The sequence below is a fragment of the Argopecten irradians genome, chromosome 1 (genome assembly GCF_041381155.1).
Source record: "Argopecten irradians isolate NY chromosome 1, Ai_NY, whole genome shotgun sequence".
NCBI classification, from domain to species: domain Eukaryota; kingdom Metazoa; phylum Mollusca; class Bivalvia; order Pectinida; family Pectinidae; genus Argopecten; species Argopecten irradians.
Genome location: NC_091134.1, coordinates 38,788,433 through 38,846,057, shown reverse-complemented (window position 1 = coordinate 38,846,057; position 57,625 = coordinate 38,788,433). Strand labels below are relative to the sequence as shown.

The window sequence follows — 57,625 nt, the reverse complement described above, 5'->3', positions numbered from 1 at the left end:
TGTCAGATTACTACTGTAGCATATACATGTACTATATAGAGGTCAACAATTTAAAGTAGTGAATGTACTAAAGGATACAGCAACGAGACCCTTAAGCACTCATATAGTACAATTTGAGGCTTGACTACGCGTTACATTCTAGAAAATAATTCGAAGTTTTATTGTGCTTTTTTGTTTTAAATTTTAAATACAGTATACAAATATACGTTAATTCGTCTTCATTAGTGAGTTTGGTTACAGTAAAACGTTTTACTATATATAAATCATGACTTTTTGCATCGACAATTTATGAGTTCATAATGCTTTTGTAATAAGGGCGCAGCCCTTCGTGTCCGAAGCTTCTAAGGTAACAGATACACGAAAATATAAGAAAAAACACAATCTTCAAAATTCAATCCTACACACTGACAGCTTCAGTTTGCGGCCGTCATTTTTTCATACATATGGGGAGGTTGTGCGTTGCTTCGGCACTGCTCTCCCCAGTAAATATATATTTAACTAATGCAAATGCATAACAGGAGTAAATAAACATTTTTTATTACTTTTTAAATAATAATAACAAAGTTTTGAAAAGTAAAAGCTATGGAATGCAGTCAAAATATCCACCAAGGCGACGATGAGCACACGGAATCATGACGTCACATACATGTAACGTCAACAAATGGCGCGAAATCATAGGATTCGCATACGCGCCATTCTAGGCCTTGAATTGACACATAGAATTCCGAATCTTTGAGTTCATTTATTTGAGTTTATGCCAGACAATTATTACATCATATACTTCTATGGTTTAAAGTGCGTCCTTTTATTTCTAAATTATGTCTTCTACATGAAATAGAAAATAAAATAAACAAGTAGAGCTTCGCTCTTCCCATGCCGTTCATGATTCATATTAAAACATCTGGCTGCGCCTTTTAAGGCCTTGCCTTCAGTCATATTACGACTGTAACCTTACATTGAATTCAAACAGCCAAACCAGTCACAATGTCCAAGATGTAGAAGTATTTGATTTCTCTAAACGCCAATTGCCACTTTTTCATATGTAACATGAACAATACAATAATACTCATTATTGCTGGTACCAAATGATAATCATTAGTGTACCTTATTCAATCATGAACAATACAAGTGCACTGGGGATTTATTCAAGATCTAACATATGTTTTAATCTGCTACCATCATTGAAGTTGTCGAAATATACCTCTACCGCATATATATTTTGCTATGTTTTCGGCATTAACGTGCCACTCTTACCTCCCCTTAATCCTCGCTAAAATACAGCATATATTTTAGGACATAATGTATTCCCTCTCTTTTTTGACTAGGCATATATCATATGGTAGGTCTATATAAAGTATATAGAGGACGGGTTCCTCTTTCAGAGACACTTAATATACTTTCCATTATGTTCCTAGTTGCTGTAGTTGATTTGATGAAGTGCATTTTTCTAACAAAAGAAGAAAGCAAAAACACAAACCATAGTTATATCTGGATATTATTCATTTATTTGATATATTTATTTATTTGTGAGCATAATTATGACGTCATGAAAACGATGCAGTAATAAGTAGTAGGATTTTGTAACGAAAGCTAATCGTAATGTCATCAGTCATAAGCTCTCATCTATCTGTTTCTTCTAGCTCCCCAGTCTGCAAAACATAAACAAAAGAATTGAAAAAATAAGTTAAGATATAATTACAGAAGGCAGTTGCATTTCCGTCCGGTTTCCCAAATCAAGTACTCTCCTTATAAAAACTTACTTTGTGGTTTGGAATCCTGTTGTTTTTATGATACGTGTACACAACGATTTGCGCCTTTAACAAGCATATGTATACAAGTCCTTGGTTGAATTACGTATTGTTAAAGTTATATGTGCCGTAACTGGACAAAAAATCTGACATGTGATTTTTTCTTCATTAATCTACTGAAAACCACAAGGTTTGATGAATTAAGCTGTGAAAGTCATTCAAATGACTTCAGATGCCTTATAAATAATAGCTACAACACATACATTATATACTGTAAAGTTGTTGTATTTTATGCGTTATGTATGTTTAGATGGAAACATACCTGCAGATATCACTTTACAATTACTAATAACACTGTAAAAATTTGAAATGAAATTGTAGACCACAATTTGGCTTCATGATCTGACTGTATGTACTCATTTCAATTCACTATAGGTGTAAATATCATGATTCTTGGCAGTATTGCCAAAAATCATTTTCAGCTCTTATATGTGCTGGTAAAATCAAAACCTATGGATTGAAAGTAGTGTAATTCTCAAAATGATGGTTACTTTTGGTAATGAATAACATATTAAAAGCTCATCTTGATTCGCGAGTATGAAAAATACGGCACATATAACTTGAACACTTTTGATATATATGTCCCTTCACTAATATTTCAGTTTGAAGAAAGCATACCATTCGGTTTATTCTCAGAGCAGCAATGAAATGATTCAGAAGTAAAGACGTTTATGGTGCCAATGCCTCGATTTGGAACTGAAATTAAACATATATTAGTCTTGTTAACCATCTTCTCTTGTGTAGATTTTTTGTTATTGAGTTATTGAAATGATATTTTTTTGATTGTATAATAATAAATGGGCGCCAAATTAAATAGACCTGTGTAGAATTTCTATGTCGTAGCTATAGGTTTAGATGTCCCCCCAGCAGATATTAGCCTCTTCATGCTATTTTGAACTACACACGTGTACATTTATAGGTATTACATTATGAGACGTTGTTATATGCTGCCCAATCTGGATTTCCTACCAAAATCTATCAATATTAAAGATGATTATAAAGCGATCTGCTAAAAAGGTGCGATAATTTTATGAAGTTTATTTAATTTACATCAATTGCTAAACAATACATATATAACTTAAAGAAATCACCTTCGATGGCCAGGATGTAATCACGCGATGGATCTTAGAGTGGGAGGAAACGACAGTGCCCGAAGAAACCCCAAGTGATCGGACAGGTAACCTCTCACCCGTTCACGTCCATGTCAGGATCGAGCCCCCGCCGGTTAGGTTAGGTGAAGGGCGAATAGCTATAAGTATAGAGCTGGTATTATAAATAAACAAAACTCAGCCAGATATTGTGCTCGTATCTCCCACTGATATCTTAATTAAAAACAAAATAACTACACATACATGTATTACTTGGAAACGGAAAGAAGAATGGTAGCTTGAGCCAAAAACCAGATGCCTTTCCCTGAACGCAGGTGTACCCTCCAGCATCTTCAGTACCTCCACTGAAAGGCTAGGGAAAAAGTCACAAGATAGTAAGATATATGGAAATATCGTTTGACCCTGAATGTATCAAACGTTATGGGGTTAAATCAATTGGATATTTTAGACAGACTTTTCGATACTATCCAACTTTAAGGTATAGTATATGTGTCCCTTATGGTGTTGTTATTTTTCATTGCCAAAGCTGAATTAATGCTGTCCTTCATACACTATTTATTGCCTTTTCACCTTTATTATTATTAGTTTTTATTATGGCGCTGCTATTTTTAATCTCTAATGCTAAAACTTTTGGTCATTCTGCATGCTAATTGGTCTTTCTCAGTTATTTTTCTTTCTTGATGTTGATTGATAAGTTTGGTCGTCAGCATCGAAAGTGATTATATATTACCATATACAAAGATTCAGTGTGACACTATAAACATCGTGATTTTGGTTATTTTCATTATTGTTTGTTTCATCAATGTTTAATTTATGTAACTCTTCAATTTGGAGGAATACAAAAATGAAATGAAAGGGCTTCAAGTTATGTCCTATCCTAATGTATATAAGATATTACAATGAAACATGTTAAAACAAAACGTACAATTTCATAGAAATCTGGTGTACACTATATTAAATCTTACCTTGATTTGAAAGGCATCCATACCGAGTTCCATTGGGTATCCTCCGTCATGCTTGGTGGATATGGTAGATGTTTTGTTGGTGCTGTCAGCTGGAAGTAATCACTATTTCGCCGACGACTTAGAAGGCATTGTTGTAATAAATGAACAGTACTGATCAAAATGCTGAGATGTCTACTTATTTTTAAAATGTACTTATTTCAGAACTGTTATATTATCCAGATGACCTTAATCATGATTATGTTGTAACAAAATAATCACAACAGGTAGGAATAACATAATTATTGTTTTTAAAATCACATTAATAAGTTATGAGAAAAAATGCAATAGAAACATTAATTTATGGTTTTATCGAGAGTATGCAACACATTAGATAATTCGTTATTTGAGTATTAAAATCATAGCAACATGTGATATATACTGACATGTGTGAACAAAAGATAAAATAAGAAAGTGATAAAATATACCAATGCAAGCATGTTGTTAAATGTTATACATATATTTGAATAAATCACTGAAATTGTTGTCTTTTGTGGGACATCGTATAGCGACAATTATGACAAAAATCTTAAATATAAATCTGCACATCTCAAAAACATGCATTTATCTCAAGTTATCATAGCCCAAATGACAAGAAATAAATGAATATTTATAACAAAGTAAATTAACTAGCCATACAATTAATACATGGTTCATGTACGGTTTCAAATGATCAAGTCTATATAATAGATTCCAATTAATGATGAAAAACATACAATCACAAAGGACAAAAACAAAAGACAATAAAAAATCATAAAATGAGTCATAAAACCAATACAACTAAATGTATCAACTATGAAAACATGATATATCAGTGTTAGGCGTCTTGTTATTGCTATATAGGTAAAGCAAAGGCAATACAGGTGTGGCAAAGATTAAATAATTATAAAATGTTTTGTACGATATGGAAAGAGCAACAACCACAAACTTATGGCACAATACATTGAAAAAACTAAAATAATAGACAAAATAATCACAAATACTATTTATTACATTTGATTTTGAAAAAAACATGGTAAATTATTTAGTTCATCAAGAAAAAATATGGAAAATCGATGTATATAGTAAATATATATTTAAGTAATGAACATTTATAATTTTATATTCGCCAATAAAAAATTGTAAGTTATCACTGATAAAAACACACATTGTAATATCAAAATAAAAATATGTCGCAAAATTAATCTACCATTGAATTATTTCAAGCCATTAAAATGCGAAATTAAGTCACCGCGAACATATTTTGGCATGCAGTAACAGGTCTACATCGAATTAATAAGAATAAGGATATCAACATCTTTGTGATTAATATTTACATAATATCAAACAAACAAATAAGAACTAATTTAATAAATAGATTTACCTCAAATAATGGAAAAAAATGACAGTTATTAATTCTCTAATTCATTTCATTTAAACTAAAAAAAATAATATAACATAGTGATCAGTATATAAAGGTCTTACTATGAATGTTAATATCTGACTTACTTGGAGTACATATCCCGTTATTGGCCGACGGACCATCGCTGTCATAGTAACCATTGTTACAGGTACACACACCACCAGTACACACAGAGTTGTCCTTACATGCGTTTGTTGGTGATACTGGACATGATACTCCTGGATTTAGTCCTGATTTGAGAGAATTTTGATTTAATATAGATGCAATTTTAGCTTATTTTTCATATCATGTACATAGGACAAGGAGACTTCTCCAAGGCAGCGAATTTTATTTACTCTTTGTGATCTAACTGTTCGTTAGTCAGCCTGACTTACTTTCCGTACACATCCCACTAATAGCTGACGAGTCATAGTAACCGTTGTTACAGGTACACACACCTCTAAAAACACAGAGTCGTCCTTACATGCATTTGTTGGTGTTGAAGGACATGCCTTTCCTATGTCAATTTTTGATTAAAAATAATTACATTTTGCACAGATTTTAGTTTTAGGGAAAGTATGGTTGAACAATTTCAGTGCTAGATCGACAAAGGCCTTCTTATGAATCAATCCAAGTTAGAATGTATTCCTATATATATATATACCAATATGACTAGTATATTAAGGTTGTATTCGGCTTTGGTTGGATCGCAAAACATCTAGAACAGAAACTTCAACATACATGCAGTATCTGTCATTTTTTTTCATTTCTAAATCATGATTGCATGCACCTTTACTGATTGATCAAAGACAATAAACAATTGTCACTTTGTTCCCGGAGAAGAAACAAACATGTAGAAGTTTTTCGCACGGACGAAAATTATCCGTAATGATGCATTCATGGTAATTTTTCGACCGTGTTAAACCGGCGTCGCATCCGTAAGAATGTGAAAGAGGTTTTGCTTCAGAGTCAACATATGCAATTTTATGTTTAAAGTTATATATTTACTTTCATTACTTACTTGATTCACATGTATCACCACTGTCATAGTAACCTGTGTTACAGGTACATATACCCCCACTACAGGTAGACAAGGCTGTACATTCATTGGCGATGTTGTTACAGGACTCCCCGGGAAGGATCTCTGGGGAACAAGTTACACTGAGTTAAACAGCAGTTAGTTTACTAGACGAAAATATCTTGCAAAACTGTTCTAGGATTTCTTTGTCTATGAGCATATAAATCCAAAGATATAAATTCCATACATAGATCTTTTCTGTTCGTAATTGTCAGTTGCTATTGAAAAATTGTTTCCCTGAATGACATTCATTATTTGATGCAAAGCTTTTACATATATCTGACTTACTTAGAGTACATATCCCGTTATTGGCTGATGGACCATCACTGTCATAGTAACCATTGTTACAGGTACACACACCACCAATACATATAGAGCTGTCCTTACAGGCGTTTGTTGGTGATACTGGACATGATACTCCTGGATTTAGTCCTGATTTGAAAGAATTTTGATTTAATATAGATGCAATTTTAGCTTATTTTTCATATCATGTACATAGGACAAGGAGACTTCTCCGAGGCAGCGAATTTTATTTACTCTTTGTGATCTAACTGTTCGTTAGTCAGCCTGACTTACTTTCCGTACACATCCCACTATTAGCTGACGAGTCATAGCTGTCATAGTAACCGTTGTTACAGGTACACACACCTCTAAAAACACAGAGTCGTCCTTACATGCATTTGTTGGTGTTGAAGGACATGCCTTTCCTATGTCAATTTTTGATTAAAAATAATTACATTTTGCACAGATTTTAGTTTTAGGGAAAGTATGGTTGAACAATTTCAGTGCTAGATCGACAAAGGCCTTCTTATGAATCAATCCAAGTTAGAATGTTGTCGCAGATATTTCACTAACATTGTGTATGCCTTTGCGCGCCATAATGCATTGTAACGTCATAGCTTTGTGACGTCACGTTTGTAACGTTATTACTTGTAGAACGAATAAACCATGAACTAACACGGCTTTTTCAAGTCTCTCATTACGCACAACATTTTGGTGCCGTGATCATCGGGTCAACGAAATGGAACTCGGAAAGTTAAAATCGATTCGTACGGGACATCGGGGTGCTGCAACTGAAATATTGAGGAAGATTTCGGAAGGTTGCAATTTTGATGAAGCTACGCTGGAAGAATACGTGAGGACTCTAACGGAAAAGAGAAATCTACTTAAGAAACTAGATGATCAGATACTGAATGCGATGACAGAGGATGAAGACATCGGAACAGAGATAGAGGATTCAGATGAGTATATGATTAACTTAAATCTTAAGATTAAAGAACATTCTAATGCTTTTGACAAATACAATGGGAAGAGAACGTCCAACGTTTACACGGGTTTTGAATCAGAGTCTCAATGCTAACGCCCCGGATTACATTCCATTATCAAACAACAGCCATAAATTACCAAAGCTAGACCTACCCACATTTTCGGGAAATCTTCTTGATTGGCAAACTTTCTGGGTACTGTTTCGAAAGCAGTATTCACAACAAAGTGTGTTTATCAAATGTTGACAAGTTTAGTTATCTTCGCTCACTTTTGCGTGGGGAGGCACTTCAGGCAGTGTCCGGTTTTACACTGACGAACACTAATTACGGACAGGCAATCGATGTTTTAGTTGAGAGGTATGGACAGAATCACAAAATCGTGAACGCATACATGCAAAACTTAGTAGAATTACCGGCTCCACGAGACATTGTAGATTTACGTAGTTATTTAGACAAGACGGAAACCTATATTCGAAGTCTCGAATCTCTTGGTACCCACGCGGAATCTTATTCGGCCCTACTAGTACCCATCATTCTTAGGAAACTACCTCGTGATTTTCTCATGGATATTACGCGTCAGAACGGAAATGACCACTGGAATTTACATTCATTACTAGAGAGTATCAAACAAGAAATATGCATTCGTGATTCAACAAATTTCGGAATAGAACGTGAACCCGACACAACAACTAGGCCTACTGCTACGTTTCTCACCAACGGCAACGGTAACAACGGTAATCGTACCTCGCGGAAGTCAACCAATAGTTCAGTATCAGCAAAGCAATTAAAGTTCGATATCAATTCAAGACCGTGTGCGTATTGCAAAGGAATACATGCCCCTGTAAACTGTGATTTAAATCGTGAGGAAAAGATGAAAATTTTGAAAGAACACAAACTGTGTTACAACTGCCTGGGATCACACAAAGTGGCCGATTGTAATTCGAAAAAGTCATGCAAAAATTGCCAGCGTCGACACCACACTAGTGTATGTCCAAAGGACAACATTAATCATACAACGCGGACATCAGAACCAATTAAATCAGAGGTAATCACTATGCATTCAGCGACACCTACAGCGTCTCACATTTTATTGAAAACGGCAGTAGCTGAAGTACAATCCACGAACGGAACAGGATGTGACGCGAACATAATGTTTGATGAAGGATCACAACGGTCATTTGTTACTAGACAAATGGCAGACCGGCTTGCCGTGAAAACGATAGGTACAGAAGTTCTCAACTTATCTGGATTTGGTTCGACAAACGGCGAAATTCGCAACCTGGATAAAGTTCGTCTGTTCGTCATCGGCGTAAACAACCAACGTATCCCCATAGAGGCTTTAGTCGTCCCTAACATCGGCGTACCGTTACAGACGCATTCTTCGGAGGTAAAGGAATTAAAATATCTTCGCAATTTACAACTCGCTCACAAAGGCCCAGGAAATACCTCTTTTGAAATACAAATTCTGACAGGAGCGGATTATTACTGGAATTTCATCATGGACCATGTAGTTCGCGGTAACGGACCTACAGCTGTACAATCTAAGCTTGGCTATCTATTGTCGGGTCCTAGTAACGGAAACTCCAAGTCAACAAACATAGGGGTATACAAGGTCCTGACTGAGCATAAAGACGAAGAAGTCAACCTGACGAAATTCTGGGAAATTGAAGACATTCCGGATACGAAATACATCGGAGCTAACACTAAACTACAGGAATATCAGGATAACAAGATCATACACAAAGATGGCAGATTTATCGCAAGGCTACCATGGAAAGAGGATCATTTTGAGCTTCCTACAAATAGAACTATTGCTAAGCTGAGACTTAAGAGTGTTATACAACGTCTAAAAAAAAAACCAGGAATGATGCAGGTATATGACAGTATCATTAAAGATCAGAAAGAGAAAGGCTTTATAGAAGAGATCAACGATGATGATGGAAAGAACGATGTTCATTACATACCTCACCACGCAGTGAAGAAAGATTCACTCGCCACTCCTATAAGGATAGTGTTCGACTGCAGCTGCAAGGAATCCAAAGGATCACCAAGTCTGAACGATTGTCTTGAAACGAATGCTCCGCAGTTAAACAACCTTACAACTTTACTGACAAACTTCCGGATGAACAAGTATGCAGTTACAGCGGATATTGAAAATGCATTCCTACAAGTCGGGCTTGATGAGGAAGACAGGGACTACACCCGCTTTTTCTGGCTTAAGGATTACACAGATCAAAACAGTGAGATCGTTACATATCGGTTCAATGTAGTTTTGTTTGGAGCAACGTGCTCACCTTTTATTCTCAACGCAACCTTGTTGAAATTATTCCAAGGTAACGGCCATACAGCTGCACAACTACATTAAAGCAAAGCTTGTATGTAGACAACGTACTCAATAGCTTCACGGATGAGAATACTTTGCTGTCATTTTACCAAGAGTCTCGCAACTTACTACAGAAAGGCGGTTTTAATCTCCGTAGTTGGAATTCAGATAGTACTCAACTTAAGGATCAAGCTCAATCAGACAAAGTTGAGGACTCAACAAAAGATGTCAAAATCTTAGGGATGCGATGGAACGTTGACAGTAATACATTAGGATATCCATGTCTACAACTAACAACGCCTGACAAGTTGACCAAGAGAGAGATACTCAGTCAGTCGTCAAAGATTTTTGACCCCTTAGGTTTTCTGAGCCCCGTTTCCATAAGAGGAAAAATATTTATGCAGGAATTATGGAAACATAACTATACATGGGATCAGGAATTGCCTGAAAACGTGACAGAAAAATGGAAGATTGTGAGCGATGAATTAAGAATTGCTACTAGCCTGAACGTCGCGAGATATATTCCTCAACAACAGGATATTAGAGCTAGTCAGTTACACATCTTCACAGATGCTAGTCCTCATGCATACGGAGCATGCGCTTACTTGGTGAACGGCGAGAATTCAACACTTCTATTATCCAAGAACCGTGTTACACCTTTAAAAGAAACTACCCTACCAAGAATGGAACTTTTGGGAGCAGTCATTGGTGTTCAGTTGGCAGAATACTTTGAATCAGTGTTAAACACAAACTTAATAACACTTTGGTGTGACAGTCAGATAGTGCTACACTGGTTGAAATCGGATAAACCGCTGAAAAAGTTCATTTCAAACCGAGTGACACAGATAAAAGAACTGACGGGAAAACATTCATGGAGATATGTACCCACAAACAGTAATCCAGCGGATCTCCAAACAAGGGGGATATCAGCCAAAGAGTTGTTGGACAATCCACTATGGATTCATGGACCTAAGTGGATAATTAATCAACCCGAATGGCCTATATGGGACCCAAATAGCACGACAAAATTGATGATCTCGCAGGTCAAAGAGCACGGGGTAGAGGAGGAAATTCAACAAGAGGAATGTGAACAAGCAGTACCTCATATCCTTACCCTATCGAACTACAGTTCTTACCAGAAACTGCTACGGATCACTGCTTTCATACTTCGGTTCGCAAACAACTGTAGACAGAGCAAAAATGATCGGATCTGTGGCGACATCATTTCGCAGGAACTAAACCAGGCGTCAAAATACTGGATCAAAGTTGTCCAACAAGAAAGCTATGGAGATGTAAAGGAAAGTTTGAACAACACTAAACGGAACCACTTAATCAGACAGTTAAAGTTGTTCATGGATTCCAATGGATTGATCAGATATCAAGGTAGGATACATAACGCACCATTACCGGACGACACAAAGTTTCCTCTCCTCTTACCCAAGTCACATGCGTTTACTAAACTCATTATAGAAGATACACATCGACGGAATCTGCATTGTGGACCAGAGGCAACGATCGTGACATTGAGGGAGAAGTTTTGGATACCAAGCATTCGACAAGAAGTACGAAATTGTCTACGCAAATGTGTTCCGTGTAGGAAAGTGACAGGGAAAAGTTTTCTTGCACCAGACCCGCCACCACTACCTAAAGACAGATTGAAAGACACCATTTACAGTTACAGGAGTAGATTTTACCGGAGCTATACATGTGAAAATGAAGAATTCGAGGGACAAAAAGGTGTACATTTGCCTATTTACTTGTGCTAGTACACGTGCCATACATCTTGAAATTGTGTCAGATTTGACCGAGGATTCATTCATTATGGCTTTTCGTCGTTTTGTCAGCAAGAAGTCTACCCCACAAACAATGATTTCCGATAATGGAACGACTTTTTTGGCTGCGGCGGAGACAGTTAAATCCATTACAAATTCACGGGTTGTTAAGGAAAAACTACAAGAGCATGGAACAGAGTGGAAATTCATCCCAAAGAGAGCCCCTTGGTTTGGCGGGTTCTGGGAACGTTTAATAGGAATAGTCAAAACAACTATATTCAAAGTACTTGGATCAGCCTACATTACTGTGGAGGAGTTATCCACACTCATCTCAGAAGTCGAGATGATCATCAATGACCGTCCTATAACACACGTGTCCGTGGACAACAGAGATCCAGAACCACTCACTCCGTCACACTTACTTTACGGACGCAGAATATCATCACCCGTGTATCCCGATAAAAGACAGACTCCTCATGGGCCAGTTTCACATGTAACTTTAAACAACCAGTATTCTCGTAAAACGGAAATACTGCAACATATCTGGACACGGTGGAAGAAGGAATATCTCACATCTCTACGAGAATTCCAACGCGCATCTGGTACCGTCAAAGAAACGATTAAGATTGGTGATGTGGTACAAATTCACGACGATACAAAACGGATCTATTGGAAATTGGGAGTAGTGGAGGACCTTATCATTGGAGGCGACGGACACGCGAGAGCTGCTATAGTGAAAACACGTAGCGGGAGAACTAACAGACCAATCACAAAACTGTTTCCTTTAGAAATAAATGTAAAGGAACCAAGAAGAAGTGAGAGACTGACCAAATCATAAAAAATTACACAACGCGAACAATAACTTTAGTTTCGTAACCTTATTAAATCAATGCACTTTTGCCGGCCCCAGTATGTCGCAGATATTTCACTAACATTGTGTATGCCTTTGCGCGCCATAATGCATTGTAACGTCATAGTTTTGTGACGTCACGTTTGTAACGTTATTACTTGTAGAACGAATAAACCATGAACTAACACGGCTTTTTCAAGTCTCTCATTACGCACAACAAATGTATTCCTATATATATATATATATCAATATGACTAGTATATTAAGGTTGTATTCGGCTTTGGTTGGATCGCAAAACATCTAGAACAGAAACTTCAACATACATGCAGTATCTGTCATTTTTTTTCATTTCTAAATCATGATTGCATGCACCTTTACTGATTGATCAAAGACAATAAACAATTGTCACTTTGTTTCCGGAGAAGAAACAAACATGTAGAAGTTTTTCGCACAGACGAAAATTATCCGTAATGATGCATTCATGGTAATTTTTCGACCGTGTTAAACCGGCGTCGCATCCGTAAGAATGTGAACGAGGTTTTGCTTCAGAGTCAACATATGCAATTTTATGTTTAAAGTTATATATTTACTTTCATTACTTACTTGATTCACATGTATCACCACTGTCATAGTAACCTGTGTTACAGATACATGTACCCCCACTACAGGTAGACAAGGCTGTACATTCATTGGCGATGTTGTTACAGGACTCCCCGGGAAGGATCTCTGGGGAACAAGTTACACTGAGTTAAACAGCAGTTAGTTTACTAGACGAAAATATCTTGCAAAACATGAGTATGTTGTTCTAACAAGGATTTCTTTGTCTATGAGCATATAAATCCAATGATATAAATTCCATACATAGACCTTTTCTGTTCGTAATTGTCAGTTGCTATTGAAAAATTGTTTCCCTGAATGACATCCATTATTTGATGCAAAGCTTTTACATATATCTGACTTACTTAGAGTACATAATCCGTTATTGGCTGATAGACCATCACTGTCATAGTAACCATTGTTACAGGTACACACACCACCAATACACACAGAGTTATCCTTACAGGCGTTTGTTGGTGATACTGGGCATGATACTCCTGGATTTAGTCCTGATTTGAGAGAATTTTGATTTAATATAAATGCAATTTTAGCTTATTTTTCATATCATGTACATAGGACAAGGAGACTTCTCCGAGGCAGCGAATTTTATTTACTCTTTGTGATCTAACTGTTCGTTAGTCAGCCTGACTTACTTTCCGTACACATCCCACTATTAGCTGACGAGTCATAGCTGTCATAGTAACCATTGTTACAGGTACACACACCTCTAAAAACACAGAGTCGTCCTTACATGCATTTGTTGGTGTTGAAGGACATGCCTTTCCTATGTCAATTTTTGATTAAAAATAATTACATTTTGCACAGATTTTAGTTTTAGGGAAAGTATGGTTGAACAATTTCAGTGCTAGATCGACAAAGGCCTTCTTATGAATCAATCCAAGTTAGAATGTATTCCTATATATATATATACCCAATATGACTAGTATATTAAGGTTATATTCGGCTTTGGTTGGATCGAAACATCTAGAACAGAAACTTCAACATACATGCAGTATCTGTCTTTTTTTCATTTCTAAATCATGATTGCATGCACCTTTACTGATTGATCAAATACAATAAACAATTGTCACTTTGTTCCCGGAGAAGAAACAAACATGTAGAAGTTTTTTCGCACGGACGAAAATTATCCGTAATGATGCATTCATGGTAATTTTTCGACCGTGTTAAACCGGCGTCGCATCCGTAAGAATGTGAAAGAGGTTTTGCTTCAGAGTCAACATATGCAATTTTATGTTTAAAGTTATATATTTACTTTCATTACTTACTTGATTCACATGTATCACCACTGTCATAGTAACCTGTGTTACAGGTACATATACCCCCACTACAGGTAGACAAGGCTGTACATTCATTGGCGATGTTGTTACAGGACTCCCCGGGAAGGATCTCTGGGGAACAAGTTACACTGAGTTAAACAGCAGTTAGTTTACTAGACGAAAATATCTTGCAAAACATGAGTATGTTGTTCTAACAAGGATTTCTTTGTCTATGAGCATATAAATCCAATGATATAAATTCCATACATAGACCTTTTCTGTTCGTAATTGTCAGTTGCTATTGAAAAATTGTTTCCCTGAATGACATCCATTATTTGATGCAAAGCTTTTACATATATCTGACTTACTTAGAGTACATAATCCGTTATTGGCTGATGGACCATCACTGTCATAGTAACCATTGTTACAGGTACACACACCACCAATACATATAGAGTTGTCCTTACAGGCGTTTGTTGGTGATACTGGGCATGCTACTCCTGGGTAAAGTCCTGATTTGAGAGAATTTTGATTTAATATAGATGCAATTTTAGCTTATTTTTCATATCATGTACATAGGACAAGGAGACTTCTCCGAGGCAGCGAATTTTATTTACTCTTTGTGATCTAACTGTTCGTTAGTCAGCCTGACTTACTTTCCGTACACATCCCACTATTAGCTGACGAGTCATAGCTGTCATAGTAACCGTTGTTACAGGTACACACACCTAAAAACACAGAGTCGTCCTTACATGCATTTGTTGGTGTTGAAGGACATGCCTTTCCTATGTCAATTTTTGATTAAAAATAATTACATTTTGCACAGATTTTAAGTTTTAGGGAAAGTATGGTTGAACAATTTCAGTGCTAGATCGACAAAGGCCTTCTTATGAATCAATCCAAGTTAGAATGTATTCCTATATATATATATATACCAATATGACTAGTATATTAAGATTATATTCGGCTTTGGTTGGATCGCAAAACATCTAGAACAGAACCTTCAACATACATGCAGTATCTGTCATTTTTTTCATTTCTAAATCATGATTGCATGCACCTTTACTGATTGATCAAAGACAATAAACAATTGTCACTTTGTTCCGGGAGAAGAAACAAACATGTAGAAGTTTTTCGCACGGACGAAAATTATCCGTAATGATGCATTCATGGTAATTTTTCGACCGTGTTAAACCGGCGTCGCATCCGTAAGAATGTGAAAGAGGTTTTGCTTCAGAGTCAACATATGCAATTTTATGTTTAAAGTTATATATTTACTTTCATTACTTACTTGATTCACATGTATCACCACTGTCATAGTAACCTGTGTTACAGGTACATATACCCCCACTACAGGTAGACAAGGCTGTACATTCATTGGCGATGTTGTTACAGGACTCCCCGGGAAGGATCTCTGGGGAACAAGTTACACTGAGTTAAACAGCAGTTAGTTTACTAGACGAAAATATCTTGCAAAACATGAGTATGTTGTTCTAACAAGGATTTCTTTGTCTATGAGCATATAAATCCAATGATATAAATTCCATACATAGACCTTTTCTGTTCGTAATTGTCAGTTGCTATTGAAAAATTGTTTCCCTGAATGACATCCATTATTTGATGCAAAGCTTTTACATATATCTGACTTACTTAGAGTACATAATCCGTTATTGGCTGATGGACCATCACTGTCATAGTAACCATTGTTACAGGTACACACACCACCAATACATATAGAGTTGTCCTTACAGGCGTTTGTTGGTGATACTGGGCATGCTACTCCTGGGTTAAGTCCTGATTTGAGAGAATTTTGATTTAATATAGATGCAATTTTAGCTTATTTTTCATATCATGTACATAGGACAAGGAGACTTCTCCAAGGCAGCGAATTTTATTTACTCTTTGTGATCTAACTGTTTGTTAGTCAGCCTGACTTACTTTCCGTACACATCCCACTATTAGCTGACGAGTCATAGCTGTCATAGTAACCATTGTTACAGGTACACACACCTCTAAAAACACAGAGTCGTCCTTACATGCATTTGTTGGTGTTGAAGGACATGCCTTTCCTATGTCAATTTTTGATTAAAAATAATTACATTTTGCACAGATTTTAGTTTTAGGGAAAGTATGGTTGAACAATTTCAGTGCTAGATCGACAAAGGCCTTCTTATGAATCAATCCAAGTTAGAATGTATTCCTATATATATATATATATATACCAATATGACTAGTATATTAAGATTATATTCGGCTTTGGTTGGATCGCAAAACATCTAGAACAGAAACTTCAACATACATGCAGTATCTGTCATTTTTTTCATTTCTAAATCATGATTGCATGCACCTTTACTGATTGATCAAAGACAATAAACAATTGTCACTTTGTTCCCGGAGAAGAAACAAACATGTAGAAGTTTTTCGCACGGACGAAAATTATCCGTAATGATGCATTCATGGTAATTTTTCGACCGTGTTAAACCGGCGTCGCATCCGTAAGAATGTGAAAGAGGTTTTGCTTCAGAGTCAACATATGCAATTTTATGTTTAAAGTTATATATTTACTTTCATTACTTACTTGATTCACATGTATCACCACTGTCATAGTAACCTGTGTTACAGGTACATATACCCCCACTACAGGTAGACAAGGCTGTACATTCATTGGCGATGTTGTTACAGGACTCCCCGGGAAGGATCTCTGGGGAACAAGTTACACTGAGTTATGTAGTTATGAGTATGTTGTTCTAACGAGGATTTCTTTGTCTATGAGCATATAAATCCAAAGATATAAATTCCATACATAGATCTTTTCTGTTCGTAATTGTCAGTTGCTATTGAAAAATTGTTTCCCTGAATGACATTCATTATTTGATGCAAAGCTTTTACATATATCTGACTTACTTAGAGTACATATCCCGTTATTGGCTGATGGACCATCACTGTCATAGTAACCATTGTTACAGGTACACACACCACCAATACATATAGAGCTGTCCTTACAGGCGTTTGTTGGTGATACTGGACATGATACTCCTGGATTTAGTCCTGATTTGAAAGAATTTTGATTTAATATAGATGCAATTTTAGCTTATTTTTCATATCATGTACATAGGACAAGGAGACTTCTCCAAGGCAGCGAATTTTATTTACTCTTTGTGATCTAACTGTTCGTTAGTCAGCCTGACTTACTTTCCGTACACATCCCACTATTAGCTGACGAGTCATAGCTGTCATAGTAACCGTTGTTACAGGTACACACACCTCTAAAAACACAGAGTCGTCCTTACATGCATTTGTTGGTGTTGAAGGACATGCCTTTCCTATGTCAATTTTTGATTAAAAATAATTACATTTTGCACAGATTTTAGTTTTAGGGAAAGTATGGTTGAACAATTTCAGTGCTAGATCGACAAAGGCCTTCTTATGAATCAATCCAAGTTAGAATGTATTCCTATATATATATATATACCAATATGACTAGTATATTAAGATTATATTCGGCTTTGGTTGGATCGCAAAACATCTAGAACAGAACCTTCAACATACATGCAGTATCTGTCATTTTTTTCATTTCTAAATCATGATTGCATGCACCTTTACTGATTGATCAAAGACAATAAACAATTGTCACTTTGTTCCGGGAGAAGAAACAAACATGTAGAAGTTTTTCGCACGGACGAAAATTATCCGTAATGATGCATTCATGGTAATTTTTCGACCGTGTTAAACCGGCGTCGCATCCGTAAGAATGTGAAAGAGGTTTTGCTTCAGAGTCAACATATGCAATTTTATGTTTAAAGTTATATATTTACTTTCATTACTTACTTGATTCACATGTATCACCACTGTCATAGTAACCTGTGTTACAGGTACATATACCCCCACTACAGGTAGACAAGGCTGTACATTCATTGGCGATGTTGTTACAGGACTCCCCGGGAAGGATCTCTGGGGAACAAGTTACACTGAGTTAAACAGCAGTTAGTTTACTAGACGAAAATATCTTGCAAAACATGAGTATGTTGTTCTAACAAGGATTTCTTTGTCTATGAGCATATAAATCCAATGATATAAATTCCATACATAGACCTTTTCTGTTCGTAATTGTCAGTTGCTATTGAAAAATTGTTTCCCTGAATGACATCCATTATTTGATGCAAAGCTTTTACATATATCTGACTTACTTAGAGTACATAATCCGTTATTGGCTGATGGACCATCACTGTCATAGTAACCATTGTTACAGGTACACACACCACCAATACATATAGAGTTGTCCTTACAGGCGTTTGTTGGTGATACTGGGCATGCTACTCCTGGGTTTAGTCCTGATTTGAAGAAAAATGTTTAAAACACCTGAAAATAGAGGCTACAATTTTACTCATTGTATTATATTAGTCTTTATTATCATGAGCAGTGGGCAATTAAGTTAAATGTAATGTCGCAACTTACTTAATTCACATGTTGCACCACTGTCATAGTAACCTGAGTTACAGGTACATATACCCCCACTACAGGTAGACAAGGCTGTACATTCATTGAGGATGTTGTTACAGGGCTCTCCAGGTAGAATGTCTATGCAGAAGAAAACAAGTCACACAAGTAAATGTAAGTAATATTTGTACGTTACTGGTAATTCAAGTGTATCCAGATTGCAATTTTTCAAAAACAAAATTTGATTACCATGGTTTTTTAAAGCTCACAAAACAATAAAAAGCAGACCTGACAATTGCAAATGTTGTGTAGATTAAAAATATATATACTTTTATATAGGTGTTATTTAAGGTAAAAAAGCTGTGTACATAATTAAAGTCTGCACATTATTTTGCTGAATTTTTCAAATCTACTGTACTCTGCTACCCTTATTGGAATACCTAGGAGAGTTCCGTTACATGAACGACAAATCTTGCTAAACAGGGCTTCGCATGGGGAAAACATGATTTTCGAACATGCCGTTCAGAGTGAAACATGATGTTTTGTCGCCTTCACACGTGACGTCTTTCGACCAATTAGCGAGGGCGATTTATCGGTGGTGTACAATAATATTAATTTTAAAGTAATCATTGTTATGTATGTTTCATTGTCGGTTTAACGATACAATACTATATCCTACGCGATGTCACCAAGTCCTGTAATGTTGTTTGAGACTTCTAAATATATTCTTTATACTGTTATACTTACTAGCAGTACATGTTCCGCCGACATTTGTAGTATCTCCATCGTTGTCATAGTAACCACATTTACACACACATGTAGTACTACAGACGGCGTTGGGGTCAGCACAGGAACCACATGTATTACCAAGAAGGCTTTCTATGGAAAAAATTCAAACAAAAACCAACCAAGGTGATGTCACAATACATATCAATTAAGAAAATGACATCATGTAATCATTTATAAAATTAATCGATTTGTATGCATATGCATTTCGGAGGTCAAATGTTAAAAATACAATATCTATTAAGTCGCCGAAAACTTAATATTGGCATTCTCTTACCGAGAGCTATTGGTTGAACGTAAAAATGCACAAACTTCAATCTAGGAAACAATGTCCTAGATTATCATTTGGACTTATCCGAAGTTTCAACTAGCAATTCTCTAGTTCATTCTAAATTTTTCAAGCAGATTTTAAAGTTTTTTTGTTCTCTTAATTGTTTAATTATCTAAGGCAACGAATGTATTTTCATAATATTTTCAAAAACATACACTTACGATTTATCACACACAAGCTTTATATCTAAATTAATGAATTTAAGGATCAATATTAACATATTATCATGAAATAAATACAGTCATCCATTTTTATGTCTTACTTGTAGTAACTGTTATTGGTATTGACGTTGTTACTTCTTGATCTGCTGTCCAACTTCCAGATTCTATAGACTTTATATAGAAGTTGTACGTTGTGGCCGACTGAAGTCCTGTCACCTGTAGAGATGTAGCTGTAGTACCAGTCCCGGTACCACCACCAGTCCATACCACATCATACCTACTGACCTGACCACTGTAGGTGGCCGGAGCTGACCAGCTTATAGTCACAGATGTGGTTCCAACATTAGAGGAGCTTAAAAAGGTCACCATTAGGTTGTTCACTGGAACCGCAAGTAATTTTCAAAAGTTGTAACAGTATCATCACCAGCGTTGACTACCTCGACACATTTATCTTTGCATTTGACCAGAGTCAATACATGTATAACAGAAGTTGTTCAGAAATTATTAAGGTTATCAAAATTTGAATTGAGTTAAATCATTTCGAAAGTTGAAAAGGCACAAAAAATAGTTATAGGGGGCCTTCGTTGTTCACAGTGACTTGAAACAAAGGTTCAATCAAAGGAGGTGACACTCAGATTGTAGAAGCAAGCGAAAACATAGTAATGCGATTATACCATCATATATATCATAAACTTACTGCCCACACAGGTACCTCCAGCGTTACCAAACCCGTTACTATCAAATGTTCCTTGGTTACATCTACATTTGTTGTCAGTGGCACAAACAGCTCCATTCGTCTGACACTGGGTAACACCTAAACCACTAGAACAGGTCCCGCTTAATGCGATCACTGAAACATCAATTAAATGTTTGGTAACTTTCAGCAACAGCATTTCAATTAAGTTAGGAATATCAGATAATACTTTGCTTTAACAATTGAAAACGGCGGCCAAACGACAATACTTTCATAAAGGTAAAGATGAACGATGTTATGAGATTATGACTAAAATACTAAAATGCCGTATGAAATTTTTGTCTCGGGTGAACTTCTTAACTAAATTAAACATATTAGGACACCTGGGATCAAAACAACGTCCCAGATGCACAATCGTAAATTGGATAAATTTTACTTCATTACCCACCTGATGTCCAGTGACTTCGCTGGTGTAACTTTTTTTGCATATGGAGATTTGTTCATTGGCTGTGCAATTATGACGTTATAACAGAAACAATGAAGTGAAGTTACGAAATAATGACGTGACGTCAGAATTCGAGACAGCGGGGCGAAATGGCTGACTGCTGTATTTTGTGGTACATTTTGACGGTGAAATTCCTTATAATATAACTTAATGTAGTTATGTAATAAAGGAAAACTGGTCACATGACATTTCATGACAAAATGCGTCTTTGCCGGTAATACTATAACCCTTTCGGGGTCCTTTCATTGTAAGGTACTACATTTATTATAGTTGAGTAATGTTTATTTTATTTCTTTTAATGTTTAAAAACTATCCAATTTTTAAGTAATGATTTTCTTCATTTAATGAACCAAATGGACTTTCTAACCTGAAATGTACATTTTGTTGCATATTTTGCCCAAATACAACATCACAACAATCTACGACTCGAAGGTAATACCTAAGGTTAGGCTTGATCCATACACTTTATCAACTTAATTATGTTCAAGTACACCTAAGAAGCTCTACTAACCATAACACGTGTGTGAGCATATAGATTCCAATACATTTCAGTACCCCTTGGACTTTGAAATCGTGTCCCGAGGGAAAGGTCTCGCGCCTCCATGCAGGCAGCCATGTTTTAATTCTCGCTATCAGCACGACGAGATTTGAAATTTCTATACTAGACTAAATGTGTTATCAGTATACGTTTTAAAATTTTTTTTATACAGATAGTGCAGATATATCATGGGAATCTTAACGGGGAATGAAAAATACTACATTATAATCACGAATTCGTTGTAAGCGTGTTCGTTATTTAGGTGTTTAACTGTAGTTTAAAAGGTCTAAAACCGTATAAAATATATTTAAAAACACTATTAATGGTGATTAATTCTGTAAACATTGAAATAACCAACAAAATCAATATAGTGGTCTACCTTGTATTTTGTCATCCCTTCCTACTTTCGGTTTTTGAACGCTGTTGTATGACATCATAGGATGCAGACGATATGCGATTCGGTACTATTTATCTTAAAATAAAACCGATCCATGCTTCCCATGACTGATGTCATTCTTGTGATGTAAGATTTACTGAAACTTGCCCTTTTTAATCTAAATATCGATTTTTTCTAAAACTTGAAAATATTTATTGTTGATGATTTGTTGTTGATGATTTTGGTATGCGTCATCTTTCTATACACAAAAAGTATGAAAATCTTGTTTTGTATAATTACGCCATTTAAAATTACGATATTAGGTCCATCACGATAACGAGTTGCCAACCAGTATTGTATAGTCATGCAGCGTAACCGTAAACTTACGTGCAGTACATATCCCGTTATTAGCTGACAAACCATCATTGTCATAGTAACCGGAGTTACAGGAACATGAACCTTCACTACAAGCTGAGTTGTCCTTACATGCATTTGGTATTACTGCATTACATGTCACCCCTGGGTTTAGTCCTGATATTACAATCGTGCATTAATGTTTTATTAAGCTTCTGACAGTAACATGAAATGTTTGGTTGTAATTTCTTTCATGGGTTGGAGCTTAAGTATGTTATCAAGTTCACTTATTTTTTGGATATTCGCAGTAAATGTATGTTGATAAACAATAATATATTATAAATTGATAGGCAATTGTACTTACGGCTCCAGAAGATGTTAAGAAAATAAAGACTTTTTTATAATTAACACAAAAAGTTTTATGTTAAGTGGAACATAACTTACGTGCTGTACATGTCCCACTACTGGTTGACGGACCATCACTGTCATAGTAACCGTTGTTACAGGTACACATACCACCAGTACACACAGAGTTATTCTTACATGCATTTGATGGTGAGGTTGGGCATGATTCTCCTGGGTTTAATCCTGATTTTGAAAGATATTTTTTAAAATTCCAATACAATGTCACAGGAAGATATTAAAGGTGGGGTTGCCAAATCCGCCCACGCTCGACCCCCCCCCCCCCCAAAAAAAAAAAAAAAAAAAAAAAATATTGCAGTGTTAAAGGTCTGGGTACAAAACTATTTTATATGTGGCTGACAGGATGATCAAGGGTTTAGTCCTGATTTAGAAAGATTTCATTTAACTCCAATACAACAGCTTTTAATTTAAGATTTTAAAAACTATATGGTTATTTCTCTTTCATGTTTACTTATTTCTTTGAAACTATTATGCAACTTCATAGGATTATAATACATGTGCAAATATGAAAACTGGGAAGATTTATTGAAACTTTTATCATTTATGATTATATTGATAGTACTTACTAGCAGTACATGTTCCCCCGACATTGGTAGTATCTCCATCATTGTCATAGTAACCAGATCTACATACACATTTAGAAATGCTACAGATGGCATTGGAGTCAGTACAAACACCACATAGATCTCCAAGAAGGCTTTCTGTAACGACAAAAAGTAATTTAAAAGATCTAAATCAAAGGTAAATCAAGAACAAAATAATATCATGCATTATTATTTAGCCGGAAAGATTATCACATATCATTCGATTTACCACTGTGTGCAGCCTTCGGACCAAAGAAATGCGTTAATGTGATATAACAGTACAAAACAATAAGAAAGTAAGGATATGAATTTTGAAATAAATTTTCATTAATGATGTCGAATAAATTAATAAAAGAAACCCAAAATTTTTCATAAATTGCATGAAAAAAGCATTGAGTAAAATATGCCGAAATAGCTTCCCGCCTTTGCTCCTTCAGTGATTTATCAGTACCGTACATATCCATCCTCGATACCCCAGGGATTCCGATCACTTACGATCTCTACACCCCTGGACTATCTCATAGCAAAACTGAAGGTAGCTCAAGTGAACAAATCTGAACCAATCCCAGGCCTGCAAACATTTTCTTTGAAGATCACAGAGAGAGCGACGCCCAACTTCAAAGCCACACAGTCAACCAAAGTGTACCGTTATACGGCTCTTTTGATGTACAACAAGGGACAAAATTACCTGTTCTGTTCTGTTGCCTCCAATTTTACTTTGAGATAGTCCAGGGGTGTAGAGATCTTAAGTGATCAGAATCATTGGAGTATCGAGGATGGTACATATCGTACATTTTTCATTCCAAATATTAAATGAAGTCTTACTTGTTGTAACCGTTATTGGTGTTGTTGTTGTTACTTCTTGATCTGCTGTCCAACTTCCAGATTCTATAGACTTTATATACAAGTTGTACGTTGTGGCTGACTGTAGTCCTGTCACATGTAGAGATGAAGCTGTAGTACCAGTCCGGGTACCACCACCAGCCTCACTCCATGTCACATCATACCTTCTGACCTGACCACTGTAGGTGGCTGGAGCTGACCAGATTATAGTCACAGATGCGGTTCCAACACTTGAGTAGGCTAGAGATGTCGCCATAATGTTACTTACTGAAACAAAGTCAAAGTTTAGTAATTAAAAAATAGTTACTTGATAAAGGTAACACATCGTAGCATATTTTAATTTATTACGAAAATAATCAAGACAACACTCTGGTTTCAGATTAAAGTAACTAAGAGTACGAAAATAGAAGTTGTTGCTAAGTGCCCATCAAGCAAACATTGGTGCTCTTTTCTGTATTTCAAAAGGCAACAAAAGGTTTAGATCTAAGTCTACAATGAAACACTAAAATAATCTTGTTCAAAGACATGTATTTGAAAATTCCTCCAAGCAGTCGAGCAAAGGTTATTAGCCATAGTTTTCGGAGTAAAAGACAGTACCCTGAGACAAATCACCGACTACAAGGTGTATTTGGTGGGTGCTAATTCGCAACCAAAAGTTTATTGCTTATATATTGTATGCCCTAATCACTCTACAACTGCGATGGTATTTGCAAATTACAGAGTCACCCGCCCTAGTGGGTAGGTATCGACTGTGGCGTCGAGTGTTTGCGAGCGTAACGTCATACTTTTATGAGAAAACAAACGTGAATTGCGCTCACAAAATAAAGACGTAACAATCGATAATAGGAAAGCTAATACAGAATACGCAGTATTAGTACCGTCACTATTGGAATAAGTAAGCAAATTGTGAAATTGAAGGGAATAGAACATAGCATATATATATAAACATTTTAAATAAAGAACAATGTATTAGTAAGTATAGATCATCACAATTACTCTTGAAACGGATTAAAACTTAAATCCTGAACAAGACGTATAGTAAAACAAAACATATGAATAAGAAAAGAGCAGTTCAAATAAATCTTTGGCCATATTTCTGTTTAAACGTTTTTGAAGCCCGTTTATATTAGTCTGGTACCCTTTCTTTAATACAGGAAAGGGTACCAACTCGGAAGAAGTAGAAACACCAGTTAATCTTCTGTTCTGAATCAGGCGATGATATCATTTTAACAATCTTATAAACTTACTGCTCACACAGGTACCACCAGCTGTACCAAACCCGTTACTATCAAATGTTCCTTGGAGACATCTACATTTGTTGTCAGTGGCACAAACAGCTCCAGTCGTCTGACACTGGGTAACACCTAAACCACTAGTACAGGTCCCGCTTAACGTAATCACTGTGGAACGAAAAATAATATTAAAAGTTAATTGCGGAATGTTAATCAGATAGCCATTTTAAGGAATGATTTCACTTTTTCAATGATTTTTTTTTACTTATACTTTGGGTAAGATATTTAGGGTTACATTTATTCATGTGTAATACCGTTACATGAAAGGCAAGAAAATGTGCATGTGTGATTGATATGGTAATACATTTGACAAATATATCTCTTAATCATTTGGTTTAGCATATTAAAAGGCCATGTCTATCCTTCTTTAGTTATAACCTTGATATGAAAAAAGAAACGAATTAATGAGGCAAATTTAAACTTACTTGAACATAAATAACTTACGTTGTGAACAGCTGGTGCCGCTGTCGTAGTATCCGGAGTTACAGACGCACGTATTGCTAACACAGGTAGAACTGGAAGGGCAAGACTGTCCAAGGGAGCTGCAGCCGTTTTCTCCAGCTGATATTACAACAACTGGCAGAAAACAAAATACAAATGCCTTATGCCATAAAAGCCAAACTTATTTTCTCACATTGTATGGACAACCAGTGCTGTAGTTTGTTAAGTTTATTTTTCCGAAGATTTGTTTATCAAGACATTTTGTCCATAATGGATATTCATCATTTGGTTAGGCTCTTCCATGCCTTTCCTTCTTAATTTATAATATTGATATGGAAAATAAAGGAATCAATAAGGCGAATTTTAAAATACTTGAGCAAAAATATGAATACTTACTTCGTGAACAAGACGTGCCACTGTCGTAGTATCCGGAGTTACATACGCACGTATTGCTAACACAGGTAGAACTGGAAGGGCAAGACTGTCCAAGGGAGCTGCAGCCGCTTTCTCCAGCTGATATTACAACAACTGGCAGAAAACAAAATACAAATGTCTTATGCCATAAAAGCCAAACTTATTTTCTCACATTGTATGGACAACCAGTGCTGTAGTTTGTTAAGTTTATTTTTCCGAAGATTTGTTTATCAAGACATTTTGTCCATAATGGATATTCATCATTTGGTTAGGCTCATGCCTTTCCTTCTTAATTTATAATATTGATATGGAAAATAAAGGAATCAATAAGGCGAATTTTAAAATACTTGAGCAAAAATATGAATACTTACTGCGTGAACAAGACGTGCCACTGTCGTAGTATCCGGAGTTACATACGCACGTATTACTAATACAAGTAGAGCTGGAAGGGCACGTCCGTCCAACAATGATGCAACCACTCTCTCCAGCTGATATAGCAACAACTGGAACAAAAAATATAGAAGTATCTCACCAGCCGAAACATGTAAAGTACATTGGAAAAGACAACACACAGGATATATTTTGGAAAGAAGTTCTTTGAATCCAAGAAACTATAGCCCTTATTGTTAAAATAAGTCGAAAAGCAGGAAAAACAATGAAATAATAGACTCTTCAGCCTTGGTGGTTAGGAAAGAGAAATGTTTTCCCTACTGTCTAACCTCAAGCCCCATGCATGTCAACAGTTGATATACAGTACTGAATATCTGCAAAGGACACAGATTTCTATTCGTCCTATCTCAAGGTAGAAAATGATCCTTTTTCTAATTACATCTAACTTCTGATATACTAGAAAATATCCTTTTTTTAATAGTAAGAAATATCTGATAACTGAATCGTAAACTATTCGTATAATCTTTCGATAAGGGTTGGGGGAGGGGGGTTGGATGGGTGGGCTGAAGGTTTATTTTAAAGATACTCATGGTATCACAAGTGCAAATATAGATATTCGTATCTGTTAGCAATGGTAAAACATAATTTCCCTGCGTTTTTTTTTCTTTTTTCTTTTATTTCTTATTGTGTTTTTTAACATGGCATAATTTCTGTAAATATATGGTTTCTATAAAAAGTATACATTTTTTTTTGTCTCTTAACTAAATTAAAATTTTGTTTTCATACAAAACACAATTTGAGAATAGTCGATTTATTCTTTCATACCTGCGTGAACAAAATCCGGTAATGGCGCGTAAATAGCGACGTCACAAAAGAGACATTGGCATTTCAATTTATTTGAATTTTTTTATATCCCTTATGAAAAAAAATCCGAGAATGGCGCAAAATCCTATGTTATCGTGATGTCATCATAAAGACATTGACTTTGCTAATTGATATGGAAAAAGCATCACTTAAAACATCGTACAAGAAAAGTATGTTTGTCAGAATCCGCTAGATTCACACAGTTTGCAAACAATTGTTTTCATACCCTTGTGATATTAAAAAAAGTAGTGATATCAATACTAAAATAAAAAATGTCAAAAAAAAAAAAAAAAAAATAATAATAAATAAAAAAAAAAATATACTAGATGTAAATTTATGTGTTTGTTTTAAGCTCTTCTGATGATTTTTGTGTGTCTAGAACGAGCTCAAAGGAAGTACTCAATACAAGCCCGAACCAGACAAAAATCAGAAGCAACTAAATGCTATACTGTAGAATATTAGCCACTAGTTGAACAGACTGTTGGAATCATGTTCACCTCTAGTAAACATCAACTCGGCGTCTAAGAAGACAATGTTCCACACGTAAGATTCCAACAAAACTTCAACCAACGGCTAAGTCCACTATCAACTCACCCATCATTCTGGACAGACAGATCAAAACGGACGGAAATTGACGGGTTATTGTCAATCTAAATGGTGCACAATTACAAATGTCACAATCCTGATAATGGCGATCATATGCAAAATCACATACTGCAGCTGCCATCTCCTGTTACAATATCAGTACCATGCAGACACAAAATCGTGCAACGTCAAAGTTTATCACTTCAACTATTCTATGCGAATTCTCGCGAAAGAAGTTAAGAACGCGCGAAGTAGCCTAGAGAAATATATCGAAAACGAAAACTATAATCAAGTGAACTCCCGGTCGAATCTGGACCACTAGCTTACACGGGACAATGCTGTCAGCACGGAACTTAACTAAATTGTCTTCAGCAAAATTTGAACGAGAATTAATGATGTATCATACTAAAATCCTAGCGATTTTTAGATCCAGGAACTTCCATCCGAATTGGACGTCTAAGAGGTATCGTTCAATCTCACGTAGCACTTGAAGAACACAATCCAAGGTCAGTACGACACAAGGTACGATACGATGATTTCTACCATGGATTAAAAGCCAAAGATGCCAACACAATGCTGATATGATTGTATCATCTAGCGGTATCCTCAGCGCAAGCCATAGACCCTATATCTGTAACCGAGTTTGATTCGAGACGAAGAAATACTATATACACAACTTCGCCATGCAAGAATCCTAGTACCCAAAAGAACGCTCAAATCCTAAGTAACGTCACCTCTTGCGAGTTATGCACAAGCAACCTGACCACGTATGCGTACATTATCGCCGGAATACAGGCCTACAATAAATTTGCTTCAAAGAACGGCTCGATGCTGGTACAAAAACAGGAACAATTAGCATCATATCCGGTGCGCCTGTACATGCACGAGCATCCTAGCAGTTTGGTTGTATAATGAATTGAACTCCAGGAACCCTGCTGACAGTCTCATTATCAGCCAATGCATAATTGATACGCATCAACAATAACTTTCTATATGTAACAATAATTACATAACTCTCCACGCAACAGGCGAAGCAAATTGTCCTCCCCAGTTGTCATCTCAATACCAATTTTCGAAAGAGTACGGAGGCAAAGATGCTGGCCCGTTTTTAGGATTCGGCTAAAGCATTTGCAGATTGACACAGTTTGCCTTACTGCATGTTTCGGGGATAGTCGGTAGGACAATGACTAAACTCCAACCCCGGCTCTCTCTGCCAAGCACATTGAACTTGCAGGAAGGCTACACTGCGCACACCTAGAGAGCCACACTCGGCACGTATAACTACACTGTACACCAACGACTCCATGGAAGATTCAATTTTTCTTTCACTGGTCTAAGTCTGAATTACACTCAATACCCACCACGATGGTAATTATGGTCCACCCTGCCCTTGGAGTTCGCCGGAGGCACGGCCCCCACTTTAAACCCTCGCACGGACGATCAGAAAAAACAAAAAGCTGCGAGTAATTACTGGAACCAATCCCGCTCGTTGACACATAGTCACACCTTCCTGAGACAAAGACACCCCCTAAACTATATTATCCGGGACAGATAGGCGCAACAGAAGAAGCGGAGTGGGTTCTCTTTGACGGAATCGGCTGACAGCAGTTACTGATTGTGTTATGTGTTAATGTGTTAATGTTAACTTGTTTCTTACTATGTAAAAGTTTCACTTGGGAAAGGAATCTCGTAACCGATCTATACTTATATTTGTATCATTTGTTGTGTTATCTCTACGTTTGCTTGATAAATTTTATAATTTTCATGTTTGTGTGGGTAATGTACTTCCTAATTTACGCTCATAGTGACACTTTTTATATTTGAAAAAGAATCTGTTATGTTTTATTTCTGTCGTTGAGTCACGTGCACCACGACCGTATAATTGAATAATTGATCATACTTATTGATATAATTTTGTTGTTCTAGTCATTCATACTTTATCATACTTTTACGATTATACTACTATGGGAAAATGTCGATGGTCTAGTCAAATTATGTAGCGATATATCAGAATTTTTACCGTATAGCCTGTCTAAAAGTGATTAATGATAACTGTTACTTTTTTCGCGGATATTTTTTTTGCAATTACTCCAATGTTCCGCGAAAATTTCTACCTGTACGGTATATAATTGGTTAAATATTTCTTCCTTCCATGCTAAAGTTTGTAGACATTTTTTTAAATGACGATGGACATCAGAGTATCCGTTGAAAATATTATCGAATAACCACTCAACGTTTTATCCAAATGTGCTATAAAACCTTACACGTTCAAAGGGAGGTTACTCAATCTAAATTTTGGGAAAACGTGTGTATGCCACATTTCAGCCTTATAATACGAAATTGCCAGATCATGAATATGATTACGCTAAATGTTAAATTTGTCTGTAAAATATAAGAGAGGTGTACAGTTCAAATGTTTCCACAATGAACACACTGTATGGTTAACATATAATTTATTTTTTATGTTTTAATGAACCATTCTTTTACTTTGATGAGTAAGGAAAACATCGTTTCAAAACGTTCAGTGTTTGTTTATGATACAGACACTTACTTTTATCCGTATAGCAGCTGATTGACGCAGGTCAAAATTATCGCGATTTTAACTGAAACGAAAAAATAAATTTTAGCGGATTTAAATTTTCGTGATATGGCTTTCGGACTATATATAACTCATTTCTCAATATTTCGCTGATCAATTTTTTCGTGATCAAAGCTTTGTCCCGCGAAATCGCGAAAATATTATCCCCGCGATAATAACTGGTAATATGGTATAATAAAAAAATGTAGTTGAATGTAACGCGGCGTCTTGCACGGCGATATTCACATAAACCATCTTTAAACAGTGATAATACTGATTAGCATTGATTGGAATAATAAAACGGACCTTGATAAAATTAGCTTTCACTTTAACTTACATAAGAGTTTACTCAGTTCTTCTGTGTGTCCCATGCACTTTAAACAATGGGATGTATATGGTAATGCTAATATTTCATGACTACTAAATGGTGCTAACGTATTGGATTTTTTTTCGTTTAATTGATATTAGCTTTAGCTTTTATGGAGTTTCCATTTAAAAATAACATGACAATAACAGTATTGGTACAGGTTACATTTGTTATATAAACGTGTATTGTTTTATTTGTCGGTTTTAATAGCTCTTTAGAGCTGATGTTGTACTTTAATGATCACCGACGTTAAATAAAGTTTATTATTTAATTGGATGTTTTGATACCTTTTCACTTTTAACAAGGCATTCTAACCCGGTATCTCAACATAATATCCACTTACATGGACTGAATTGAAACGACACTTAATAGCTACTGACTTAATTAATTGACATCTAATTTATGTTTAAAAGAATTCAACATAGTTTACTTTAACACTGCTAGAAATACAAAATGGATTTTAAAACTCTTTAATATGCTATATGTGAAGTTCTAAAGATCCATCAGAGGTACACAATATTGACAAGTAAAAAGCAAAACAAACTCAAACAATATCATTGGTCCTCTCTGGAATATACGAACTCGTAAAGAATCATTTTTTTATGTCTAACTAAATACGATTTGCCGGCTGCCCGGCTGCAGCACTCTATGGTTTATTGTAAAACAAATCATTGTCATAATAATTCACGCTCAAATAACGAATCGCCAATCACTGATAATCCTGTATGAACCTTTTCACTAAAGCGTGTGGTTGATACTCTATCAGATACATATTTAGTATATTTATGTTTTCTACAATTAATTCTTATTTATTGACCTTTTTTATTCCCGCTGGAGTCGTTTATATAGAATAGAAAATGGTAATTTTTGTCTACTTAATGGAAAGTTTTTCTAGATACAACATTGCAGTTCAGCGTATAAAATTTTATTGATAATGTTTTATTATCTGAAAGAGCAAAGCGAAAAGAGGTGGAAATTTATGTTTTCCTGAATATTTCATTGTAATTTTGAAATAAGACGAATGGCATTGTAACGCCCATATAATACCCTAATATCCATTTCTTCATATTGTATGTATATTACAGAGTTATCTGCCCTTCCGCATGGTTATTATTTGTTCCGTCATTGCAAACGTATAACGTCATACCTTTCAAAGAAAAAGATTTCGCCCACAAAATAATGACATCAAAATGCGTTACCTCTCACAGAGAGATAACTGTAATATGCACAGGTGGAATAGCAGCATTATTTTCACTTCCTGGTCGATACAAAAAGTATTAAAAATGTATAAATTATTAGTACACACATTTCGTCATAAAGTGGTTCTGGATCTTGTATTACCTGTTGTGCTCCGGATACGATATGCACTCACAACTTCATTAACAATCTGCGATATCTCTTTTGATATCGTAATCTCCATAAGAGGTTAACGAAAGGATTTACCTCGTGCATTAGTCTGAATGAAGCCAATATAGAATATGCAAGATTAAGGAGATGAATTGTAACGCGTGTAAGACTATTATTAAATTTTTTGACATCATCATCTTGTTGATTGAATAAAATGAATTAAAAAGTTGGTTAATTACAACTTCTCGATACAAATGATGGAATAATATGAAATACCTGGTTAATAATACTTGTTCCAAAAATGTGATGTTGGTTTGTCTATTTTCTCACGTTTTTAAAATTAAAAAGTTGACGTAAATACACACGTTTGCCTGACATAGGTGTAATGGTACAGTGTTAAATGACACGGAAGTGAAATACCCCTGACTGCAAACATTTCGACCGTGTCCATTACAATCAATGTGATTCATTCAGGTGAAGCAGAACACATATCTGATACCAGTAGGGTAGCAGTAATCCACGCCAATATCTAAAGAGCATTTTCTTCTAACAATGTTTTAAAGATGTGTGATGAAGCTTGATCAGGAATTATAGATTGAATAACTTCCATTATCTGATAGAAGTACAGGAATTACAGAATACCTTCGTCTAAACACCAATCTTACAGACTACTGTTCTACTTGACTTCCTGGTTGGACGATCTATTGTTGTGAACACATAACTAAAACAGATAATGAGAACCACTGCCCCACTACGTGTGTGTACACACATTGTAATGGTAAGTATTACACTGGAGTTTATATCGTTTTAGTACGTGACCAGAACTATACCTTGGGGGACAAGACATATATTTAACTTCTCACACAACTAAAACAGATAATGAGAACCACTGCCCCACTACCTGTGTGTACATATACTGTAATGGTAAGTATTACACTGGAGTTTATATCGTTTTGGTACGCTAAGAGGCATGTCTTACCAAAAATAACTAATGTAATGGTGAGCTGTGTTGTACATAGGTTTAATACGCGATACACATGGAGACAAGTCAAATAGAAAAGAACAGAGATGATGAATGTTCGTGCATTTGTTAATGTTTGTTTGATTAAATTAGCGTCCTATTAATAACTAAGGTCCTGAAAGGACTGCCTCTCATGTATGCGGTGTGCAGCGTGCATGTAGTGCGCTATGCGTGTAATGGAGACTGTAGTATAATCGTGTTGTGTCTTCTTGTGAAGTGAGCTTTTGTTCTTTTTTGTCCTACACCACCGAAGCATGCCGCCGAAGACACCAAGCAACATACCCCACCCGCTTACATTATACTGAAAACGGGCGAACCAGTCGTCCTATTCCCGGTGTGCTGCGCTCTAAGCAAAAGCAGAAACTATCACTTTGGTGTGACTCGGCCAGGGGACAGAACACAGAGCAACTGAAGCTTAATCAGTTAACAGGTGTTAAATTGGCATGGGGTTTTTGGTCAAAAGACTTCGTTTCGGTTTTTTTTAAAATCACATGATTGTAAAGGTTTGTCAGCTTTATCTGGGAAACTTGAGAGTGAATTACAAGTTTACCTTAAATTGTATGTCTTACTGTATGCTGACGATACTATATTACTTGCAGACTCTGCTGAAGATTTACAAAAGCAACTTAATGTATTTTATAATTATTCCAAGCTATGGCACCTTAAAGTTAACATCGATAAGACGAAAGTTATGGTTTTTGGTAGAGGGAATCTATCTCGAGATATGAGGTTCACTTTTAATGGTAACAACGTGGAAATTGTGAAAAATTTCAAATATCTTGGTGTTTATTTCACCAAAAATGGCTTCACGCAGTTTAATGTTAAGAAATTATATGAAAAGGGTATAAAAGCGATGTATGGTGCCATTGCTAAATGTAGGAGTCATAATCTATCTATTGATTGTAATTTAGATATTTTTGATAAAGCTATAAAACCTGTTATATTATACGGTTGTGAGGTTTGGGGATTTTGTGATTATAAACTTTTAGAACGTCTCCACCTGAAATTTTGTAAACATATTCTTAAGTTGAAAACATCAACACCCAACTTCATGGTATACGGGGAACTTGGTAGATTCCCATTATCTATCAGTATTAAAGTCCGCATGATTGGCTATTGGGCAAGGATGATAGAATCATCACATATCAAGCTTAATTTTAAACTGTTCCAGATTACTAATAATTATAATACACAGTGGTTAAAATGTATTAAAAGTATTTTTGAAGAATGTAATCTTGTTAATGTTTTCGAGAGAAGGGAATTCACTAGTTCACATTGTTTGAAAAAAGTTATTTTCCATGCCCTCAAAAGTAATTTTATATATAGTTGGAAAAATGATGTTTTCAACTCTCCGAAAGGTACCAATTATAGAATTTATAAGCATGATCTGATTTTTGAAAACTACTTGATTGTTCTTCCTCCACGTCTGGCGAAGGCTTATTGTAAATTTAGAACATGTAATGTAAAACTAGCGGTTGAATGTGGCAGATGGATTAATATACCAAGACAACAACGATTGTGTAACATGTGTAACTTAAACGAAATTGGAGATGAGTTCCATTATTTATTTAACTGTACTGATGATCACTTAGTATCCAATAGAAAGAAATTTATGTCTAGATACTATTATGAAAGACCAAATACTTTTAAATTTGAAACTCTATTTAATTATGTAGTTAACATTGAACTTATTTCACTTACAAAATTTATAATTATTATACAAGACAGACTTAATTCAGTTCATTAATATAACCAGTATATTATATATGTATATTCTAGTATATGTGTAATATGTACTGCACTATTTCATTGTTAATGCTGTTTACATGTATATGTCCTGTTTATATATTCTCTACACTACTGTTTGTATGTTTACGAGAATAAAATCTTTGTCATTGTCATTGTCATTGTAATGGAGACTGTAGTATAATCGTGTTGTGTCTTCTTGTGAAGTGAGCTTTTGTTCTTTTTTGTCCTACACCACCGAAGCATGCCGCCGAAGACACCAAGCAACATACCCCACCCGCTTACATTATACTGAAAACGGGCGAACCAGTCGTCCTATTCCCGGTGTGCTGCGCTCTAAGCAAAAGCAGAAACTATCACTTTGGTGTGACTCGGCCAGGGGACAGAACACAGAGCAACTGAAGCTTAATCAGTTAACAGGTGTTAAATTGGCATGGGGTTTTTGGTCAAAAGACTTCGTTTCGGTTATTGTTTTCGTACAATAACTCTAGGTTTCTTTTGTCAAATATAACGTGATGTCTTGTGACTTTTATTTCAAGCAACTAGCATAGGGTCCTATATTCCGCTAAGCCTGCCTATTATTATTGGGTTTTTTTTTCTTTCATTTTTTGCCTAATATGTAGTCAGCTCGCGGTACCTCTTAAAAATGTAAAATCGTAGGACAGATTTGGCCTACGCTACGTTAGCGGCATATTTTAAATATATTGTCCATGCAATGCTGGGAAAACGTACACATACCTATATATTAGGATCTTATGTACTCCACTGCCTCCATGTTACATCCCATTTATGAAATTAAACAACTCTGCCCAATGAAATACTTCAGAGACCCTTCTATTTCACACATTTGTAATGGCCGCCGTATCTAAATTTGATTCGATTTGAAATATGTATTATTTGCTTCTACCGTTAATTTATTTTTATTTGTCATGGTATTATGTTTTATCATTGTATCAATCAATTTTGCCATTATTTGATTTGGTGACATATAAATATTTGATTCATATTTATCATTGTTTTATAAGATGATATCATATTATATGATTTCATCTTTATCTGATTTGATTTCACCATTGTATAATTCTACTTTATTCAAAAACATCAATATTTTATTGCATACATGATATACATTTCCATTATATTATTGTACTTTATCATTGTATGGATGTACATTTCATTGTATGATTGCGCTGTTTCATTGTAGGTATGAGTGACGAAAGCCCCTCTAATATGATGAAAACACAAATTCATATATTATACCATATTTAAATCTTACGAGACAGCTATGGCGTTCCATATATTTTACAATTTGGTATATGTCAATACAATCAATACCTCAATTAAATGTCGATTTGAATCCAAGAACGTATATGAGACAGTTATTGCGTTCCATAATAATATGTTTGAAGATATGTATTTATTTTGTGTTCAGGCAGTTTTGTTGTACAATTGGGGGTGTAAGGCAGCTGTTAGCACTTCCTGCAGTTATTTCGGTGACTGTGCTGTTCGGCAAGTTTGCGATGGCTCGACATGTATTTGTGACACACAGCACTACCAGAGTGGAGTAAATTGTCTAATAAGTAAGTGGTATAGACATACATTGCAGTGATTTCAGTCATATATGTAGCCTAGCCAGTAATATATATGACATACAGTTTAATTAACTATTAAAATAGTGGTATAAACATACATTGCAGTGATTTCAGTCATGTATGTAGCCTAGCCAGTAACATATATGACATATTACCTGACATATTATATGTTCAAAGTGTAAATAAAGAATCGAGATTCGAGGCTTGCCGAGGGTTGACGGTCAAAATCTTTCACAAGGGTTGATAAATCCCTGTCCACTTTACAGACCCATGTTTGATTCTTTTTCTCCCGTACTCAGTAGAACAAATGACGAAATTTCAGTTGGTTTCCAGCTTTTTGGAGAATGCAGAAACATCGTTATGCGTCAAAATTGATGACAATGCACGTCGTAGTTACGCCACTGAGCAACCAGCGAATATCCCGGTGAAGAATGGGAGAAATGCTAATGAATTTATGTTGTATAGCACGAGTTAAAGGGGTGACCGCAACATTTGCATGATGGTCTAAAATCCAATATTGCCGCCATGACGTCATACCTCAAAAGTTTAAAACAGCTATAACTCATAAACGCTTGAGATACAGCAAACACTTTTGATGTTTATGTAGATCGTATTAAAGACCAACTTTTTCTTTTATATCGTTATTAGGACAAAGGTCAAATAAAAAAGCTCGCTATGGGGTCAAAGTTTACCTTTTTTATTTTGCAAAATTGTTTTTACAGATCAATTTAGAATGTCGTTCTGCTGAATTGGCTGTCTTTGATTTCTCGGTAGCACTTCCGGTTATGGTTTTATAGCATTTTGAAAATCCTTTGATCTTTGCTAAATTCCCCCAAAATGTTTAACACACGCTCTACAAGTTAAATAGAAAGACATAGCATAAAAACAATTTCAATTTTATAGCCATGTATCTGAAGATGTGCAGTCAATAGAATCAAGAAGGTCAAAAAATCCAATATTGCTTCCATGACGTAAAAGCTAAAATCACAAAATCGGTTATAACTCAAAAAGTAAATAAATAATATTTCAAATATGAAGATATCTTGTTGTAAGGAGTTTCCATGTATAACGTTCTATCATTTATTCTAATATAAAATATGTCTCATTAAAAAGCTCGCTAGAGGTCTAAGTTTACCAATTGTTTCTATTTTTAGATTTTTTCAATTATCTATTTTCCCCCAGCATTTTGCATTAAATCGATGCAGTATGTCCTGACGATTTTGATATCTTCAAATTTAAGATTGGTTCAATACTAATTTTTGGACGTATTTAATATTTTTCGAAGGAGATTTTGACAATTTCGTCTAATATATTTTAAAATATTTCTCCGATTCCAATAGTCCGATCAAAACCAGACTCGCACAAAATGTTCCTTATGTAATCACAATCAAATAATGTTAATATGGCGTCGATTAAAATTCAAATATGCCTGTTTGACGTCACTTCCCAGTTATCCTAGACAGCCATAGCTCGTTAATCACTGAACCCATTTCTTAAGTTTTTCTTGTGTACAATGTAGAATAGTATTTGGAGAAAGTTTGTAATTGTACTCTTTCCTCTAAAATGTCAACTTCCGATTGATCATGGACTCATAATGCAAAATCATCGTTTTCGGTGAAAATTCAGATAAAATTATTTTGTCAAGATCTATACAGTAAAAAAGTTTTGATTCCATACAATATTTTCAGTTCTTAACTTAACTTAACTGGCAATGATAGCATTGTACACTAAATGCAGTGAAAAGCCCTTAAATTGTGTATGATAATTTCTAGTTTAATTTCAATCTGTTTTGTTGGCATTTTCCGGAATTGCAACTCATCAAAACAAATGGAAAGTATCATCTTCCATGCAAATAAAAGTTCAAATGAATTCTTTGCAAGCTGAATCAATAGACCTGGAAATATATCTACAACGTTACAAAAAGCGAATGAAAGAGAATGCTAAACCAACGGTTTGTTTTACAGCATTTACTTAGGGATATGCACCAGGACGAAAAATACATGGAATTTCCATGAAAAAAGGAATTGTGCATTTGTGTTATTATTCAAATTAAGCATATTTAACTTTCCAGTTTATTGGTTGATTACTAATTATATAATTAGAAGATGATATAGCTTCTTAGTAGCCTTTGTTTTCTGAATCATTTAGGTCCTACATACTTAGGTCAATCAAATATATATTCCAATTTTGATTCTATTCTGTGATGAAGCATACCAGTACGGCGGTTATCTTTCTAAATCAGGACTCAACCCAGGATTAGCAAGTCCAACATCACCATCAAACGCCTGTAAGGACAGCTCTGTGTGTATTGGTGGTGTGTGTACCTGTATCAATGGTTACTATGACAGTGATGGTCCATTAGCCTATAACGGAATATGTACTGCACGTAAGTAAGATATTTAATAGTTTTGCAACAAATAAGGGATGCCATTCAAGGAAATACTCCATCAATAACAACTGGCTATTACGAACAGAAAAAGGTGTATCTTTGCAATCCATATTGGTAATTCTTGTTACCGCGATCAGTCTCAAATTTCACATGCAGGTTCCCCAAGGGCCCTAGTTGGGCATATTGCATTCCGGATGAGAAGATGGCTGACAGGCTGCCATCTTGAATTTTGATCATTGAAGTTTGTTACCGCTATTTTTCAGAAAGTACTGAAAGGATATGTTTCAAATTTCATGTGCAGGATCCCCTCGGGCCCTTAGTGTGCATATTGCATTTTGGGGACTGATCGGTGAGCAAGTTGCAATTGGACGACAGGCCGCCATCCTGAATTTTGATCATTGAAGTTTGTTACCGCTATTTTTCAGAAAGTACTGAAGGGATCTGTTTCAAATTTTATTTGCAGGATCTCCTTGGGCCCTAAGTGTGCATATTGCATTTTGGGGACTGATCGGTGAGCAAGTTGCAATTGGACGACAGGCCGCCATCTTGGATTTTGATAGTTGAAGTTTGTAACCGCTATTTCTCTGAAAGTACTGAAACGATCTGTCTCAAATTTCATATGCAGGTCCCTCTATGAGCTAGGAACCAAGTTGTGCATATTGCATTTTGGGACCGATCGGTCAACAAGATGGCTGACAGGACGTCATCTTGGATTTGATAGTTGAAGTTTGTTACCGCTATTTCTCAGAAAATTGCTGAAGGGATCTGTCTAAAATTTTATATGCAAGTTCCCCTAATGCCCAAGTTGTGCATTTTGCATTTTGGGACCGATCAATGAACAAATATGGCCGACAGGATGCCATCTTGAATTCTGATAGTTCAAGTTTGTTACCGCTATTTCTCAGAAAGCACTGAAGGTTCAGATTGTTGAACAAGTTTCAAATTTTATATGCAGGATGTCGTCAAAGTTTGAAAATCAGAGAAAAGATCCCTCTTGCCATTGTCAGACATTGTTCATTCTGTTGTGGGCGCCAAGATACCTCTGGAATTTCTTTTATAATATATATAGGGTTCATATATACCATTTTCTTAACCCTCCTTAAGTAGTTGGAGGGATTTTAAACAATATAAAAGAAAATCCCAAGAGAAAAAAAAACAAGAAAGACAAACATTTGATTTTGTTCATTACATTCTACCGGAGGGTCAGGATGACCTATATCCACTATGTTACGTCCGTCGTGCTCAGTGCGTAAACTTTTCACATTTTGACGTCTTGAATTGCCTGAAATAATCCGCACATAGTCCCGACAAAGTATTGTTATTTTTTTGGTCGATCCAAAATCCACCACAGCCGCCATCTTGAAAATACATTTTGAACTTCTCCTCCTGTTATACCAGTGCAATTCGGCTGAAAATTGCATGAAATGATCCTGACATGGTCCCGACAAAGTGTTGTCATTTTTCGCGTTAATCTGAAATCTAAGATCAATGAATATCTATATCTTTGACAACAATTGCAAAAGCAATATATTAAATAGATTTAAGACGATAGCTTTAATGTAAGGGAGACATGTCATCAAACAGGTATGTTATCATCAAAACTTACTTTTAACTGATAACATGTACTACAGTGTATATAATATTGTATGAAATTCAACATTCATTATTATTACCCGAATATCGGTTATGAATGTTCAGTACACAGCAAATTATCTTATTGTTGTTGTTATTAGTGTATTAATTTGCAACAATACTTTGAAGATTTGCTTGTTTAAAGAACTATCAATGATTTAACATTAATATTCTTAGTAAGGAAAAATGAGGTACTTGGTCAATGCAATAACTTCAGGCACATATATAGTCTAGCCAATCATTACTTTTTCATAAACATTGCAGTTAGATCATATTATATTGCTGGAGAAAAACACAATATCTATCTCTATCTGGAACCTTATATTTAATTTATATTTTGCATAAAGTATTGAAAATTAATCAATATGTTACAGTGATTGCATTAAGCGGGACCTGTACTAGTGGTTTAGGTGTTACCCAGTGTCAGACGAATGGAGCTGATTGTGCCACTGACAACAGATGTAGATGTAACCAAGGAACATTTGATAGTAACGGGTTTGGTACAGCTGGTGGTACCTGTGTGAGCGGTAAATTTATAATATCTAATTGACTTATTGCCCCTTTTAGGACTGATTTTGTGTGAATCTCTTCAGTTAGAGACCTTTTCTATATTTTGATATAGTGATAAAGATAGGATTAACATAAACTCACACATCCTTTTATCCAAAAGGTCTTAATTATTTCATTATAATTAATTTTTATTTGTTTTCATGCTAAATCCTCTCTGATTGGCAGATTATATTTTGCATATACTATGAAGAAAAAACCCGAGAATGGTACGAAAACCCGACGTAATCTTGACGTCACAATAGAGACGTCGACGTTGCGTATTCATTGGTTTAGAAAAAACTCTATTGGAAAATAAAAAAAAGCGTACGTTTAAACGTACTTTATGTTATCAAATAGTCTGAAAATTAATTATAAGCATTGATGTAACTATTTTTAACTTGATAGGGTTAATAAATAAATTTTGTTGTAAACGCGGATTCACACAGCTTGCAAACAAAATTTCTTTCATACCCCTATGAAGTCAAAACATAATAAAATCAATGCTTAAAACAATTAACATATAACAAATAATATCAATTAAAAAATGTTATAATTATTACACAGCTAGATGTGAGTTATATCATTTACAAGTCATATAACATGATGAACCATTTCTAAACTTCCAAACTTCCAAAATTTAAAAATATGCATTTGTTAGAAGCCAAGTTCTTATGTTTGGTATTATTGGTATAAAGTATTATCAAAATGATTGCATCGTTAAACAAAAATCAATTTATGAAGATTGAAAGAATTGCTATCTGTTCAGCTAAAAAATAAATATTATGTTTTATGAAATATTTTCCAGTAAATTTTCTTAAAGCAACACTCTCAGGCTTCCATAATGATGGAACCACCTCTGTGACTATACACTGGTCAGCTCCGGCCACCTATAGTGGTCAGGTCAGTAGGTATGATGTGGTATGGGCTGAGGCTGGTGGTGGTACCCGGACTGGTACTACAGCTACATCTCTACAGGTGACAGGACTACAGTCAGCCACAACGTACAACTTCTATATAAAGTCAATAGAATCTGGAAGTTGGACAGCAGATCAAGAAGTAACATCAGAATCTTCAATATTAGTTACAACAAGTAAGAAATCAGTTAGTTATTAAAAAGTTTAGATCTGCAAATTATTTGATATATATAAAGACATTATGGTAATATTTAGTATGAATTATGCACTCTCAATATGTTAAATATTTATGTATTTGTTTTCATTACAGAAAGTCTACTAGGTGACACTTGTACTGCTGGTAATTGTGCTGACCCCAATGCTGTCTGTAGTAATACTAAATGTGTGTGTAAATCTGGTTACTATGACAATGATGGAGATACTACCAATGTCGGAGGAACATGTACTGCTAGTAAGTATACCAGTAGGATGTAATATGTACAGAAATCTGCCTAATTTGGACTAGACAACACAATTACATTAGCATACTCCTATCATGATGTAACTGCAAGCCATGAGATTTTCGAAAAATTGCTCATTGAAACAGTAATGCGATCTACCTGCATGAAAGGGTTAGGTGCAGTAAGAAAATAAAAGCAATTAATTTAAATTGCTAATGGTGATAAGTTTTGAAAGTATAACTTAAAATCAGTCATTATCTGCTAGTAATAATTAAAAGGACTAAATGGAATTTTAACCAAATTTGAATTAGGGCAACAAGTTTTGCGATAATAATTACTCTGACCACCAAAATACCTGGTAGCAGGGACAAATGGGCAAATATGAAATAGGGTTAGTTCAAGTGGCCATCTTGGATTTTGATAGTTGAAGTTTGTTACCACGAGTTATTACTCAGAAAGTGCTAAATTGATATTTTTTAAATTTCATTTGAAGATTCCCCTAGGACCTTGTTGTGCATATTCCTTTTTTGAAACGATCAATCAACAAGATTGCCGACAGGCAGCCATCTTTAATTAAATTTGGATAGTTTAAGTTTGTTACCACTATTTCCCAGAAAGTTTGTTGCATTTCCTCAGAAAATACTGAAAGAGTCTTTCGCATATGTACATAGGCTCTGTTACATTTAATGTATTTTCTCTAATAAGGGCGTCTGGTGCGGGTAATTGGCCGAGGGGGGCACCGTTGTTTGAAATCATTTTTATAAGGTTTTTTTCTGAAACAGGCTATAGTCATATTGCTTTTATTTTCATATTTTTCTGAAACTTTAGCCAACATACGTTTTTAAGTCAAGTAAGTATTGAAATTACATAAGTATGAAGAAGTGTATGCACCAGAAGTATTTAACATTGGTTAAATGTGTCTGTTTGAGAGAAATGTGGCATTTCATGCTTGCCTGTTTGTTTACCATGCGTACATAAAATGGTGGATGGTACTTTCGATCGCTACTTTCGTTTTGTGCCAGATGGGAAATAGACAAGAGCACATTAAAAATGCTTAGAAATCATAACATTACTGTTGTTTAGGAACCTTTATCATCGATATACAGTATTCATAAAACATGTATAGACATCGCTAAAATATTGTTGCCAGTTAGCCTCTATACACACGTGTATGGGACATTCAAATGACACGTTTTGTTTTGAACATGGCGATCTTGCTGTTTCTATGCGTAAACACTCTGCAAAGCTATCCTAAGTTGTCCAATGCAATAAATTGAGTTCTTATACAAGATGAAATAGATATGTTTAGCATCAAACTGATGTGAAACAGTATTTTATCAGCACCTGCAAAGAGAAATCATTACAATCTTCGAGAAAAAACCTATAAAATTAGTTTATTTTTTCAGCAAAAAACGTGGGGGTGCCCTTATTAGAGGAGGTGCTCTGAATAGGGAAAATGCGGCTTATGTCCTAGTTTGTATAATGCATTTTGGGACAGATTGGTCAACAAAATAGCCGACAGGCTGCCTTCATGGATTTTGATAGTTGAAGTTTGAAAAGCAGAGAATAGATACCTCTTTCAATTGTCAGACATAGATCATTCTGTTGTGATCGCCAAGATCCCTCTGTGATCTTTTATTTGTATCATACATTACAAAACCAGAAATCCTACCTTCAAAGAGCCATCTAAAGCTATGAATGCACAACCATTCTTCATGTAATAGGAGTAAATTTACCTTCAACTCAGGTTTCTATGACATTGGAACTAAGATACATTGATTCAACAAATGAAGGAAACTTGTTTCACAATCTTTTCTAGCATAAAGAAAAATATTTGATTTATTCAGTATTACATGTTATCACTTTTACCAAATTTAAAGGAAAAACAAACTAACATTGCATGAATTAAAATTCTCCCAAATCAGGACTAAATCCAGGAGTAACATGTCCAGTGTCACCTACAAACGCATGTAAGGACAAATCTGTGTGTACCAATGGTTTTTGTACCTGTAACTATGGTTACTATGACAGTGATTGTTCAGCACCAGCCAACAGTGGGACGTGTATGGAAAGTAAGTCAGATAGTTAGAGTGAAAGGCTGACTAACAACTTGGTGCTAATAGATTTAACAAAAAAATCATGATTCTATGACCATTGCTGCATTGTCATACAAACTTGATAACACAAGTTTTAATTAATCATTATAAAATGAACAACTCAGGAAGCCATCTTGGATTTTGATAATTGTAGTGTGTTAACTCTTTTTTTTCTCAAATTAGTGTCAAAGTACTGAGCAGATCTGTATCAAATTTTAATATGTATAGGGCTCCCTTAGGACCCTAGTTGTGCATAATGGATTTTGGGACTGGTTAGTTCAAGCGGCCATCTTGGATTTTTTTCATAGTTGAAGTTTCTTACCACTAGTTATTAATCAGAAAGTGGTAAAGTGATCTTTTTCAAATTTCATATGTAGGTTCCACTAGGATGTTGTGCATATTCCATTTTTGGAACGATCATGATTAGCCAACAAGTTTGCCAACAAGGCAGCCATCTTAGATCTGGATAGTTTGTTACCACTATTTCCCAGAAAAAAGTGAAGAAATTTTCGAATTTCCTTAGTAGTTAGGTTCACCTAGGGCCCTTGTTATGCATATTGTATTTTGAGACCAGTCGGGTAACAACAAAGCTGACTGGCCACCATATTGGATTTTGATGTTTGAAGTTTGTTGCATTTCCTTAGAAAATACTGAAAGGATCTGTCTCATTCCATATGTATATAGGCTCTACATATATATGCCCTAGTTTTGTATAATGCATTTTGGGACTGATCGGTCAACAAGATAGCCGACAGACCGCCATCTTGGATATTAATAGTTGAAGTTTAAAAAGCAGAGAATAGATACCTCTTTCGATTGTCAGAAACAGATCATTCTGTAGTGATCGCCAAGATCCCTCTGTGATCTTTTGTTTGTATCATACATTACAAAACCAGAAATTCTACCTTCAAAGAGCCTTCTAAAGCTATGAATGCACAACCATTCTTCATGTAATAGGAGTAAATTTACCTTCAACTCAGGTTTCTATGACATTGGAACTAAGATACATTGATTCAACAAATGAAGGAAACTTGTTTCACAATCTTTTCTAGCATAAAGAAAAATATTTGTTTTATTCAGTATTACATGTTATCACTTTTACCAAATTTAAAGGAAAAACAAACTAACATTGCATGAATTTAAATTCTCCCAAATCAGGACTAAATCCTGGAGTAACATGTCCAGTATCACCTACAAACGCATGTAAGGACAACTCACAGTGTATCGGTAATAAGTGTACCTGTGACAATGGCTACTATGACAGTGATGGTCCGTCAGCCAATAACGGGATATGTACTCTAAGTAAGTCAGGAGATAAGTGATCAGGCTTACTAACAAACAACTAATGCTGTAGTTAAAGATGACATAAAGAAAATAAAAATTCACTAACAAGGAGAATTCTCCATTGCCAGATAAACATGACGACAAAGGCTTTTAATTAATAATTAAAATTTTGTACAACATATGTATACTGGGGACTTTTATTAATGAAATATTTCATATTGTTACCAACAAATCTACTGTTTTAACATGGAATTTTTTTCTGAAGAACCTGCTGAATATATATATGTTCAATGTAATTTGTCTTTTACATTTATTTATTGAAACACATTGTCCCAATGCCCAGCTATAACTGGTTCTATATAAAATCAAAGCCACAAAATAATTTTTATATGAAACTGGCCACCATTCTCTGGAATATTGAAAATATCCCTAAAATTTGGCTTGATTATTTTTTGTATCTATAGAATCAAACATGTGGTAGAGTCTAGATATATATAGATACTACATGTCTGATTCTAGATATTCTTATATATTAGATAACTAAATAACTTCCCTAGCAGTACAAAAATAAGTATGATTTTTCTCATAGTAATGTGTATATATTGTATTTTATGTACATTAGCTAGAAAACTTTCCTTAGTCAATTAACACCAATACTTTGTAAATACACTTAAAATGGTTTGATAGAAGTGACTAACTTGCTAACAGAAACAGTGGGGGTATATGTACCTGTAACTCAGGTTACTATGACAGTGGTGCTACCTGTCAATTAAGTAAGTTAATCATGACATGTATACTACAATCATTTCATTCTGGTTCTTATCAAAAACAAATGTCATTAAGTAAAACATATTGATATATACAGATATATATATGATATATATACAGCAAATGGGAAGATGGCATTCAACGGCATTTAAGCGTTACATTCGCATGCCATCGGTTTTCGATATGTTATTATCCATTCATGAGTCTTTTCTTAACATGTCGTAGCTGCATCATTTATGAACTTTTCGTTGGTCATTGGATCTAAAGGGTTTATTGTTTGCTGAAGCTCTGTGCCATATGCATTTACATGTATATGTCTTATTAGCAGGTCTATGGGCATTGGGTCGATGGATCTAATTTTTGTTCAATTTTACTTAAATGTATTATATCTGTTTGCTGAAGCTTTATACCATTTGCATTTTATGTGTATATGTGTTATTATCAGGTCAATTAGCATTGGGTCGATAGATCTTTAGAAATTTTGTTCAGTTTACTTAATTAGGGGTCTCACTAACAGTATTACAATATGCCTTTGAATGTTTTCGAATATAAAAATTGTCTTCCGTGCCAAATTCTATTTCATTTGCTATCATGAGGTATGTTGTTATGTATTGGCTTCCGGTCATTGGGTCGGGAAGTTATTAAATATTAAATTAAAATCGGCATTGTCATTGTATGTGAATTCCCAGTCAGAAAGTTTTTCTGATTTTTCATATGGTATACATTTTCGCACAGGTGTGATATTTTTCACACCTTGCTTTATTTGGTATAATTCTTTCCCATGGCTGCGGATGGGGGAAGAGATTTCTATCCTATGTATTCTGTTTTTATACTACAAGACTACACAGGGTTTGTAATCTCTGTGGCGTTTTTTGTACTCCCATCTTTGACTTGTTTAATAGTTTTGCACAAAACTTTGAAGAGTTAAGTTTTGTATTACGTAATTTCACACGTAAAATGAAACAGATTGTTTATACATAGTGATATGTATCCGTCGTTTTAATAAAACGGCCATTTTCAATCTAATTTACGTGTTTGTCATTTATATCAATCAAGTCACACGAGCTTGCCATGGAAGAGACATATTAAGTTTCAACTGAAATCATTTATAAATGCAAATTAAACTTGTTTAATGTATTTTATGAATGTTACACTTACATTGCTTTGAAGTTATTTACGGTTAGTAAATGTATACATTAAGTGTCAAGTTAATTAAGTTGTTTGTTAACAAGTCGTATTTCAATAGCATTACTGTAGCTGATGCTGACTGCGGTGAAGAGGTTACTGGGTTAAGAAAGACATTAATTTACGGCTAATTTTAGCCCGTTGCATAAAGAAAGCGTACGCTGACCGCAGGGTCATTCTCACACGGACAACAATGGAGGAACAAGGTCTGTACATTAATGTCTTTCATTTGTAACCAGTGCCTGTTGTAAAAAGTTCTCACAATTGCAACATAACGTAAACACCCGCCATATTTTCATTCATTTCTTCTTAATCTGGTTCCCTTTTGCGCTTATACTTCCGTTTTCCTACCGGTTCAAGCGCTTAAGTGATAAGGATTTCGGTATGTCTAAAGCATAAACCAGAAACGGAAAGGGAAAAATCAGACTTTCGTTCTTCAGATTTCCGGGCGGCTGAAATACGGGCGGGAAATGTTTTTTTATTTTATTTTCTAACTTTTCCATTTTAGGGGCGAGAAAGAACTATGTTTCAAATTGGTATGGCTTAAATAATGGAAATAAATCTTAAAGTATTGATCACAATATTTATAAGTAAAATCTATATTGCACTTCACTATCACTTTACATCATGTGTATAAGCGCCATTATGCTTATTAGTCATTAATACTTCAGGTAATGTGCCGTCTACCACATCAAAAAACAAATTGATTGTTTGAACCTAATTCTTCCAAATCATGACTAAATCCTGGTATTATGTTCAGCATTACCTGGGGATGCATGTAAGGACAACTCTATATGTATCAATGGTTTTTGTATCTGTAACACTGGTTACTATGACAGTGATGGTCCGTCAGCCAATAACGGGATATGTACAACAAGTAAGTCATGAAATGTTGATCAGGCTTACTAACAAACAACTGATGCTGTAGTTAAAGATCACATAGAACAAATAAAGATTCACCGACAAGGAGAAGCCTCCATTATCCTGTAAACATTATAAAACAAGCTTTGATAATACCACAAATGTTTAAAATTAATCACTATTAAATTCACAACTATTACAATAAAATAATTATGTTCTTTTGATAACAAATCTATATTTTTCATTAACTAACAATTACATAAAGCTATCCTCTACATCACTGACCCTGTATAGCATGTCACATATTGTCTAATTACCATTACCAGGTATTTCAGTCCACGTGATGGTGTCACCAATATTCATTTCAACTAATTATATACAGTACTGCCTAATATAGTGCTGTTATTGAGAGATTGAATTTTTTTTGACGTATAGGTTTTAACAAAATGCAAGTACATTTTATAAGATTTTTGTTAACTTGATTAAGTTAGAGTCACAGCTAGGGAAAACAGAACTTTTAAATGACGTGTACTTCTTGAAACAGATGCAGATGTTCAGTAGAATATGATTTCTAATATCTATAATAATTGAGATCAAAGTTTATATTGTAATTGCAGATACTTTGAATGACTATACATAGCTACTGTACCAGTGTTGTGTGTAACCTTAAAAGTCATATACGAGATGTAGTTGAAACATCTCACTAAAATAATAATAAATCACTAATGATGTAACAAATATATGTAGGCAGTATTCACTATTGACCAACTTACTAATTTAGAAACATTAATCAAATTTTTTTCTTTAATTTTATAAATTTTATTTATACATGTATCTGACCTATTGTAAAAATAATTGAATGTGTGAACTAACTTAAGAGAAACAGAATAGGATTGTTCCCCCCCCCCCTCGCGAGGGTGAAATTATAACCCTCACTTATACCGTTATTTCACTTTGTAAATAAGGAAGAATTTGTTTTCTAATTACAATGTTGTTTATAACAACCAGGATAACGTGGTTACACAGGTTTCTTTCTAGTGAACAAGAAGACCAAATAATGAATAAGATATATAGGGCAAAAGGTTTATGTTTTGTTATTTTGTATCATACATTTTATAATCAGAAATCCAACCTGGGGAGTCCTGTTTCAACATCCCCAAGGAATGTACAGCCTTGTCTACCTGTAGTGGGGGTATATGTACCTGTAACATAGGTTACTATGACAGTGGTGCTACGTGTCAATTAAGTAAGTTAATTATGGCATGTATACTACAATCATTTCATTCTGGTTCTTATCAAAAACAAATGTCATTAAGTAAAACATATTGTTCTAAAAATAACAATTCTTAACGAAATTGTAACATGTTGATTTCTCACATTATGTATATGTAACAATATTATTCACTTTCATTTTACACAACGTAATTGAAACCCAGCCATTATATTCTTGTTTTACTAAGTTAGTTATAGAAACTTGATATTTGCCTTTTACCACATCAAAAAACAAATTGATTGTATGAACAAAATCCTTCCAAATCAGGACTAAATCCAGGAGTAGCATGTCCAGTATCACCTACAAACGCCTGTAAGGACAACTCACAGTGTATTGGTAATATGTGTACCTGTAACAATGGTTACTATGACAGTGATGGTCCGTCAGCCAATAACGGGATATGTACTCCAAGTAAGTCAGGAGATAAGTGATCAGGCTTACTAACTAACAACTGATGCTGTAGTTAAAGATGACACAAGGCAAATAAAAATTAACTTATAAGGAGAAGCCTCCATTGCCAGATAAACATGACGACACAAGCTTTTAATTAATAATTAAAATTTTGTACAACTGATGAACATGCTGAATATATATATGTACAATGTAATTTGTCTTTTACCTTTATTTTTTGAAACACATTGTCCCAATGGCCAGCTATAACTGGTTCTATACAAAATCAAAACCACAAAATAATTTGTATATGAAACTGGCCACCATTCTCTGGAATATTGAAAATATCCCTAAAATTTGGCTTGATTATTTTTTGTATCTATAGAATCAAACATGTAGAAGAGTCTAGATATATATAGATACTACATGTCTGATTCTAGATATTCTTATATATTAGATAGCTAAATAACTTCACTAACAGTACAAAAATAAGTATGATTATTCTCATAGTAATGTGTATACATTGTATTTTATGTACATTAGCTGGAAAACTGTCCTTAGTCAATTAACACCAGTACTTTGTAAATACACTTAAAATAGTTTGATAGAAGTGACTAACTTGCTAACAGAAACAATGATTTGAATTATTAAAAGGTGTTTGTAATTTACAAAAATCTGTATGCCTTTATTAAAAATCATATTTCTAAATGATTAATTTTAAAGTTTGGATAATCTTATTTATAGGCCATATATAACAAAAATAATATGTTTTAACTTAACACAAATGTATAAAACATGGATGTTCTACAAATGCAGGGTAAATTTAGTAGGCCAAAAGAAAGGGTTACCCGACCGACCCTAATGTTTTACCCCGAGCATAATTTTTTTCCCACTTTTCTACGAAAAAAATTAAAAAGTCAGGATTTCAATCTCAGACTCTGGTTCCGACCATCATTTTAGAGTGAAAGACACTAAAAAAAAATCCTCCCGACCGACCGCCCCTATTTTTTTTGACAATGTAACCCTAAACAGACATATTTTTTTGGCCTTACATATCAATGGCTGCAGCTATATTTTTATTTCAGGTGTTGTTAAATCAGATAGTCAAGACAATGAATTTTTTGATTGAGTAAGATGTTTGGAAGTTTGCTATGGAAACAAAATTTTACTGAATGTGTTTGACCGTTATACTGTATTTTTGGATTGAGATGATTGACATGTTACCACTAATGCTCATCACTGACAGACCTGGGTTTTATTTTTTCAATCCAATATTTTGACAAAAAATTAGTGAATTAAATTGTTTAGAAACATGCTGCAACGTGACAAAGTTTATGACATCATAGGCAATGTTTGCTGCATGTATAATAATGACATCATTGTCTAGCATGTATAAGCCGTCTTTTCCCTTCTCCAGTAAAAGATGGTTAAATGGTTAAACCATTTCCTTAGTAAGATGACCATATTGATCAAGTATATGACAGAAAATGTGGTTTCTGGTAACCATGAGATAACTAGGTGGTGAAACATTGGAGTTTAACTCCTACATTTGAGGGCGAGTGAATAATGGATAACATATAAAGGGCAACATGTTTATAGTTTCATATACATTCTATAATCAGAGATCCTTCCCGGGGAGTCCTGTAACAACATCCTAAATGAATGTACAGCCTTTTCTACCTGTAGTGTGGGTATATGTATCTGTAACACAGGTTACTATGACAGTGGTGCTACATGTGAATTAAGTAAGTTACGACACATATACAACACAAATTTCATACTATTATAATAATGACTGTTAAGTAAATCATATTGTAACAAATCTTAGAGTATTGTCTTTGTTGCGTGTGGATTGATCACAATATTTGATAGAAGTAAAAACTTAACTTCACCTTCACAATAATTTCATATCATCCATAACCATAGATTATGGTTTTAGTCATTAATACTTCATTTGCCTTTTATCACATAAAAAAAACCCAAATTGATTGTTTGAAACAAATCCTTCCAAATCAGGACTAAATCCTGGAGTATCATGTACATCATTACCTGGGGATGCATGTAAGGACAACTCTATGTGTACCAATAATGTGTGTACCTGTAACAATGGTTACTATGACAGTGATGGTCCGTCAACAAGTAGTGGGACATGTACTCCAAGTAAGTTAGGAGATAAGTGATCAGGCTTACTAACAAACAACCGATGCTGTAGTTAAAGATCACATAAGGTAAATAAAGAATCACTGACAAGGAGAAGCCTCCATTGTCTAATTAACATGATAACAAATTGCAGCTTTTAATTGATCATTAATACTTCGTACAAAATAAGTATACTGGGTCTTTTATTAATGAAATATTGTTACCAACAAATCTACTGTATACAACTTATGTATACTGACGTCTCTCATTTTTGAAATAATGCATTTTATTTGTTATCAACTGAACAAATCTACTGTAGTTTGAAACTGGAGTTTTTATTGTGTAGAAACTTTGATTGTATTTTGTGGTGGCTTTAGAAACACAGATATAAATACAAGGCAATTCGTCTTCTACATTGATCAAAATACACTGTATACTTTTTGCCAATTGTGATTGTTTCCATCCGAATGATATTTTGAAAGCTCAAAACCAGGAAAAGAATGTACTCTCAAAAACTTCATGTTATACATAGATAACTCATTTTACTAACAGTACAAAAAGTAAACAGCTAGTGTATAGGTACGAATACTCATAATGTTGATATATTATATAACTGGCAACATATTCATTATCGGTCAATTAATTAAGTTAACACATCCAATAGTTAAGTACGCTTAAAACAGTTTTGATAAGAAATGGCTAACTTGCTAACAGAATTATTAAATGATATCATTTACAGAGGTTGATCTTAACTATATAGAAAGATTAACGCTTCAATTAACAAAACATTTTTGACATAATTTGAATTCATGATGAAAATATTTCAAGTGATACAAATGCTTAATACATCAGAGCTGTAAAAAATAATCGAATGTGTTGTATACATAACCTGATAGAAGTGAGTGAATGGAGTAGTTATAATTCCATGTATGTTGTTTAGTTAATAATAATAGATCAGTTAACAAGAATAAATAGAATACAATTTATCATTGTATAAGTGTTCAGTCATGCATGCATGCTCTTCACAGAATAAATTAAAGCAATTAATTTACACATCATGGACTACAACCTACGCTGATTTTAGGCGTTTTTTGAAACACAATATAAACTGTAGATATGTTCTATTTTTGATTGAGTAAGATGTTTGACAATTTGTTATTTGAGCAAAGCTATTCAATGTGTATTTATTGGAGTGATTGATATATTACATTAATGTTGTTTATTTCTGTCAAAGAAACACTTAAAGGGACAATTCACTCACGCTAATTCTTTTACATAACCAAGAAGCAAAATATGGCATAAATGTATTGTTCTACATTTCTTATGAAATATATAACATAAGATATTGACAAATTCCACGTCATTGTTTAGTATTTTAATTGATACCGTTGTAATTACAAATCGTTGATCAATACGATTAAGCAGGTACAATATGTACACTGTACCAATATCCGAGCCAAAGTCACGCACGTTAAACAAATGAACTACATAAGCACTGTGGAGGTGATATAATGATTTTTTAGGCAAGACAATTCACCTAAGAAGGTAAACACACTTCTATCAGAGCGATTTGAGCTGTTCTAGAAAAAGTAGCATTACTCTACGAGCAAGGGACTGGGTTCGGCATACAAGATATTCGACCACAATGTGTAATGGCGGACAGCGAGTGAGTTTGAACATTTCACACGCATTTCACCACCATGGGATGTTCTGACATATCACAGTAAAACCGACTGATCTAATTTCCATTAGAACTGGGGGTTTTCCGATATATATACAAATTTTAATGTTCTCGTCGAATGAATTGTCCCTTTAATGTTGTTTATTTCTGTCTAAGAAACTCTTAATGTACATGTACATGTTGACAGGTACTGATCGAGTCTACACCATATAATGTGGTTTTTGTCTGGATACTCCAGCTTTCCTCTACAACTAGTCTGTCCTTAACCCTGAAGTGACAATTACATAGATGTTGTAAATAATCAATGAATAGAATATGTGTTGATCGAATCAAATTTAGAGTAATTAACCCACGGATAAGTTGAAGTCGACCGGACTATAGGCAAAACATTCTATTTGATTTATTGTTTGACTCCAGTGTTTCAATGAATGGACATATATCAAATGGAATAGTCCACACAGGTAGATTTCTGGGATTTTGACACTTTCAGAAAGTCATAACTGAAGTGTCTTCTTGGTTCTGCATATTCAGTTTAGAACAAATCCAAAAACACAACACTACACATATTTCCAATTGCTGACAGTGATCATTAAAATTGAAAATTGGAGTGTGTCGCTGTTATACTTTGGATACCCACGGTATTCAATATTTTTAAAGGAAAAAAGACAAAAAGATGTTGATAAATCAATTATAGGATTGGCCTATCTTAGTCCTCTCCTGATTGCAGGTGGTACAATATACTTGGTGGAAGGGGGAAGGTAAGAGGAGGTAGCTCACTTATGAAGAAAGATTTTATTATTCTTATATAAATGTATTGTAACTCATTAAATCAACATTTTGTATTTGTCTTTACTCAAAAGTGATACAATTCTAAATACACTTGACAGGTATTATGTGTATTTGGTGATAAGATGGAGTCGGATATTTTCGTGGGTATATTTTGCACGATCGTAAAAATTTGATCCGCAAATTATTGAGAAATAGTTGAAAGATATATACCCTTAAACCCATGTTGCGAAAATTTAAATCCGCTAAAATTAATATTCTGGTTTTTAGATCAAATTTCAAATATTTAGGCCCGTGTAAATAATCGGCTATACGGTATTAGCTTTTCTATTAAAAGTTTGACTGGAGAAGACTAATGGTACAATGTACTATACTCCATTTTCTATTAAAAGTTTGACTGGAGAAGACTAATGGTACAATGTACTATACTCCATTTTCTATTAAAAGTTTGACTGGAGAAGACTAATGGTACAATGTACTAATATATATGCTCCATTTTCTATTAAAAGTTTGACTGGAGAAGACTAATGGTACAATGTACTATACTCCATTTTCTATTAAAAGTTTGACTGGAGAAGACTAATGGTACAATGTACTATACTCCATTTTCTATTAAAAGTTTGACTGGAGAAGACTAATGGTACAATGTACTATACTCCACAACTAGCTGGCATGAAATGTTTTATTTATCATACATTGAACATCATTGACAGGTGATGAAGGTTTATGATGTTTAATATGTATTTCTTATTAGCAGAGTTACCTGAATGTTTCTGATCTGTTCCGATCCAATGCCGGGATGACAGGTTACCAACAGCTGAACTGTTTTAGTTTCAGAGTTTGCAGTAACATTTTGTGCTGACAAAGGTAACCCACAACATGATGTGGTCGGGTTGATTATGTAACACTTTATATTTCAGAGCTTGCACTAAGTGTCTCCTGTAACAGTGCCCTGACTGGTGTGGTCCAGTGTTCTGATACCAATGCTGAGTGTACTGGAGGAAATGTGTGCAGGTGTCAGACAGGTTATTTTGACAGTAATGGATATAATACAGCAGGTGGCACCTGTACCTCACGTAAGTCCCTATTAAATGATTAACAATTTCATATCTCAATTAATTACTAACCGATTTTCATGGTGACATGGGTCAAATCTTATAACTTATATAAACAACTGTTTTTCATTCACCATATAGGCAATAATTAGATATTGGCATTTACACACATTGCATTTGAAAGCTTCTTGTAGCTCTTTAAATAGATAATCTTGACTTATTTTACAAGGCATTGAAGTAAAAAAAAACCTATTCGATATTTTAAAGTGTATAAGCCACACTTTTTTTCCTTATGAACAAAAACAAAAATCAGAGGATACATATCTTATACATGGTAAGGTTTGATGGTCATTTGTATTGCAGTTTTGTTGTATCAGAAGGTTGTCTGTATTGGCATTGATAAAATGTTATACAACTCAGAAGGTGATAGATGATAAAAAGATGATATTGCATTCTATGTTGAACTTTGGCAATTAGAGTGTCTGGTCAGCTCTATCTGAAGATCATTGATATTGCTGTACATACCAGGATAGAAATATCAACTCTTAAAGGCAATTTTTGTTCAAAATGTTTTTACATGAAATTTGTGTGTTATTTCTGATGGTTAGTTGTGTTATTACAATTATCTTACATTGTGAGATCTGAAGGTCACTGTTACATATTATTTACAGTGTGAGATCAGGTCATGCAGGTCATTGGTTCATATTGTTTACAGTGTCAGATCTGAAGGTCACTAGTACATATTGTTTATAGTGTCAGATCTGAAGATCAATAGTACATATTGTTTATAGTGTCAGATCTGAAGATCAATGGGACATATATATATATAAATTTTTACAGCGTCAGCTCTGAAGTTCATTGGTCCATATTGTTTACAGTGTCAGCTATGAAGGCCAATGGTACATATTGTTTACAGCGTCAGCTCTGAAGATCATTGGTACATATTGTTTACAGCGTCAACTATGAAGGTCATTGGTACATCAATGATCTGAAGATTATATCTATGGTATAGGATAAATTTTCAATTTCGTAGTCTTTATATTTCATTGGGCG

At 34.7% G+C, this 57,625-nt stretch overlaps 5 protein-coding genes and 1 long non-coding RNA gene across 8 annotated transcripts; 4 read left to right on the top strand and 2 right to left on the bottom strand.

Annotated features, from left to right (window-relative positions):
- Nucleotides 1-1,482: 1,482 nt before the first annotated feature.
- LOC138327316 (uncharacterized) lies at nucleotides 1,483-5,387 on the bottom strand. The gene is made up of 4 exons (XR_011209029.1): nucleotides 3,883-5,387; nucleotides 2,900-3,269; nucleotides 2,427-2,504; nucleotides 1,483-1,649 (listed from the first exon to the last, which is right to left on the bottom strand). It is a non-coding gene; the product is annotated as an uncharacterized lncRNA (long non-coding RNA).
- A 2,646-nt stretch (nucleotides 5,388-8,033) lies between these two features.
- On the top strand, nucleotides 8,034-10,007 carry LOC138325023 (uncharacterized). The gene has a single exon (XM_069270404.1). It carries the CDS (start codon nucleotides 8,034-8,036, stop codon nucleotides 10,005-10,007), a length of 1,974 nt encoding a protein of 657 aa, XP_069126505.1.
- Nucleotides 10,008-10,207: 200 nt separating this feature from the next.
- On the top strand, nucleotides 10,208-11,731 carry LOC138324953 (uncharacterized). Its single transcript, XM_069270282.1, has one exon. It carries the CDS (start codon nucleotides 10,208-10,210, stop codon nucleotides 11,729-11,731), a length of 1,524 nt encoding a protein of 507 aa, XP_069126383.1.
- Nucleotides 11,732-11,786: 55 nt separating this feature from the next.
- Nucleotides 11,787-12,575, top strand: LOC138324888 (uncharacterized). The gene has a single exon (XM_069270152.1). It carries the CDS (start codon nucleotides 11,787-11,789, stop codon nucleotides 12,573-12,575), a length of 789 nt encoding a protein of 262 aa, XP_069126253.1.
- Nucleotides 12,576-13,182: 607 nt separating this feature from the next.
- On the bottom strand, nucleotides 13,183-28,621 carry LOC138324816 (tenascin-X-like). Its single transcript, XM_069270028.1, has 24 exons — nucleotides 28,610-28,621; nucleotides 27,012-27,143; nucleotides 26,623-26,739; nucleotides 26,211-26,346; nucleotides 25,741-25,893; nucleotides 24,476-24,760; nucleotides 23,633-23,767; nucleotides 23,088-23,231; nucleotides 22,677-22,820; nucleotides 20,874-21,026; nucleotides 20,278-20,556; nucleotides 19,646-19,777; nucleotides 18,917-19,039; nucleotides 18,649-18,792; nucleotides 18,290-18,412; nucleotides 17,366-17,509; nucleotides 17,040-17,162; nucleotides 16,112-16,255; nucleotides 15,753-15,875; nucleotides 15,118-15,246; nucleotides 14,830-14,973; nucleotides 14,471-14,593; nucleotides 13,550-13,693; nucleotides 13,183-13,313 (listed from the first exon to the last, which is right to left on the bottom strand). Exons 1-24 carry the CDS (start codon nucleotides 28,619-28,621, stop codon nucleotides 13,183-13,185), a joined length of 3,417 nt encoding a protein of 1,138 aa, XP_069126129.1.
- Nucleotides 28,622-33,089: 4,468 nt separating this feature from the next.
- LOC138327279 (prion-like-(Q/N-rich) domain-bearing protein 25) lies at nucleotides 33,090-56,785 on the top strand. 3 transcript variants are annotated; one of them, XM_069273258.1, is made up of 10 exons: nucleotides 33,101-33,549; nucleotides 36,971-37,118; nucleotides 39,340-39,516; nucleotides 41,526-41,678; nucleotides 42,506-42,790; nucleotides 42,925-43,065; nucleotides 44,980-45,126; nucleotides 46,309-46,452; nucleotides 49,148-50,494; nucleotides 50,789-50,814. In XM_069273258.1, exons 1-9 carry the CDS (start codon nucleotides 33,505-33,507, stop codon nucleotides 49,273-49,275), a joined length of 1,368 nt encoding a protein of 455 aa, XP_069129359.1. In that variant the 5' UTR covers nucleotides 33,101-33,504; the 3' UTR covers nucleotides 49,276-50,494; nucleotides 50,789-50,814. The 3 variants fall into 3 exon arrangements, with proteins under 3 accessions (XP_069129370.1, XP_069129362.1, XP_069129359.1); XM_069273261.1 differs by lacking the exons at nucleotides 46,309-46,452; nucleotides 49,148-50,494; nucleotides 50,789-50,814 and adding an exon at nucleotides 56,438-56,756 and having other exon boundaries at nucleotides 33,097-33,549; XM_069273269.1 differs by lacking the exons at nucleotides 44,980-45,126; nucleotides 46,309-46,452; nucleotides 49,148-50,494; nucleotides 50,789-50,814 and adding an exon at nucleotides 56,438-56,785 and having other exon boundaries at nucleotides 33,090-33,549.
- Nucleotides 56,786-57,625: the final 840 nt, after the last annotated feature.

Bases quoted from the DNA above. Each gene is read 5' to 3' on its own strand.
- LOC138325023 (XM_069270404.1), top strand. From the start codon at position 8,034: ATGCAAAACTTAGTAGAATTACCGGCTCCACGAGACATTGTAGATTTA.
- LOC138324953 (XM_069270282.1), top strand. From the start codon at position 10,208: ATGCGATGGAACGTTGACAGTAATACATTAGGATATCCATGTCTACAA.
- LOC138324888 (XM_069270152.1), top strand. From the start codon at position 11,787: ATGGCTTTTCGTCGTTTTGTCAGCAAGAAGTCTACCCCACAAACAATG.
- LOC138324816 (XM_069270028.1), bottom strand. The intron at 26,740-27,011 runs GTAAGTATTCAT...TTGTAATATCAG, and splicing joins TGGCACGTCTTGTTCACGCA to CTGGAGAAAGCGGCTGCAGC. The intron at 20,557-20,873 runs GTAAGTTTATGA...TTGCGGTTCCAG, and splicing joins TGGAGGTACCTGTGTGGGCA to TGAACAACCTAATGGTGACC.
- LOC138327279 (XM_069273258.1), top strand. From the start codon at position 33,505: ATGAGAACCACTGCCCCACTACGTGTGTGTACACACATTGTAATG. The intron at 39,517-41,525 runs GTAAGTAAGATA...AATATGTTACAG, and splicing joins TAACGGAATATGTACTGCAC to TGATTGCATTAAGCGGGACC. The intron at 45,127-46,308 runs GTAAGTCAGATA...CTCCCAAATCAG, and splicing joins CAGTGGGACGTGTATGGAAA to GACTAAATCCTGGAGTAACA.